This window comes from Polyodon spathula, chromosome 5 (genome assembly GCF_017654505.1).
Source record: "Polyodon spathula isolate WHYD16114869_AA chromosome 5, ASM1765450v1, whole genome shotgun sequence".
NCBI classification, from domain to species: Eukaryota; Metazoa; Chordata; class Actinopteri; order Acipenseriformes; family Polyodontidae; genus Polyodon; species Polyodon spathula.
Window position 1 is genome coordinate 45,979,676 of NC_054538.1, and position 72,089 is coordinate 46,051,764.

Consider the following 72,089-nt stretch of genomic DNA (forward strand, 5'->3'; position numbering starts at 1 on the left):
TTTTGTTTACTGCATCAATGATAATCTGCAACTTGTTTTTCTTCTTGACTATAACTATAACTTGACTCTAACTAGGTATTTACAGTATAATTGTAAATCTCGAAAAACTACTCACTTCTAAATCTTTTGTAGTCATTTTTGTATTACTTTAGTATAAATGCATGTTAATTTAGATTCATATGTTGTTTTTTTCTGACTTTATGTGAATGAAAAGACACACATTTGCCCATTTTCCCATTGGAAATAGTGATATTTTGAAATATCACTGTCCTGGTCACAAAAGCAAAGTTTGTGGGGAATGATAGCCATTTTCTATACTTTTGAGGCATAAGCAATTAGGAAATAACACTTACTACCCAGGAACAAAAATTGTGTTACATAGTGCTATCACTCTCTCCATCTCCTTCTGCTAAAAACCTAGGTGTTACTCTTGACCCCTCCCTCTCCTTCTCTACACATCTTTTCCCTGTCATGAACTTGTCGCTTCTTTCTTAGCAAATCTGTCCTTTTCTCACTACTTATTTCACCCAACTCCTGGTCCCTTCCTACCTAATCCCTTGTGTCTCCCTACACCCCCCTCTCACCCTCTACTGGCTGATTGGTCATGCCTTCCCTCCACTCTCCATCCTGCCGTGCACACCCCTTCTCTTACCTAGCCCCTCAGTGGTGAAAGCAGCTGCCAGAGAACTTCAGGATTACTCCGTCTCTCATTGCCTTACACCGCCTCCTCAAGACCCTCCTGTTTAGACTGCACTTGTAGGTCTCTTAATCTACCCCTCCTACTATGCACTGGACTTTACTGGATCCCCATCTTTGCACTATTGCACTACTAATACTTAATTATAGATAGAACTTTTTGTAATCCTAACTTGTTGCATCCTATTTTATACTTTATTTTAGTAGTATTATTTTCAATTATTGTAAACTTTACTGTATTTAAATCTAAATCATGCATTGTAACACACATAAGTCGTCTTGGATAAAGGTGTCTGCCAAATAAATAATAATAATAATAATAATAAATAATAATAAATAATAATAATAATAATAATAATAATAATTACCAAATTAAAAAACAAGTTTTAATTGGTGTTTTTTTTTTCCTCGTGCTTATATTTTGAAATAATAGTACTGACTATTTTGAAAAGTCAAGCTCATATTCTTGATTCCAGTGGGATAGTTTCACATGTTTGCTTAGCACAACATCAGCAGTCATTAATAGTCATCACTTTTCCTAACTAGAAAGTGGACATTGCCTCTGTTCCAACAATTAGGGCAAAGTAATTAAAACCTGTAAAGTGGCCAAGAGTAATAGGACCATTTTTATCAATGTATTACAATCAGTGCTTATTTCCTTGGAAATATGTTTTGGCTGGAACGCCACCATTCCTTTCGAGTACAATTTCTGTGAAACATAGCCATAATAAACAACATAGTGTTCAGTATAATCTTGGTGCAAGGTATTTTCTGATGTAGAATTTTAATTGAAAATGATCCCTTTTGCACAATTCAGCATTGACTGGTCGCTAAGAAAAGGTTACCATGGTAATAATACATTTGCAGAATGCTTTTGTAGTTTGCTTTTCCAATGCTTGTGCTAGGTAGTGTAGCATTATTTTTATATCATTCTTTATACACAAGAAGTGTTGAGAGATCTAATGTTGAATAACTTTTTTTGTGTGTGTTGCAATGCTGCTGAGTGATTTAAAAAAAAAAAAAAAAAAAAAAAAAAAAAAATCATTTTGGAATCTATCATGCATTCATTCATACCAATGAAAAAAATACACTGTTCAGTTATACTGCACCTGAATTCAGCTTTTTAATCTAGGTGTAAACATTATGGTACTTTCTTTTCTATATGTTGAATTTATTAAATACTGATGGACAAAAGAAGGGCAACACCCAGGTCAACTGGATTTAATCAAATATTAAACATAGATATCAAATAAAATCACAGAAAATGTGAACAAAAATACAGATCAAAGAATCATGATAAGTTTTCAGTATGAAACGTGACACACTGTCAAAATGATTACAAAGTTAGTATGGGTATGACCTCCCTGATCATAAAAACAATCCTGGCAGCGTTGATGCATAGACCTGATCAGCCTCTGAATAGACTGCAGTGGAATGTTCTACCACTCTTCCTGTGCAGCTGCAGCCAGGTGGCACTTCCACCACCCCACCGGTTGGTTTGAACAATGCAACAGTCAGAATAACGCTCACCACACTGTCTCTACACAAGCTGTCTTCCATTCGGTCTGTCAAGGGCAAAACGGCATTCATCAGTGCATTGACTGCATTGATTACAGTCAAATCGGTGAATTAACTGAAATTGTTCTTGGCGATGAAAACGAAATCTTTTGAATAGTTCTCTGCATCCAAAGGATTACTCAACACCCATTCACTCCAAATTGCCGATGGTACTGGTTTTGGAGTCTATAGAAAGGACGTGTCACTTTGTAATTTTCCGGTTGTACTTGTCTTTATGATGGAAAAATGTAGCTCTCAACTGATGTGTCCATGGAGATACACCTAACACTACTTTTTTACACCTACCCTTTATAAGGTGTAGGATTTAAGCCCAGGTGTAACTCAAAGACACACGTATGTCCTGGTGGTGTAACAGGTTGTCACAAAGATGGCTGCAGTGGGTGATGTCAGACCAAAAACAAGAAATAAAAGACAGAGGTGGAGTTTGGTGGAGCTGAGCGAATGGTCTCACTCAGCATTTAATAAATAAACAGAACAGAAAATAAACAGTGGTAACAAACAAAAACACACAGGACACGGCACATTCGCCAAAACAAAAGAGACAAACAAAACAGACTATACAAAACACGGTGAACAGATATTTAACTACGACACTACTATTATTATTATTATTATTATTATTATTATTATTATTATTATTACCGCCGTCTCCAATCCCGTTCTCCACTCACAGAACACACAACCCCGAGTATGTGAAAACATGTTGCTTTTATGCAGCTGTACCGAGACTGGACTGCTAATCAATCATTCAGTTGGAGTCGTGGTACAACTGCGCGTGAATTAATAAAGTGCAATTCCCCGTGCTCACATATTATTACTTTTTACTTTCACGTGAAGTGCTGTGCAATCCTTGTGCCTAAATACAAATACACATTTTAAACACTTGTGTTACACAGACCCATTTATATCACGTGTACCAATGACTATACACCAGCATTAACACACAACGTATAATACACACAGGGGCGGGCACTTTGCCACACAGGTGTAAATTTTATGTCTGGTATATTCCTTGTTTTAAGTCGGACGTAGCTTAAAGTCAGATGTAAATACAGCTGGTGCAACCAGCCCCAGGTGTATATGTTATAGTGCCCCCAAAGCTCTAGGTCTGTACTAGAAAATACAGTAACAGCTGTTATGATCAGCTGTTAATGTCACGATTTCACCCTTTGCCTTTTTTTTCTGAGACCATCAGCTTGCCAAAGATATTTTTAATGTGAAAAAAATGCTGAAACATAATTGACAGCAACAGAACCTTTTTAACATGAGCTTATAACCTTTTTAAAATGTCAGAGAGAGAGATACCAAGCTGGCAGATCAACTACTGGCAAAATAACCTGTAGACATTCAAAGAAAAAATAGCCATAAAAGGATTATATCGTATCGCCCACACATTTGTTGAGTATAAGGTAAGGGACTCCCAAGGTATCATCAAAAAATCCATCAAAGAAAAACAATTTGTAGTATGAAACTTGAATGCTGAAAGGAAAAAAATAAAAAAATAAAACTTTTTTTAATCTGTTCAATATTGTTATACCTTTACAATAAATTATATGATTACAGTGTGGCCTGCACTAATAAAATGCATTTCTAATTGATTTTAATTGTTGCTGTGACAGCTATAAGGGTTAACACAGACCTTTTATAATATGCAGCTCTGTGCTAAATGTTCTATAGCGTCCTTTAAAGACTGCACAAGCCACACGCTGCTGGAAATGAATGTGTGAGGTGGGTCACTGAACTAGGACAAAAACACACAGTAGCAAAATATACTTTTATGATATTGTTTTACTTATTACCTGTTAACAGCTACTCATTTTTATTGCTTTATGCATACCATTGACCATTGTTATAAAGTTTCCTTCTGGCAAAGGGCAAAACTGGCCCCAAGTAGCAGTTTTTATTGACATCACTTTGCATTGCCCGATTTGAAGTATGTTATTAAGACAAGTCAAAGCGCTATTAATTGGTCACAGGCCCTCAATAATGACCTCTTACAACCCCCAATTATAAATAAATTATGTATTTAATAACTGCAGCTGAAGAGTGGTCACCTTGATGCTTTTATTGTAAGCATTTTTAATTGCTATAGAAAGACCTCTATTAAAAAAGGACCAAACCTGTCATTTTACTTACTTTTTTACACTAGTGAGACTTACACACACTGTTGGTTTTATCAAACTTTTTAAAAAATTATTTACACAATGGTGGTATGTAGATTAATTGAAAAGACCCCAAAGTAAGCTGGTGAACCAGCTGTATAATAAAACATTGAAATGAGCAGAACCTGTATATTGACATTGGGTAGGTTTACATGCAAAACTAAAAATAAGTCTCACCTTTGTGTCGTTCTATTTTGGAAGTACCTTTTGGGCAATTTGGGTTTACATGTAGTTTTCTATTAGGGAGAGAAATTTGGATTAAAAATTAAAATGACTTAAATAGTATTAAAATAAGGGAGAGTATATTAAATGTATAATAAAAAGGCAAGGGAGACAAAACAAAAACCCAGACATGGGTTACACAAATACCAAAAATCTCATCAAGCAGCTTCTTGAAGGATCTCAGGGTGTCAGGTTCAACAACATTACAGGGGAGTTGGTTCCAGACTATGTAAAAAAGTGCCTCCTATTTTTGTTCTGAATACCTCGTTATCTAATCTCCATTTGTGACCCCTGATCCTTGTTTCTTTTTTCAGGTTTTTGCTCTTCTTTGCACTCTTTCTAGATCAGCAATATCCTTTTTGTAGCAAGGTGACCAGAACGGAACACAGTATTCTAGATGAGGTCTTAATAATGTATTGTAAAGTTGTAACATTACTTCCCTTGATTTTAATTCAACACTTTTAACTACATAGCATTTATATGATCATTTTGTTGGCCTTTTTTATAGCTTCTCCACATTGCCTAGATGAAGACATTTACTTTTTTTTTTTTTTTTTTTTTTTTTTAATTTGGAATCGCCAATAATTTTTTCTCATTTTCTCCCCAATTTGGAAAGCCTTTTTTTTTTTATTTCAACCTGGCTCATCGCTGCCACCCCCACGCTGACTCGGGAGAGACGAAGACAGACACATGCATCCTCTGAAACATGTGCCATCAGCTGTCCGCTTTGTTTCACTCTGCAGGCCCGCCATGTTGCCACATCAGAGCTACAGTGTTGGAGGATCATGCAGCTCTGGGCAGCTTACAGGTAGGTCTGCAGGCGCCCAGCCAGTCTACAGCTCCCCTAGATGAAGACATTTCTTTTTTTTTCTTCTAAAATTTAGCCATCGCCAACTATTTTTTATTATTTTCTCCCCAATTTAGTCCAATTATTTTTAGGCTCAGATCACAGCTACGACCACAGCTATATGTAATGTATGATCCCTATGTTACTCCACTGGTTACCTCACTCCATTTTGAGGTTTCTCCTCTGATCAGTACTTTCTGTTTTCTACGTGTTAGCCACTCCCTAATCCATGTGCATGCATTTCCTTGAATCCCTTCTGCATTCAGTTTGAGAATTAATCTTATATGCAGGACTTTATGAAAAATGTTCTGGAAATCTAAATAAACTATGTCATATGATTTGCAATTATCCATTGTTGATGTTGCATCGTCAAAACAATGAAGCAAGTTACTTAGACACAATCTCCCTTTCCTAAAACCATGCTTCCAGGATACTTTTACCATATAGGTAATTTTCCATTAATTTTTGCAATTCTCCAGTCTGTCAGTACAACCCATTTGAAGAGATTGTTGCATTAACTTAGTTACACCTGTTGCCATGGTTATCTATGAATCAGCCTTCCAATTAGCCTACCAAGGTCTTTGTTTTCACTGATAGAATAACACATTCACACTGGAGAAAGATCAGTGTCAATCACTATCGAGATTGTTTTATCCGGGTAGATTTGGTAAAAGTGATCATTCTAATAGGGTTTATTTCCATTGAAAAAAAACAGTTCTTGCTGCTTGGATCATTAAAAAAGGTTCCATATAAGAAGAGTTTGTTAAAGTGAAATTAGACTGTATATTTATTATATACATATACACATACACATATAATATATTCAAAGTCAAAAATCATCAGTGACATCGACAATGACATCACTAAGTACATGACAAATTCTCTCTGAAGACTGGCCATACGAACATAGCACTGGGAAATCATAGTCCTTGTGATTGGTAAAATCTGAAAATACTTAGAATATGCTATCATACAACAAATAATACAATTATTAATATACACATAATATATACAACTATAATAAATAAACACAAATAACACATGCACACAATGTCTAGAAGTGCAATATAATATCATTTTAATAAACTATATGGGGGATAATTAATTCTGTGTTTGAATTTGAAAATGCCGCTAAATAAATCTGGTGATACGGAGCAGTATGTTTATTTTGTTTTTTTCTTCTAACTCAGCACATGTAACATTCAAAATATTTAATTTTTATTAGGAAGAAACTTATAAAATGCATGTCTTTACAAAATAATTTGTTAATAATTAACACAACCATCGAAACTCTTGATTTTTTTGCAAAAATATTAGTACTCTCTCATTGTTTTCACACAAACTGCAAAACCAAACACACATTTTTGCAAAACACTTCAAGTAAAACTCTACTTTCATATGCAGATTGCCTAGATGTCACATTTACAATAAAAAGTTCTCAATCTCAAGTATAATTATGTCAGGTGGATACATTCACACAACACTTAAGCAAATACAATTTGCTTAATTGTTTAATTATCAATCAGCCCCCCATTATGAATAAAAGGAGTCACATGTGACCTAAACTTTGTTGGAGCAAATACAGCAAGAGAGAGCTGGAGGAGGAGGAGGAGGAGGAGGAGGTGGTGGTGGTAGTAGAGGTAGAGGTAGAGGTAGAGGTAGAGGTAGAGGGTAAGTGAGAAGAAGAAACTCGAATGACTTGAGGGTGACTATAATTGATCATGTCATCAATCGTGATCTAACCTTGAGAGTGACTGGGCAGAGGGTCCAGTCAAATGTGACCAGATCTACAGTAGTTTCAATCATGAGTACATTAACTAATGAAAATAGGTAAGTGGCCATTGCAAGGTGTGAACCACTACTGTGAATTGTGCATTGCTATATATTGCAGTACGAAATGGTTTTGAATCTTACATATACTTTACAGTACTGTAGGAAAAATTATACAGTAATTTGTTCATTAACGATTTACATTAACTCTACCTCCATAACACATTCATAACACATTCATAACACATTCATAACACATTCATAACACATTCATAATGCATTCATAAGCACTCAAAAAGCATTACATTACAGTTACATAGAGTGTTATGAATGCTTTATGGTAATGATTTATATTAACTCTACCATATAACTTGTTACATGGCTATTATGTAATACACACAATAACATATTCATGTATGTATCATGAACCATTCAGGATGGATTCCTAAGCTTATGAATGCATTATGAAGGTAGAGTTAATGTAAATTGTTACCATTTGTTCTTTCTTTTTTCCCAAATGTACTGTAATTTTCTCAATTGATGCTTTATTCCCATTCATTTTTAGAATGGATAGAAGACGCAGACGACACAAAAGTAGGAGGAGTGGCAAACACTGTTGCAGCAGCAAAGGTCATTCAAAATGATCTAGACAAGATTCAGAACTGGGCAGATACATGGCAAATGACATTTAATAGAGAAAAGTGTAAGGTACTGCACGCAGGAAATAAAAATGTACATTATAAATATCATATGGGAGATATTGAAATTGGAGAAGGAATCTATGAAAAAGACCTAGGAGTTTTTGTTGACTCAGAAATGTCTTCATCTAGGCAATGTGGGGAAGCTATAAAAAAGGCTAACAAGATACTCGGATACATTGTGAAAAGTGTTGAATTTAAATCAAGGGAAGTAATGTTAAAACTGTACAATGCACTTGTAAGACCTCATCTTGAATATTGTGTGCAGTTCTGGTCACCTCGCTATAAAAAAGATATTGCTGCTCTAGAAAAAGTGCAAAGAAGAGCGACCAGAATTTTTCCGGGCTTAAAAGGCATGTCATATGCAGACAGGCTAAAAGAATTGAATCTGTTCAGTCTTGAACAAAGAAGACTACGTGGCGACCTAATTCAAGCATTCAAAATTCTAAAAGGTATTGACAGTGTCGACCCAAGGGACTTTTTCAGCCTGAAAAAAGAAACAAGGACCAGGGGTCACAAATGGAGATTAGAAAAAGGGGCATTCAGAACAGAAATTAGGAGACACTTTTTTACACAGAGAATTGTGAGGGTCTGGAATCAACTCCCCAGTAATGTTGTTGAAGCTGACACCCTGGGATCCTTCAAGAAGCTGCTTGATGAGATTTTGGGATCAATAAGCTACTAACAACCAAACGAGCAAGATGGGCCGAATGGCCTCCTCTCGTTTGTAAACTTTCTTATGTTCTTATGTTCTAAGACCACCTTCACGGGGAAGAGGACAGCGCTTCACTGAGCAACAAGAAACAGCAATAGTAGATATGGTCATCCAAAACAATGCCATCAGTTTGAAAAGTATACAGCAAAAAATCATCCAGGACAATGAAGTTTTCACCTACATTCATCATTGTAGTTTAGCCACAATTGATCGTGTCCTGAAAAGGAATGCCATCCGAATGAAGCAGAAGTATGAAAGAAACACTGCCAGAGTGAAGGAGGCAAGGTTTCAATATGTTCAAGTAAGTCATTTTCTGTATTCCTCTCTGTTTAACTGCATACATGATACCATAAAATACGTAACTACCTTACTTTTTATTTACTGTGAAATTACTGTATTCTGGGAGGTGTAATGTTACTACCATAATTACTAACTGTACCGTATGTTCTCCTAGAGGATAATGGAGCTTGATGCTAGCCTCACTCATCACAAGTACGTTTATGTAGACAAGGCTGGATTCAACCTTAAGAAGAAAAGACGAAAAGGGAGAAATGTCATTGGTCAGCTCGCCCCAGTGAAGTTCCCTGGTCAGCTCAGTGGAAATGTGACTATATGTGCAGCCATTTTAAGAAACAAGTTAGTGGCTCGTAATGCCGTTTTGGGCCCCTACAACACTGCACGGATGCTGCTCTTTCTGGATTCCCTCAATGGGAACCTCATTCCCCCAGAAGAGTGAGAGCTAGAGGGGTTGGAATTGACGATGTTTGTTATAGTGTGGGGCAATGTCTGTTTCCATCATGCAGCACTGGTGAGAGAGGTTTCAAGCCCATCTACGCAGGTTAACGCTGCACAGCATGTTATTAATGTGTTTTTCCCATATGCATAATAAATCATTTTTATTTTGGTAAATGAAGTGGTATTAAGTTATTCTGCCTATTTTTTTTTTTTTATTTGCTATCAATCAGTCCTTCTGTCATATCAGTCTGATATATCTGCCTGTTTGACAGTAGGCAACTTTAGTGCTTAGTTTTTCACTGAATTTGTCAGGTAAATTCATTGACGTTGCTTGTAAACAGTGATGGCGTGTGCTGAGAAGGAGTGGTGATTAGAAGCAAAGCACAGAATATTTAATAACACAGCAACTTCATTCATTCAATTTTTTCATTCATTTTTCTTTTCAGCAAACTCAAAATTATTAAGGTGACAATGTTCTATTGTTTTTAATGCAAACAAATACACTATATTCCAGAGATTTGGGGAGCTGATTTTTCAAGAGTAAAGTTTTAGAAATGCATTTCTACAGTGATTAAAAGACATAGAACACTGTTTAAAATAGTAAAGAGAAAGTCTTGTTAAAAGCCAAATAATTACTTACTTGTTTACCATGCAAATATTATTATTCCTCATTAAACTTAACACAAAAAGAGAAAAAAAATGTAGTCTGGGCTGTTGCAGCTGGATTTATGTGGGGGCGTGTTTACAACCTAATTCGCTTCCATTTTCTTAATCTTACTGCTGTAGAAAGAGTGCAAAGAAGAGCGACCACAATTATTCCGGGTTTAAAAGGCATGTCATATGCAGACAGGCTAAAATAATTTAATCTATTCAGTCTTGAACAAAGAAGATCTGATTCAAGCATTCAAAATTCTAAAAGGTATTGACAATGTCGACCCAAGGGACTTTTTCAACCTGAGAAAAGCAACAAGGACCAGCGGTCATAAATGGAGATTAGACAAAGGGGAAGTCAAAACAGAAAATAGGAGGCACTTTTTTACACAGAGAATTGTGAGGGTCTGGAACCAACTCTCTAGTAATGTTATTGAAGCTGACATCCTGGGATCCTTCAAGAAATTCTGGAATCAATAATCTACTAACAAGCAAACGAGCAAGATGGCCTGCTCTCGTTTGTACACTTTCTTATGATTGACTGAAAAGACAATAAGGATAACCAGTGATTGAATAAAGTTTTGTTGGGTGGGTTTTTATTGTGCAGTTTCCTAGTAACTGTAATATTACTTGGGTAATAGAAAATAAAAAAAAAGACTTTGTCAATATCACTGAGTCACGGAGCCCAAATGTTCAAGTCCGAGTCTTTTGTGGCCGTGACTCTAGTCTGAGTCACGAAAAATACGCCCCAGGCCCTAAATGCGGGTCCGGGATATATATATATATATATATATATATATATATATATATATATATATATATATATACACACATACATACATATATATATATATATATATATATATATATATATATATATATATATATATATATATATATATACACACAGTACTGTGCAAAAGTTTTAGGCAGGTGTGAAAAAATGCTGTGAAGTAAGAATGCTTTCAAAAATAGACATGTTAATAGTTTATATTTATCAATTAACAAAATGCAAAGTGAGTGAACAGAAGATAAATCTACATCAAATCAATATTTGGTGTGACCACCCTTTGCCTTCAAAACAGCATCAATTCTTCTAGGTATACTGAGAACTAACCACTGTTCTTCTGTGGATTTAGGCAGCCTCAGTTGCTTCTCTCTCTTCATGTAATCCTAGACAGACTCGATGATGTTGAGATCAGGGCTCTGTGGGGGCCATACCATCACTTCCAGGACTCCTTGTTCTTGTTTACGCTGAAGATAGTTCTTAATGACTTTCGCTGTATGTTTGGGGTCGTTGTCATGCTGCAGAATAAATTTGGGGCTAATCAGATGCCTCCCTGATGGTATTGCATGTTGGATAAGTATCTGCCTGTACTTCTCAGCATTGAGGAGACCATTAATTCTGACCAAATCCCCAACTCCATTTGCAGAAATGCAGCCCCAAACTTGCAAGGAACCTCCACCATGCTTCACTGTTGCCTGCAGACATTCATTTGTGTACTGCTCTCCAGCCCTTCAGCGAACAAACTGCCTTCTGCTACAGCCAAATATTTCAAATTTTGACTCATCAGTCCAGAGCACCTGCTGCTATTTTTCTGCACCCCAGTTCCTGTGTTTTCATGCATAGTTGAGTCGCTTGGTCTTGTTTCCACATTGGAGGTATGGCTTTTTGGCAGCAAGTCTTCCATGAAGGCCACTTCTGACCAGACTTCTCCGGACAGTAGATGGGTGTACCAGGGTCCCACTGTTTTCTGCCAATTCTGAGCTGATGGCATTGCTGGACATCTTCCGATTGCGAAGGGAAGTAAGCATGATGTGTCTTTCATCTGCTGCAGTAAGTTTCCTTGGCTGACCACTGCGTCTACGGTCCTCAACATGCCCGTTTCTTTGTGCTTCTTCAAAAGAGCTTGCACATCTGGAAACCCCTGTCTGCCTTGAAATTTCTGCCTGGGAGAGACGTTGCTGATCCAGCATAACTACCTTGTGTCCAGTTGCGATGCTCAGTCTTGCCATGGTGTATGACTTTTGACAGTAAACTGTCTTCAGCAACCTCACCTTGTTAGCTGAGTTTGTCTGTTCCTCACCCAGTTTTATTCCTCCTACACAGCTGTTTCTGTTTCAGTTAATGGTTGTGTTTCAATCTACATGTTGAATTGCTGATCATTAGCACCTGTTTGGTATAATTGTTTAATCATACACCTGACTATATGCCTACAAAATCCCTGACTTTGTGCAAGTGTACCTAGAAGAATTGATGCTGTTTTGAAGGCAAAAGGTGGTCACACCAAATATGGATTTGATTTAGATTTTTCTTCTGTTCACTCACTTTGCATTTAGTTAATTGATAAATATAATCTATTAACATGTCTATTTTTGAAAGCATTCTTACTTTACAGCATTTTTTCACACCTGCCTAAAACTTTTGCACAGTACAATATATATATATATATATATATATATATATATATATATATATATATATATATATATATATATACATACAGCTCTGGAAAAAATTAAGAGACCACTGCAAAATTATCAGTTTCTCTGGTTTTACTATTTATAGGTATGTGTTTGGGTAAAAAGAACATTTTTGTTTTATTCTATAAACTACTGACAACATTTCTCCCACATTCCAAATAAAAGTATTGTCATTTAGAGCATTTATTTGCAGAAAATGACAACTGGTCAAAATAACATAAAAGATGTAGTGTTGTCAGACCTCGAATAATGCAAAGAAAATTAGTTCAGATTCATTTTTAAACAACACAATACTAATGTTTTAACTTAGGAAGAGTTCAGAAATCAATATTTGGTGGAATAACCCTGATTTTCAAACACAGCTTTCATGCGTCTTGACATGCTCTCCACCAGTCTTTCACATTGATGTTGGGTGACTTTATGCCACTCCTGCCGCAAAAATTCAAGCAGCTTGGCTTTGTTTGATGGCTAGTGACCATCCATCTTCCTCTTGATCACATTCCAGAGGTTTTCAATGGGGTTCAGGTCTGGAGATTGGGCTGGCCATGACAGGATCTTGATCTGGTGGTCCTCCATCCACACCTTGATTAACCTGACTGTGTGGCATGGAGCATTGTCCTGCTGGAAAAACCAATCCTCAGAGTTGGGGAACATTGTCAGAGCAGAAGGAAGCAAGGATCGCTGACGATCTGGGGGTGCTTCAGCAAGGCTGGAATCGGGCAGCTTTGGCATGAATCAAGCAAAGTACAAAGTTGTCCTGGAAGAAAACTTGCTTCCTTCTGCTCTGACAATGTTCCCCAACTCTGACTGGCAGGTTCAACCATGCTGGGAAAGCTTGAGTAACATACTCGGCCAAAGTTGAAAGGGCAGTCACCAACCTGCCTTGCCAGCATGGTGAGTTATAGCCAACTCCCCCATGTTGAACGCACAGACAAAAACATGGCCCTCATTCCCGAAGGCTGGATTGCCACCGACTAAGGCAATGACCGGTTAGGTATGAATGCAGAGGGTGCTAAGAATCAGCGGGTTATGATATTAGGCTGCCACAGAACACTAACCCTGGCCACATACAACTGCAGATCTCTTTCAGGTGAAGCAAGACTTCAAGAGTTGGAAGAACAATTTGGAAGAATCAAGTGGGACATTGTAGGACTAATCAAAGTACGGCGAAAAGAACCAAACGTGCAAAATCAACAGAAGAGCAAAAATGGGCTGGAGTACCTTTGAAAGATTTAGCATGGCTCTGAAAGGGAAACTACCCTTATGCCTCTAGAGAAAAGTCTTTGACCAATGGGTGCTGCCAGTGCTAACTTACTGATGCGAAACCTGGACCCTCAATGCAAAAATTACTCAAAAATTACAAACAACTCTATAGAGTATGGAAAGATGCATGCTGGGAATAACAAAAAGAGACAAGAAAAGGAAAGAATGGGTAAGAGTGCAAACAAAAGTATGCAATGTTAATATAAGAGCAAAAAAACTGAAATGGTAGTAGGCCAAGCATGTAGCAAGAAGAATAGATCATCGTCGGACCAAGTAGATACTAGACTGGATCCCAAGAGATATAAAATTACCAAGAAGAAGACCTCCAGGAAGATGACAAGATTAAATTAGGAAACAGTACAAAGGTCACTCTTGAAATCAGGACTTAAAGGATGTGTTCCAGTAAGAATACCTCTGTTAAGAAAGGGGAACACAACTAAAAGGCTCAAATATGCATAAGTACACAGAAATTGGACTATGGAACAATGCTTAAAGGTGCTTTGGACTGCTGATGGATGAACAACACCTGTGCATTCTGCCAGTTCTGTTGTCAATTTAACACTTGTCTTCTTTCTATTCCTTAAGGATATTATCTTCAAGTATTGCTCATTATTGTTAGAGTGTATTTTGGGTCTTCCATTCCTGGGTTTGTCAATTACAGATTATGCTTCAGATACAACACCTTGAAAATCAAGTGATGCAAGTGATGTTTTTCCTTCTTTATGCAAGTCGAGGTTATTATAATAGTAGAAAACATTAGTGGATGCTTTGAGTAAATTGTTGATGCTCATAATGCATCAGAGTAGAAAAATGTAACGTCTAAGACTTTTGCACAGCAGTGTGTGTGTGTGTGTGTGTGTGTGTGTGTGTGTGTGTGTGTGTGTGTGTGTGTATATATATATATATATATATATATATATATATATATATATATATATATATATACACTTCTAAGGGTAAGATAAGTTACAGTAAATGTCAGCAAAAAATAATGAGAAAAAACTGAAATATGTTGATTGCATAAGTATTCAGAACCGTCAACTCAGTATTTGGTGGAAGCACCTTTGGCAGCAATTACAGCTGCAATTGTTTTTGGGTAAGTCTCTACCAACTTTGCACATCGGTTTGGTACAATTTGTGCTCGTTTTAAGCTCTCTCAAGTTGCTCAGGGATCACTTATGGACCAGGATTTTGACTGGGCTACTCAAGGACATTCACTTCTTATTCTTATTCTTAAGCCACTCCATTGTAGCTTTGGCCTTGTGCTTTGGATCATTGTCCTGCTGAAAGATGAATTTTCATCCCAGTTTTAAGTCTTTAACAGACAGAAACAGGTTTTCCTCTAGTATTTGCCTGTAATTTTTTCTTCAATCCTAACAAGCTTTCCAGTCTCTGGTGAGGAGAAGCATCCCCAAAGCATGATGCTGCCACCACCATGCTTGACTGTAGGGATGGTGTTGACTGGAAGATGTGGTGTGATGGGTCTGTGCCAAACACAACGCTTGGCATTTAGACCAAAAAGTTTGGTCTCGTCTGACCACAACACCTTTTGCCACATTTTTGCAGGATCACTGAGGTGCTTTGTTGCAAACTCCATGCAGGCTTTGAGATGTTTTATTTTTTAGTAATGGCTTCCTTCTTGCCACCCTGCCATACAGGTTACTTTTTCTCCCATCTCAGCCATTCAACTCTGTAGCTCTTTCAAAGTTGTCGTTGGCCTCACAGTGGCATCCCTCTCCAGTTTCCTCCTTGCCTGGCTGCTCAGTTTGGCGGGACGGCCTGATCTAGGCAGTGTCTGGGTGGTACGATGCACCTTACATTTCTTGATGGTTGAGTAGACTGTGCTCACAGGGATTTTCAGAGACTTCAATATTTGTTTTGTACCCTTCTCCTGATCTGTGCTTTTCAATGACTTTATCCCTGGCTTGCTTTTAAAGCTCCTTGATCTTCATGGTTGAGTCTATGCTTGAAATTCACTACCTGACCAAGGAACCTCATAGAGACAGGTATTTTTATTCTGAAATCATGAGAACCACTAATATTGCACACAGACAGAGGCCAATCAACTAATTGTGTGGCTAGTTAAGGTCATTTTATGCACCTAAATTAATTTATGTTTGCCACAGCAAAGGGTTTGTTTTTGCTTTGGATGTGTGGAGTAGGTTGTGTACATAACACATTAATTCCTACTTCAAAGTGTCATGACTGCAAGCTTTGAAGCAACAAAATGTGAAAACCGTGAAAGGGTCTGAATACTTTTGCAAGGCTCTCTTTCGCTTTCTCTCTCTCTCTCTCTCTCTCTCTCTCTCTCTCTCTCTCTCTCTCTCTATATATATATATATATATATATATATTATATATATATATATATATATATATATATATTGGGAGTCTATATATGCTAATGATTTCTTCCTAGGAATAACATTTTTAAAAAATTACTTACAATATCTTGTTTACACTGAAGGCAGCACTACATTTTTCCCAGAATACCAATTCTACACAATTATGTGTTACTCTTTTATTATTGTTCTTATCATCATCATTATTATTATGTAATGATGTAATGCAGTACATCCTAATAAAAAAATGTGATGGACCTGTACCCTCCATCTGAGGGCAAGCTAAAGAAGATTTATTAGAAAAGCCCCTTATGGTTGAATTAATTATATATTAAGCAGGTATTACCTTACTTAAATAGGTTGTTCCTGTATTTAAGTTTCATTGTTTTAAAATATTTGACTGCTTAATTGGTAACAGAATATATTCAGTAAGCCTCTTGGCAAAGCCCTACACAGAGAAAGTAGTTAAATGCCAAATTTTCTTCTGAACACAGGATGCAGAGATTCTGTAAGGGTGTCCACTAGGCTTTATGCTGCACTGCATGTCCTATCCTATAATTTAGAGGTTTTTGCTTCTACGAGAGAGAAATTGTCAAAGGCGTCAAACTACCCCACCTCCTTTTTTTTAGTTCCACTTCAAAGCATTCCTGTTTCTTGTTCAACTGAAAATGTTCAGCAGACTTGAGCATGCTCCACTGTTCACTTTGACCACATTAAGTTAAAAGCTGACAAGCCTGTCCCCAAATTGTTCACATAGCTGTTTAGAAAAATATGTTAACTGAGAACACTGATGGACTATAAAATTATTTTGGCAGAGCCAAAGAGAATAATTTTCTCTCTTTGTTACTTATATATTAATATATAAAACATTATATTAACAATGAAATACATCTATCATATAAAAAGTTTTCAACTAATAAAATAGATTATAAAGAAAGTATTTTACATTGCATATATAAACTGAGCAGTGAATTCAACATAAAATGTGAAGAGATCATTAAATAAAGTACATCTTCCTTTAAAAAAAAAAAGAAAAACAATAAATAAAAAATAAAGTGACTGGAAAATATTAGAACCACATCTGTCATTTAGCTAATGCAAACTTTTGTATAAATTATTGTTGGGATATATAAAAGCTGCATTCCCATGTTGTTACAGTGATGTTAGGCAAGTCAACAGATCTGACAGACATTGGTAAGGATCGTAGTAGACATACTTTTGGCAAGTGCTTCTGTTTAACATGAAACAATTGGCCTTTCTGGAGAAGAGATTTTGCTACAGATTTCCATCCCAGACTTCCCTGAAGGAATTAGAGGAGGTACTCCTTGAGGAATCTGTGCCTTCCTGGCTGCTCATTGTGGTTCTACATCCTATTCACTGTGTATGTATTTGTTTTGTCCATTCTATGTTAAAATTGCTACAAAATGACACCCAGCCAAGTGCTTTTAACCAGTTGGCACTGACAAAGGATCACTCTGCTCAATTTAAATTATTTGTCGCATCAGAAAGGTCTGTCACAAAAGTGCATATTGATAACTGATAAGCATACAGAAATAAGAATGTACTATAAACAAATAGCTATTTAACAAATATTTCCGTTTATTAGGAGGAGTCCGGCAATCTGTTACTGCTAATTCAGACAGCTTCTTTAACCAAAGCCTTAGCAGTGAAGAATTAGTTACACTTGAAGAAAAACGAAGAAAGCAGACAAAAATGGATAGAAACCATGGCAACTGTAGGAGTCAGTCTACTTTTGGACAGCATACATTAAACCATCTTTCTTTTCTTTAATGCAGACTGCGTGTGATCCAATTGGGAACAAGCTCCCCAGAACAGTGCAAAATGGAGATGAGGACAATGTCTTAAATCTCTGAAGACACCCGAAACAAGACAGATCATCTGTGTCCTCCTTTCCACGACAACAGTCTCCTTAAAATGATCTCATTAAACTGTGCAACTCTGCCCCTGAGAGGATTCACACAAGTTTTAAATCAGCAGGGACAAGTAAGAAGAGAGCTTTTTATTTCTTTTTTAGTTGATGAAGCTACCATTTGAGATAAACCAAGTGTATTTATTTCTAATTTAGGTTTTCAGTATCAAAAAAGGGGTGGGACTAAAGATGTGCTACAGTAATGAAGGCAGCTAACATTTTTGCTAGAGTTTGAGTATCATCTTGGGAAGACTGAATGAGATAATGGGGAAGTAAAGCCAAGCTAAACAATCAAAGACAACTTTCTTTCTACCACAACTGAAGTAATTGCTTATTAATATATCATAAAAAATTAATAATATATTTAAATATCCCCTGATACACAGGTAAGTAGCCTTAACTCTTCTGGGCCACCTTAATAATTGCATTGATCTTCAGTAGGGCTAGTTAATTAATTAAGGGATTTATAAGAACAAAAGTTAATGGACTGCAATGGAATGCACTGGGCACAGCAAAGTTGCCTACCCCTGTTCTAGTGCCAGGGCCCTAGTGAAAACAGCAGGAATTTGACCAGTATCTGAGAACTACTTAAAATAACTATGCTGTAACACTTCATTTATTTCTCCTGCCCTTGTAGATTACTTAATTTGATCAAACCCAGTACTGAATTCACTGGATGTCATTATCACTGGTATCCTTTTCCAAACCTTAAAAATACATTAATTGTGCCAGAGCATCAATTTACTTGCACCACGCTAACGATCACATGACTAGGTCCACACCAGAATACGTGCAATTCACTATGGCAGCAAAAACAACTTTTTCAAGGATTTCAGGGATTCAACCACAGGGGTCAATTCAGTTGATCTTAAAGAGTAAGTAGCAGGGTTCTGAAAAATATAGCGATGCACTTCCCCATGTGTAGCTACCGCTGTTTAAACAAAGCACCTGTAATTTTGCTTTTCATTGTTAACATCCTGACAACTATTTTAAAGCTCTTTTCAAAATGTCTGCTCTAGTGCACTGATAGTGTAAGGATTATCAATCAATCAATAAATCAATATAGCGCCTTTCATAGTGGACCTCCATCACAAAGCACTTTACAAGATAGTGAGGAGCAATCCATAATACACTAATTACAGAGCATAGTACATTAAATATAACAGGAAAACAAACAAACAAAAATGCTAATACATTAAATATAGTCATAATATATTAAATAAAAGGCTAGGTTGTGAAATCTAAACATTGTGAATGCCTGCGTCAAGCATAATCATATGAATAAGATGGAATGACAGCAATTTAGACAACAGCTAATAAACAGATACCAGGCTTAGAGAGCATTAAAAGCAAAAGAGAACCAGTGGGTCTTGAGAGTTGATTTGAAGTGAGTGACTGTGGGAGCTGCACGCACTAAAGCTGGGAGAGAGTTCCAGAGAGTCAGGGCCATGAAGCTAAAAGAGTGCTGTCTGAGTGTTGCATGATTATTGTCAAACAGGTAACAGAGCAATAACGACCAGACCACTTACTTTTTTTTTTGTTTGTTTTTAATTGCTCTTCCTGCTCAAACCCCAGACTTTAAAGTTATAAGTGTAAAAAGTTGTCAGGATGTTAACAAAGAAAAGTTTAAGTTTAAGCTCTTGTTTTTTTGCAGATACAAATTTTAAAATCAGTTTATTATGGGAGCATTTTCTGTGATTATTTCCTAGATTTGTTACAAATCAAACAATAAAGTGACAACTTGAGGCGTGCAGACCCAGTACCAAATAAAGCCTTATGTGTAAGCTTATATATAAGTTTAGAACACACTGGAGATAATATTGTAAGATATTACTTATCCCACAGCCTTGATATATCAATGTTGACAACTTAACACAGATATCAGTCACAAAATTTGATACATTGCGTGCTATTCTTAGTAAAGATACATAATGTTGTTTTATAAAATAAAATTTTCTTACCCCTGCAATGATTGTTTTTGTAAACTTCTTATCATCTCCCAAATTGAAGCATTTGTGTTCATCCATGCAAGCTTACCCATCCCATTAGTTAAGTAATGTAATTTGTAATATTAATTACTGTATTAAATATGAAGTAATTATTTTTCTATACTCTTGACTGTAAAAAAAAACAATTTCTATATTAGTTTTTTTGATATTGCCTTGTAAGGCATGACTTACTTACTGTATCAATACTAATTTGCAGCAAATTGTCGCAAAGTGATTTTATTGGTAGAAGGGAGTCGCAGTCCTGTGAAATTTGAGAACTGCTGCTATAGAGAGTGTTGCCTTTTTTCAGACGAGACTCGAGTTCATTAGGATACTGTAACAAGGCGAGGAGCCCTGTACATTATTTGTTTGTTTATTTTTAGAACGGGGTCTCCCCCCTCCGACCCTCTGTTATTTTGTGTTTGTTTATTATGATTTATTGTATTTAAATATGACAGCGTAGCCGTGAGTTTTGTTTGTTATTGTTTTAAATGTGTTCTGGCAAAGCCGAGGTAGGAAGCTCGTCCTCTGCCAGGAATAATTAAAAACCTTGTGGTAATGTGTGGCTGTCTACTAGTGCTTTGTTAAACTAGCCGGCAGTCACACATAATTAATAAACTCGAGTAGATTGTGGCCGACGGGTAATAGAGTAATTACCAGCTAGTTAAACCCCTTGGCCACGGTATATAAACCTGCAGCTCTCTGCACTTGAGGTGGGTGTTCGCAGGAGCAACTGGAGAGTGAGAGAAGAGAGAAATTTAAAACTTAAAACTTTAAAGCCGGACCTGTGTTTTGTGTTTGTGATTTGTTTTTGTTTGCCTTTTATTTTTGTGCTCTGTAAGCAAGTGTTTTTTTGTTCAGATATTTTATTTTTTGTGTTTAAATAAATGCCTTCGCCACCAGAAGAGGAGAGAAGTAGGAGCTACCTGTGCCTCCACCACCACCATTGGGAGAAGTGGAGCTCCTGCTGCCCTTTATGGCTAGGGCTTCTCCTCCCACCTTCGCCTCCCGAGGGACCGCTGCTGCCCTGTCATGCATCGTCTGGGGATGCCTGCCTTGCACCGCCCAAGGTTGCTTGGCTTGCACTGCTCAGGGATGCCACATCCACATCGCCTGGGACTGCTTGTTGCTCTGCATTGCCTGGGGGCTGCCTATGTCTCCTTTTTATCTCCTAGGGTTGCTGAGGGTCCCACTTCGCCTGGGGCTGCCTGTGTCTTCTTTGCTTCTACTAGGGTTGTTGCTGGTCCTGCTTCGCCTGGGTTCGCTAAGGGCTCTGCTTCTCCTGGGGTTGCCATGCAGCAGGAAATACTGTGGCTGGAGCTCCATAGAGGGGAGCTCCCAGCCACAAAGAAAGGGGCGAGGGGGTCAGGAGACTAGCTCCCCCCGCAGCAGTTTCGCTTTCGCAGCCCTGTACATTATTTGTTCATTTATTTTTATTATGTTTTATTGTTTTTAAATATTACAGCGTAGTCGTAAGTTTTGTTTGTTATTGTTTTAAATGTGTTCTGGCAAAGGCAAGGTAGGAAGCTCAGGGGCAGAAGGTGGTCCTCCACCAGGACATACTGTCCCCTATCAGCCGGGGGTTTGCCAAGTGGGAACCACCCCTACAACACTGGACTTAGGGGGCTACACAGGCATCGCCAACAAGGGGAGGAGTTCCGCCGAGGCGGCCCACCAGGACTCTGTGTCAGCGCCAACTCCCCCACAAGACCAGCCTCGTCGGAGTGGGAGACTCAGTCAGGTCCCGTGGAGGCGACAGCACAGTTTCCTGGGTTTAGGAATGTCTCACTGCTAGGACCGGGCAATGTAGTGATCCTGGGGCCGAGAGAAAAGAATCAGGATAGTGTAGAGTATGTGCACATGCAAGGGGTTGCATGGTCAGTGTATGCGTGCAGGGGTTAGATATTGTGTGTGTGTGTGCAGGAGTTGCATGTTGTGTGTGGAGAGGAATTGTGATACACAGACCCATTTATATCCCGTGCACCAATACCTATACACCAACATTAACACACCACACCCAACAAAGAACACAAAAATACACACAGGGGCGGGGCCCATTGCCACATATCCCACCTCCCCCCTTAAAATCCCAAAAGTCCAGGTCAAAGTGTTGGGCCTGGAAGGAAAGCTTCAAAGGGGTCCATGGCTGGCCAGGCAGTCAGTGCTCCTGCTGGCAGTGGAAAGGCTGACCTTGCACAGGCCGGCTTCTCCGGCCAAGGCAATCCCAGCAGCCGAACGGCTGCATGGGGGGGGGGGGGGGGGGGGGGAGCTGGTCTCCTGACCTCCCCCCTTCTTTGTAACTGACAGGTCCCTCTTCCAGGGCTTCTGCCACAGTATCTCCGGCAGCAAAAGTGCTGCTGGGGAAGGTGGTCTCCTGACCTCATCCCCTCTCTTCACAACCAACGGCTCCCTAGCTGACAATTGAAAGGCTGCTTACTGACTGGCAGCAGAGCCCTTAATGGCTTCAAGGCTGGCTCCTCCAGCCCCAGCACATCCCCAGAGGTCAACAACAAACCACCTCCAGGCGACCGTGAAGCACAGCTGGTGCCCCCAGGCGACGCAGTTCCGGCAACCCCCGGGAGGCAACGGCAGCAGCGGACCCCCGGGAGGCGACGGCAGCAGCGGACCCCCGGGAGGTGACGGCAGCAGCGGACCCCCGGGAGGCGACGGCAGCAGCGGACCCCCGGGAGGCAAGCTCAGGAGGGGAGCCCCTGGTCATAGAGGTGGCAGCAGGAACTCCACTTCTCCCTCATGCCCTGTAACTGGTGGCTCCACAGGCGATACGGAGCAGAAGGCTGCCCCAGGCAAGCTTCTTTGGGTGAAGCAAGGCAAGCATACTTGGGGGAAGCAAGACAGGCTTCCCCGGGTGGTGACGTGAAGGCATTCGCGGGCAGTGACGGAGTCAGGACTAGTTGTGATGCTGTGGTTGGCCGCTGTGGCAGTGGTTGCGGCGGTGCTAGCCCTGTTCGTGGCCGCTGCGACTGGGCTGTTTTCCGACGTGTTCCCCTCAGCAGACTACGCAGTGGCTGCTGAGGAATGCCAGCATCACATCCTGGTCCTTCTGGTGAAGGGAGCGGCAGCTCCTGCTCCTCTCCTACTGGTGGTGAGAGGGAGAAGTGATACCAGCAGGCATTCACCCTCTGCTGGTGGACGGGGACCCAGCAGCTCCTGCTGCTCTGCTCCTGGCGGTGGAAATGGGAGCAGCGTGTAGTCTCCCCCTGTTGCAGGCGTTTGGTGCGGCTCTCCCTCACTTGCAGGGGACTGGTGAGGCTCTCCCTCTCGCTCTGGACACTTGGGAGCCAAAGGCAGGAGGGGACCCTGGAGAGGCAATGGCAGGTACTCCTCCCACAGCGGTGGAGGTGAAACCAGCAGGCATTCTCCCTATACTGGTGGAGGTGGGAACAGCAGGTATTCTTCCTCTGCTGGTGGAGACTTGGGCTGTGGACACTCTGCCTTCCCCTTCTGGGGCTGTGGATGCACCAACTGACCCTTTGTGGGCTGTAGACACCTATGCTCTCCCCTTCTGGGCGCTGGATGCTCAGGCTCCTCTCACTCAGGCATAGGAAGTTGAGACTCCTCCCACTCAGGCGTAGGACGACTGGGATCCTCATCCTCTGGTTCCTCATGCACATAGGCAATGCACATGGTGCACCACCTTGGCTCCTACTTCCTCCTCACCTTTCCCCCTCTCTGCCTCCTTCTCTTCACCTTCCTCTCCTGGGCTAGTTCCTCCTTTCTCTCTTGGTAGGGACAGCGCACCACCTTGTGCCCAAAATCCCCACAGGCAAGGCATCAGCCTTGGTCCTCGAGGCCAATGAGGAGGTCCTCCAGCTCGTTGCGGCGTCTCCCCAGACCCAGTTTTCCATTTGTTTTGTTTTTGTTTTTTTTTTAATCCAGGATAAAAAAATCCCCATGCAGTACCTGCTCTGGCCTGAGCCCAGAAGGCGCTGTTGTCCCGGTTCTAACTTCTGACAGGACGTGCCAACAGGCTGGCTGTAGCGATGACGTCAGGCCATTATGAATCACACAAGCAGGCATTATAGGGGTTGAAACTGAGACGCAATGGCTGCGAAACAAATAAAAGATTTAAACAAAAACAGCGCACAGCACTTGACGCCAAAATAAGTAGACAAACAAAACGGACTAACACTTAAACAGTGGACTAACAGACAAACATGGTGAGTCAAAACAACGGTTATATTTGCTTTCTGTTTAGTTTTGTTGTTTTTAATTCTCTCCTCTCCACACCCGTTCTCCTCTCACCGAACACGTAACCCTGAGTGAGTGGAACGTGCATCTATATACACTGTTGTGCCGGGATTCCATTACTAATTAATTATTCACTTGAATCCCAGCGCGTGAACTAATTTGTGCAACCCCGTGCTCACATATTAAATACTTTAAGTGCACGTGAAGTGCAATCCCGTGCCTAAATACAACTATATATTTTAAATCACTCGTGCTACACAGACCCATTTATATTCCGTGCACCAATACCTATACATCAACAACACCACATGCAACATACAACATGCAAATACACACAGGGCGGGGTACATTGCAACAGGGAGATAGAGTAAGAAAGGTAGGGTAAAGGAAAAATGCTATAATCATGTAGTTTCGACTCCCACTTCCCTTTCCCTCAATTTATGGTTTTATTTTGTGATTATTGAATTATTGTAAAAATAAACGGCTTGAGCCTTAAACTGAATTGAGCCTCTGTCTCATTACTGCCCCATACACAGTGTACACAGTAAAATATATAAACTGTATCTGTAAAAATAAAATCCTGCTGCTAACAGTTGAAGTAATTATTGGACTTCACTTTTTTTTTTTTTTTTTTTTTTTTTTTTTACATGCAGCAAATATACATCCAACAAAATATATCAACTGCTCCAAGTACATTTATAATAGATTAAATTCCCTCTATTAAATAAAATTATAAATAATGTAATAGTTTACAGTATTTACAGTGTATCATTTTTAGGTTTGACTGATTTTTGAACTGACTGAACCAATGTTGTTTTGGCATTCACAGTTCAGTATCAAATGACGCTTTACTAAAAATAATTGTTACACCTCCGTGTTTAATCCAAGTTAACCATTTACCCAACAATGCATATTGTGATAGAGTCAATGTCAGTTATAAACAGCAAGTATTAAAACGATTATGAATTGAGCAATGTGGCTCTATTCATAAAGATTCTACTCATTAGTTAACAATACACAAAACTAACACATTGTTATATGAAGTTTTGGTATATTTAAAATATACTACTGTGACTGAACAACTTGCACGACGTTTAGTAGAACATATATCTGTGCTCTTCTTTTGAATGGGATCGCTAAATTATAAACAACTATGTTAACGTCTACCTGTTTGTTGTAGAGGATGGAATAATTTGAAAATAAAGTTGAGAATACTAGTGCAAGACGTAATGATGAAGACCCAGGCAGCACGTAGATTTCTCCAAATACGTATTGCCTACACTTGCAAAACGGTCCTAAAACGTGTTCTTGCAAAACAGTCATCGCATGCTGTTATTGCATGGTGTGTTTGATGCAAAGTGCTTCTAAAGTAACTAATAACAGATACAGTAGTATGTTTCTTTAATTTGGTTTTAATTTGTGTCTTTCCTTTTTCTCAACGGTTACGATTATATTTCACATCAGAAAAGGCAGCACTTTTCCATACACGCCTCCTATTTCTTGGATTCTGCCGGGTACAGCTCAATATATTCATTATTTACTTTCAACTACACCCCTTGTCAACTTTCTGCTTTCTGATAATCCGCGCTAGACAACTGCAGCTCTCACTTTACCAGTAAAGCTGGGTTACCTGGGGTTGTCACTCTGAACCATAAATTGTTTTCACACCACACCCCCTCTGGCCTTTCCCCTCCTCCCTTTTTGTTGAAGGTCCAATGATCGCAGCTTGCATAAAAAGTAGACTGAGCCAGAAGCTTCACAAGCACAGTACTGTGAGAGTTGTTCACACGGTTTAAGGCTACAGAAAAAGCGGCTTGAATCTGAAGTACAAATAATTGTCTGCTGTGTCATCTAACAAGTGGATAACATACAATTGGTTTCTAACTCTTGGATTTGCACGCCTATTGATTTTTTAACGGAAGGTTTTGTTGGTTCATATCCTTGGAAATATATATTTTTTTTAACACATTAAGAAATGCTAAAAGTTGCTGGACGTCTGTGAAAGTTTCGATGGAAACTTCTATTATGAGAAGGTGAAACTTCAAGTATGGGCTTTCTGTAAATTATGGATTGAACCCATATTATAAGCAGTTTGTGAAAGAAGACTGTTACACTATAAGGTGACCTTTCAGGCATTTTGATCTGATTCATTTCATACGACAGACATCGACAACAACCTTTATAATATTTCCAGGTCTTGCTTCGAGGATAGTGGGGCGGGATATGGAGTTACTATTGCCATAGCCTTAGTTTTATTTTATTCTACAGATTCGTCATATTTATTTCTGCAGAAACACGCTTTATTGTACAATATTTTAAACTTCGACATTCACCTTTGGAATACAATCATGAACTTTATTCTGAATTTACTACATGCTGTTTTGGCTGCCCTTCTATATATTTCAACTGTAAAGGTAAGGACTCTTTAAATTTTCATTAGATAAGAAAATAGTAATATTGTTAATCTTCCAATAATGAAACAGATTGTCCTTGGAAATTTCCTAGTAGGTCATACTTTAAAACAATCAGACTTAGCATTTTACATAAACTTTACCGTGAAATGAAATGCTGACGTTGAGGAGTTTTGTTTGTAAATTCAGTGAATTCGTGTGAATTATTTACTTTTTGAGGAAAAACGTTGCAGTCTTAATTCTAGTAATAGTAGCAACGATCTTCCCAGCCACATAAACTGTTGTTTCTTAAAGGCACAGTAACAATTTGTAATGTCAAATTTTGTATCAGCCAGGTCTGCACGTGACGTGACTATTAATCTAAATCCAAACTATACTGAATAAAAAAGTGTGTGTGTGTGTGTGTGTGTGTGTGTGTGTGTGTGTGTGTGTGTGTGTGTGTGTGTGTATATATATATATATATATATATATATATATATATATATATATATATATATATATGGCAATCTTAAGAAAACCTGTTTCTACTACTTTTATTTTAAAGTATTTCGAGCATAATAATAATATAACGGATAATGCTGACAATAGAACGTTTTTCTCACAACGGTGTAGTGGGCTACATAGTCTATCTGATTCATTCAGATTTACTGTCCAATTAAAAAAAAAAAAAAACAAACAAACAAACAAACAAACAAAAAACTTTTGAATGTTATTAAAATGAAACTACAAGTCAACTAACTGTACATGAATGGAAATGGTTTTGCAGTAAATTAGACATTTCCATAGAGACCGACCAGACTTGGGGGTGGAATACTACAACAACTATGTGATGGCTGGTCTCATTCATTCATACGCCTTTGCCACAGACAATAGTTTACTATCGTTCCTAAAAAGAAAATACACAAGAACATAAACTAACAATCTTTTAGGATAACGTAATATTAATTGGACCATATGTTTTTTAAATATATAGACCTTCTATGAGATATCTAACAGCAATAACGAGCAGTCCACAAATGGGAACTTTCCACAATAATAAAATAATTTCAGAAAATCAACAAAGACACAGAAAAATATACAGCTTGGATAACATCCTTTTTTATGAAGTATAGTTTATTTATTTCCACACTATTTTAATGATTTCACTGTGCCATACGTTTGCACCCAGTTACAGTCATTAAAGTTGGAACTAAGGAACTGCGTGCTTTTAAGTCACAAAAACTAAATATGTGCAAAAAAAAAAAAAAAAAAAAAAAAAAACTGCTGACTAAATTCATTGACACGTCTTTAGACAAAGATGCGTGAAGCCATTCCAAAGTAATGAAAAAAAAAATGCAGTGCCAACTTTTCATTCGACCCAAGTGAAAGGCATTTTTTATTATTAGTGTTATAGCCAGGTAGCAGGTCAAATGGTGCAGAGAAAGCTATGTTACTTTTATAAAGTAACACCTATATAATATATATTATCAATTAATTAAACGTCAAGTTTATCTTAAAGTTTGGCATTATATAATAAGAGTTCCACGTTAGAAAAAAAAAAAAAAAAGTAGGTAAAAAAAAAAAAATGCATGCAAAACGCCTTTTAAAATGAACTGCGGTAATATACACACACTCTCACACAGACACACACACACACACACACACACACACACACACACACACACACACTTTACATTATTGTGGGTACAGTAGCAGCAGCACTAGTGCCGAGTTACTGAGTTTAAAATACTGTGCAGTACTATGGATTCTAAAATCTAATTTAAGAGAACTATCGTAGGATAATATCTATTAGTACGCATCTGCCAATATACGAGTTTTGACTGTTGATATTTTTCACAGACTGCTCACATATCCGGAGATGGAGAGAGGAAACCTAATGAAGGTAAAACTTTCTTCTTGTTAGTAGGTATTATGACCGTCTTCGGGACCTCTGATTTGACTGAAGGGAATGGAATGGGAAGAAGAGGCAGAGGCCACAGATTTAGTAATGCCCGACTTTTACTGCCATCTTCTGGACACATACCGAATAGGTTTTGGAAGTCGGTAGGATTAGGTGACGTTTTAAATGAAAGTGCTTTTTGCAAGAATTGGGGGAGGTAGGAGTCGAAACGTTTGTTGGATTTTAGGTGCACATGGCAGCCGTTCTCTAAAAATCAGTTTATAGTCCAATATTACTAACACTGAAGACTCGATTAGATTTGTTTTGCTAAAGTAACACTCTTGGTTGACCGTTATAAAAGTCATAATGTTCCAAGTGTGCTTCCAAATTATACTCGCCAAATCGTTTGGCCAGAAGCAACTCTCAGAATGCACTTTCAGGTTTTTTTTTTTCTGTGATGTAAAGCCAGGCTTAACCATTTACAGAAGCAAAAGCAGAACAAACAGAGGGACATGTTATCAGGTTGAAAAGAGACTGACACCTGGCACATTTTTGACAATTCAAATAACAGATCTGTGTATTTAAAAGTGTATAACCTTCAACGTGATATCACAGATGTTCACGGTGATATGAAATTAAAACAATGAATGATTATTCTGCCTAATTGTCCATATCACCCTTCTACTTATTAAAACAATACTAAAATGCCCTGTTATCAGAAAAAAAACACACTCTTAGCCCTGGCATTGATGTAAAAAAGTTAGGAAAACATGTCATGTGATTTTATGTTTTAACAATGTGGTCAGTTTGCAAGGTGGCAAATACATTAGTTTAAAAGGTAAAACACTTGTAAGAGGAGCATTCCAGGGTGCAGCAGACTTTGCTGATTATATGTTCTTTAAATTAGTTAGAGGTCTTTTTTGAGGTCTGAGATAACATCATACTGCTGAAAGCAATACCAGAAGTTTACAAAGTGGCGTAGTTGAAAGATTAGTTTAGATTTAAGAAACTAACCTACTGTCAGCACGGTTTAATAATGAAGGGATGGTGTACAGACATCTTGAGTTGTATTGGAATCGATTTTGTGGAACACTGTAGCTTTAGTTTACGAATTGTCAAAATAAACCCAAGTTCATATGATTGTAATAATTGTTCTGGAAGAACTGAAAAACGATGACACTGTATACATGATTATTATTTACATTAAACCAACAGTCTTGTATGTACACTGGGCCAAACTAACTGTTTTATTACACCCATAGGTAGTAATTGCTCAGACTCTGAGGAGAGAATATCCCTTATTTATTTAGTTATTTATTTTTTTACAAAGATGCTTCTTTTGCACAATAACAAGGCAGAATGCTAAATCTACAATTAGATTGTTATATAATACTATGAGTGATGTCCTCTTGCTGTAGACTGATAATGAAACACACAAAAAAAGATTTAAAAAGTAGACCTACCTAAAATGACATTTAGTTAAATATTCACTGAGGTCTGACCTGATGCGAATCAAATCGAATGAAGTCAAAAGACAAAAACATGCTCAGGAGTCAGAAACAGGCATTGAAAATATAATACTTGTCTACTGTCAAATGGTAAATCTTCTTTTACGTTACACCTTTAATTTACTTTTTTCAGATATTGATAACCAAGCTGAAAGTATAAATAGTTTAAAAAACCAGCAGTCTATCCAAGAACCTTAGGCATTAGTTTCAGTTTTATGCAACTGAATTGGCAGTAGACCTTCACAAATTATCCACTTTTTCTCTACTTTTTATAGGCCTATTATTGAAAACAGTATAGACATTTTAAGGCATTCCCCAAAATAAATTCAGGTAACTATTATGTTACTGTATTTTTTATTAAGAATATCTTTGTATTTTTTATTTTTTTTGTAATATGTAAACAGTTATTCTTGGCTATTAAACTGTAAACAGGTATTACAGAAATTATTCATATTTGCATTAGTGCTGGGACAAATATCTGAATATTTGAGCAAATATTACATATATTTAATATTAAATACTAAAGTAAACTTTATGTGCTATTTATTTTGCGAATAAAGAAAACATTTAACTTGAACTGCTTTTTGGTATCCTTTGTTTTGTAGTTAATTCACTGGGGTAAAGTAAGGCCTAGACAATGTATTCTTTACTCCTGGGATATTTTTCTACTTTAGCGTGTTACTTTTTTTGTGTTGATCAGGGGCAAAAACTCCTAATTAAATCCGTTTTGATTCCATGTTGTAACACAATAAAATGTGGAAAAGTCCAAGTGGGGATAAATACTTTTGAGAGCCACTGTATGTATGTGTATATATATATATACACACACACAATGAGTGAATATACTGTGTGTGTGTGTATGTGTGTATATATATATATATATATATATATATATATATATATATATATATATATATATACTACATACATACATACATACATACATACATACATACATACATACACACGGTATATTCATTGTGTTGAAAAAGGGATATTTTCTCTGCCTTGCATTAGCAGTAAACTAGTTATGTATTTCATGCATTTGCCTTTGTCAATTTGTATACCTGTTATATGATCCTGTGTCAAACCTGTATTGTTTATGCTGAATATTTTTTTTATTTTTTATTTTTTAAAAGGTAAAAGTGAAAGTTATTAACAAATAATCTCAAAACTTTTTTTTTTCTTCTTTATTTGCAGTTATTACGTTTTTGGAGGTCTACGAGAGAAGCTATTGTCGGACAATAGAGACCTTAGTAGACATCTTCCAGGAGTATCCTGATGAAGTAGAGTACATTTTCAAGCCTTCGTGCGTACCAGTCATGAGATGCGCAGGCTGCTGTAGTGATGAAAGTTTAGAGTGTGTCCCAAAAGAAACGCACAATGTAACTATGGAGGTAAGGACTGAAAGTTTGCTAAATTAATACTTCATGGTTTTGTTTACTTGAGACCACCAAAGCAAATTAGCTTGTAGCCACCTAGAGCCCCCACCCCCCGCCCCACACACACACCTTGACAATTCAAGTCTTAGGTTATTTTTATAATAAGAATTGTAATATACTGAATGAGATAAGAAGTGATTTTCTATTGTTACTTAGTACATGTAGTATTTTAGTTTGATCTTATGGATGATTGTGGGGCCTACTGTATGTCAAATGAGCTTTGCTTCATCTCAATCCAGTTTCACATGGAGAGTCTGATAACAGTTTCTGAGAAGAGAAAAACGTAATGTTAATGGACGCTGAACAACTCTCTTGCATTTCACAGAGAAGGAACCATTGCGCCCCATGATTTTCTAACTAACTATGGTGTCTACATGTTTGTATTTACAACTGATACACCAGAGGTGGGCTGCATAAATCCTATGGCCACATTCAAATGAGGTTTTCTGAGAGAATAACTCCCCTTTCCGTATATTTTAGCCACTGTTGAAGGGAAATGCCAACTCCACCTAGTATTGCAAGTCCTAGTAAAACTGGTTATTAAAGCTTAAAACGGAAGCCACAGATAAATCAAAATGCTTTACTGCTGGAAATATTATACCAGATTTGTTCATGTGAATGCCTGAGGGGCCATATTTAGAGGTGAGAGCTATGGAAAAAAGAGCAAGAGCTTAGATAATACTTTGCTGCTGTCTACATAAAACTCAAAGTCTTTTCTTCTTTTCCTTTCTTAGATAATGAAAATCAAACCGCATCATAGTCAACATATAGGAATGATGAGTTTCACAGAGCATAGTACATGTGAATGCAGGTAAGACACGTTCACAATACCAGGGTCGTTTTAGCATAATAAACATTTAGAATTATGAATTGGAATATGCCTTGTAGCCTCATTGTCTTATATATATATATATATATATATATATATATGTGTGTGTGTGTGTGTGTATAATGTATGTATATATATATATATATATATATATATATATATATATATATATATATATATATATATATATATATATATATATATATATATATATATATATATATATATATATATATATATAATTATTTTTTTTTTGTTCACAGACCAAAGAAAGATGTCAAAGAAAAAAAAGAAAAGTAAGTAAAAGGTTATTATGTCATTCATTTTTGGGGGGGGGGGGGTAGGGTAGAGGATTCACAGCATATAATATACATGTATCTATTAAGACTTGCGTCTTCATACTACAGAAGAGGCAATATACGCAAGCAATTATGAAAATTTACTCCAAAGATTTGAGTGTATATTTAAAATACATTTTCCAAAAAATGTTGTCAGAAGTGAAGTATCTTTTGTTTTGAAAAAGATATGATATATAATAATATAACCTGGTGTAAATGTTATCACTGTAAATTCTCTTAACCTGTGAATAGTATGTATTTGCATTCCTTTTTAAACAAGCACTCATCTATGAATATTTTAATGGCATTTGGAAAATTAGATGACATTATGTGGGGTTACTATAGTCGGTTCATTAACCAAAAGAAAAGGCCAGCTCTTTCTTTCGTTTGTTAAAGTGTGTTTTTGGTATGACAGACTAGTCCGATCTGACTTATAATCTCAGCGAATCACAATAAAATGGATGCTGATACCAACTGTTGAAATCAAACTGTGTCATTATAAATTATTTGCGTAAAACCACTGTGTCTCAATTTTTTATTCAAAGGGTTACTTGTGATTTGCTAAAATAGAAGTATTAAAAACATAAACAAAGACTAGCTAAGGCATTTTTTGCATGATATAGGTTATGATATTGAACAGTGTTCGTTCCCAACAGTTCTACATAGTTAGAAGGATAGCAAAAATGCACGTTGATTAAGTGTAGTGCAACATACTTGATTACACTGGTTTAAGACAAGAGTTCTGGTTTAGTTTGGAAGACTGAGATATTATTGCTGAACTTGTTTGACTAGAATAATGGATCTGATGGCCCCTGTCCTATTTTGAACTTGAATAAAATTGCCCACTGAAAACAATGTACCCAGAATGCACCACAGTTATAAGAGGTAGATCTGTAAATGTCATGTTTATGGCACTGTACATTAACATAACTTATTGAAACCATCTTTAGTCAATCTTAATTTATTTGCATAAGCAAAAGGGCATTACATAGAATACATTAAACATTGCAGTGTTATATGGGCATGACATGGAATATACAGCAGATTTTCTTTGCTATGTTAAGTGAAAGCTTTCATTGGGATGTTAGTAATCCAGCTCAGGTCAAAAGTGAGTTCACAATTTGGTAGAATTGTCAATCTCTGAATGGCAGGGTTGAGATGCGCTCACAAAGCAATAGCACCTGTCCACACTGTGCCTGACTGTAGCTAGTTTTCTCAGCTTTCATAAACATTAAATTAAATTTAAAATAAACAGGTCTAAGTATTGATAGTAACTATGGTTATATATTGTATGTTCACCCTTTGTGTATTCTAACTAAGCCACTGACACATTGTACTGTACAGATGTATGTATGTGAAAGATGAGCTTAAAAAAAAAAAAAAAAAAAAAAAAAAAACTGTCCTATACATTGTAGATGTTTGCGTTCTTTTTATTTTCCAGAAAACCCAGGAAAGGCAAGGGCAAAGGTCTTAAAAGAAAAATAAAGAAAAACAGAGACAAAAAGCCCAACTTGTATGTCAGCTGTTCATTTTCTACGCCACAATTGCACTTGAGTGTTTCACTCTTGATTATTAAGTTAATTTGGGAGGAGGTTATTTATTTCCTATAATTCACCCTTCATTGGTTTGATGCTTTAATACACTGGGTTACAGTATGGCTTTAATCACTAGGCTATGTTTGTAGCACTTTGGTTCATAAAGTGAACATAGAAGATACTGACATCACTGATCATGGCTTCTTCTTATTTTAAATTAATATGGTGAACAATACTAATCACACACAGTTGTTAGAATCACATTTGTTGATGTATTATTCTCTACAGATGTCCTTGTCTGTGTCTGGTGATTTGTGCAAACCATATTTCTTCTATCCCATCCAGATATTTTGTTACAGATGTAGGACTTAAACTGGAGCTAGTAATTTTTGTAACCTTTTTATTTGTTGGATTTTTCTTTTTTAAAAAATATTGGCACACAGTAGATGTTGAGGATGTAATTCTTTATATAGAACTAAATAGTAGGGATTGAATTAAGTATGCAATCCTTGGTTTACAAACTAAAAGATGTCTTACAAAATACATATTTCAGAGAGCATGATGCCACAAATGTCACTTAAAGGTCAAATATTTTATGTTGCACAATAATATAATTTTGTTTTCTCATGGAAAACCTTCCCCCAACATCTTTTGACTAAAGCAAAATGCCATTTATCGATGTTGAAATCTTTGGTATCTTCATGTCTACAGACATTAGACCTTCTTGTAGTTGGCTATTTTTTGTCGAAATACACCAGACAATCAGACATATTAGATTCTAACACTTTTATTTTTCCAATTCAGCATATTGTTTTTTTAATGAATGTTATAGAATAGCATCTTCAGACCCCCAAATAAAGTATATGGAAATATACAAAATGAATGCCAATAGCAAGGTCTGAACAGGAAAACTACTCATGTGAAAGGAAGGCTTTCAGATATAGCAATTAAACTGACTGTAAAGTTATTTCAATTACATTGTATAATAATAATGGAATTGTATTTTTACTTGGATTGTGAAATACAATAATGCATTAAAAGATACTGCATCTTTAAGGACAGAATATGTTGAGTTTTATTTAGTTGTGTATGTTAAGGAGTGTTCTCACTGACAGAGCCATCTTTTTAAACAAAATTTCCATTTGGCATGAGAGCAGACAATTGATTTGGTACATGTACATAAGAACATAAGAAAAGTTTGAGAACGAGAAAAGGCCATTTGGCCCATCAGGCTCGTCCCTTGTTAGCAGACCATTTCCCCCTACTGGGAAGAAGCTGGTCCAACTTGTATTGAAAGTCACTAAAGGTCTTTTTAAAAATGAATTTGAATGTACAAAAGCCTACAAGCACATAACAAATGATTCTTGTGTTTGTTATATTTCTACAGATAAAATATACACATGATCATATCGTTCTAAGTATATAGTTCATACAATGGTTTCTCTAAGAAACTCATTGTATGAACTTTGATAGTATTTTATATCTGTGATTCCCCCCAGAGTCATGCGTGGGTCTGATTTTTATGACTAACTTCCGACCCAGACCCGCTACTACAGAACATGACCCAAACCCGCTGCACCACCATCTTCTTACCTGCGACCCGACCCACTTTAATAGACCTGCAACCTGACCCAAACCCATTCACCACAGATTGAGTTTATTCAATAGGCTATACAGCATGATAGCTTTCTCTAGTGGTCTGCATATATTTTAATATCGTAACATCTTAATTATCTATACTTACGTTACTGTAAAATACCTGTCTATTTCTTTTGTGCCACCAGTTGAAAGGGAGCTACACCTGTGCTTTCATAGAGATGTACCAGTTTTGTGGTTGTCATTCACAAAAACATAATGACAGGTTTTACGAGCAATGAATCCAGTTGCATGTTCATGATTTTCGTTCACTATGATTCCAAAAGAATTCCATACTTCTGATTTACTTCTCAAACTATTATCCACTACATGATATAAACAGTATGCTATCTTTTATTTTACCTTGTTCACAGGCATTTTTTTTTTTTCATTTAGTCATCTCCAATTTTTTACCCTGGTTTTCTCCCCAATTTAGTGTGCCCAATTGTTATCTGTATCCTTGGCCCACTGCTTGCAACCTCCTACTTGGGGAATGGAGGTTGGAGCACGTGTCCTCCAAAACATGCTCCTGCTAATCCGTCATTTTTTGCACTGTGGATCCACAGCGAGGCCACCAGACCTATAATGCTGGAGGACAAATCAGATCTGGAGGCTCCACTTATTGGCCACAGGGGTTGCTGATGTGTGGTGAGCCGTGGAGTCCCCTGCTGATCTAAGCCCTCCCTGCTTGGGCAATGCTCGGCCAATTGTGCGCCACCCCCTGGGAGCTCCCGGTCACGGTCGGCTGTGACATAGCCTGGACTTGAACCTGCGATCCCCAGGCTATAGGGCACATCCTTGCAGTGCACCTTTGTTGGATACGTCACCTGGGAGCCCCCTGTCCACAGGCATTTTTAATATTACCAAGCAGGCATGGTAAAGGATCTTGCGATGGATCAAACAAGCGAGAACAACACTGCTTAGTCAACAGACTCTTCCCTAATAGCCTCCTCCTTTAGTGCAGGAAATACCGGTACATTTACCTTCATGTACGTTAATAGGGAAAGGGGTACAGACAAGCACGCTGAAAGGATAGAAAACGTTTTTGTTTTTTGTATGTCACCCGCAGGTACCCAAACTAATGCAGGACTCTGATTCCCTCTATATATTTATAATAATCCCTTTCCCAGTGTATTATTAGGTGGCTACACAATTACCCTGATATACATGATGTAAATACAACATTGAATATGAACATTATTTTGGTTCATAGTCTCATGGGTGGGGTTGTTGGTGTTTTGCTGCTTAATAGATATGGCCTTTGTTGAATATGTTTGCTACTAATTTATCAGGAAATGTATGCTTTTTTTATTTGCAAGCCAGTTTATTGCCCCAGAGGTTCCATGCTGGGAAAACATGCACTTTAGCTTTTTAAAAATAAATATGCACAAATATAAACTGTCCATTTCACTGTGCTAAAGCATGCTGAAATATTGTAAACACCTTTTATTGTGTTCTATACATTTTATTCAGTTCTTGAAATTCCCAAATCATGGCTTAACAAAACAAAATTGCTCCTACTCACAGATTGGAATTTAGCATAGCTGCACTGAATTCTGAAATCATAAAACTATGACAGACCCTTTTCCTTTGCAGTGACAGTTCACTGATAGAACGTCCACCAGATACAACAGTTATTTCTGTTTAATTTATTTTAAAAAGCTAAAAACAAAATGGTGTGAGGCACTTTCAATCATCTTTTGGTTTATAAGAATGGCTTTGTTAACCTCTTTAGTTAACACTTGGTAGGAAATGTATTCTTTGTGCTGTCTGCCTCGTGGAGGTGGTGTGCTTGATGTTAAGGGGGTGTATTGCATGTGTTTCTCTCTCTCTCTCTGCTAAAGCGCTGTAGCTTAGACCTCTTTTTCCTTTTTTGCCTTTTTTCAGCCACTGTGAGCCTTGCTCAGAGAGAAGAAAACACTTGTTTGTACAGGATCCACACACCTGTAAATGTTCCTGCAAATTCACACATTTGCGTTGCAAGTCCAGGCAGCTTGAGTTAAACGAAAGAACTTGCAGGTTTGTTACTAAAAACAAAAACTTGATGACAAAAATTCTAAAAGCTTGCTTTTTGCCATCATGTAGATATTATGTGTCTGTTATATGTTTTGGGCATTGAAGCTGTTTGTTTGTTTGTTTGTTTAGTATTAACAAGGATCACTTTTGTTGCCTGTCTGTTTGTAGTGAGCATTCACAATCTGTGGAATCCTCACAACAATATCCAAAAGCTTGCTTCACCCTAACACCTGCTGTCAGTTTCTTGCTTTAGAATTTCCAATACTACCAGGTTTAAAGGAGGGTGTAATGAGATTATTAAAAAGAAATTGGAACTCCTATTATTTGGAGCCAGCAGATAACTACTAATATGTGTATTTTGTTTACAGCCACCCCACAAATGTAACTATGACTCTATAATACATTCACTTGGAAAAATCTGACCCCAGGTACATAATATCATATACCTGAAGCAACTGGGATGGCTTTACAGATATTATGACTAATATAGGTCATGTGATCGTGTTTCAGTAGCCGCACAGAATAAGCTATCTACTGCAAGTGATCAAGAGACCGATACTTGCTTTTAATATAAATGTGATGGCTCCCTAAGGTATCCAATACTATAATTCAACATGTATGAACCTGTTTTGTGAATTGCATGTTTTAGAATTGTCAAAGGGTGACTGTGTTTGCCTACAGCTGTGAGTTTTAATGTTATATAAACAGTTTATAACACACATGCTTGTAACAACAAGTTGCTGGAGTACCTTTAAATCTGGTAGAAGTTGGACTTCCTTTTGTTTGTCTTCTGCATTGCTGTTTACTTTTCTTTCTTAAAATGTTCAGTAGCCCTGGTGACAAAGTGGGTTTGAAAGCTGTGGTATTTAATCTATAGGCACAAAAGCTTATGGAAAATTATAAAATGTAATGGTTAGTTGTCTCACAAACGCATGCACACACACACACGCACACCAAATATTGATTATATAATGCATACTGTGTAAGGATTACCTCAGGTGATATACATTTGAGTAATAAATTAATAATTGTTGCATTTGCTCCAAATCTTTCTGTTTGTCTAATACCCTATGGGGGACATGTATCAAGCTTTTGCGATGGCATTAAGGCCATAGTGCCAAGTTTAGGCCGACCTTAAAATGGCCCTGTATGTATCATGATACTTTTGGCAAGTTAAGGCCGTGTTAGCACCGCCAAAATGCGCTCCACCATGCAATGCGCTTCGCCTCTCATTAGCCATGTATTTTTTGGCATGTCAAGCCTTAATTATATGCATGGGCATATTGTAGCTGGAGTTCATTTGTAAATGAGTCTGTCTGTGATATTAAAATTTGATTTATGTAGTGGCAGATCAGCTGCGCCAGCCCATATAGGGTCCACAAATAAGACCCATTTCAAATTGATATTACTTGGGCGAAAAGAAAAAGTCAGAAAGCAGCTGATAGGAAAGAGCATTATGGCAGCAGTCATAACATATTTCTTATGACAGAGAGTACAGGCTCCTAACCTTCCTGAACAACCTGGGACTAAGAGGGAGAGTACTGAGAAGGGAGAGCATTCAGGGTCCGCATTCCCCTTTATGATCTTCCTGAGGATAAAATTATCGCTCGATATCGGCTATTTCATTATGTACAATTGTTTGTATTCGTCATATAATAAACTTGGTTCACTGAGTCATCCTTTTCATTATGTATATTTGGTTTTATCTGTCAAATAATAATAATAATATAAAGTCAAGACACTTTGTCAGCATGGTTAATTTCTGTCTCTCCAGATGAGCTACCTGGACTTTAGTGGGTTAAAACATGTACATTTTATTCAAAACACAGGTTAGCCCATTTTGAACTGTCATTTCTGCCTCTCCAAATGACCGACCTATTGTTCAGTGAGGTAGTCCATTTGGAGGGGAGGCACTATTTTTCAGATTTGTCTGTTAATCTGCTCTACCCGTAGCATTTTAATGTGGAAGCTTATGCCTTTCCTCTGTTAATACATTGGGGTCAAATTTGTGCCATGGCAGAACTCTAATTTCCACTCCACCAATTTAGCGCTGCGTTGGTCGACCTTAATACATGTCCCCCTATTATCCCTATTAGTACAGGTCATTTTTGCTTGCTTCTCAGCCTAGAGTATGTGTCTGCTTGTGCTATGGGCATTAATCAGATGGTTAAGGGAAGTGGAGCACTTGTTGATCTCCATAATAAATGTCACTTGAAGGTTGTGGTTGTGACAAGTCTAACCACTTTCTAATTTTACATTCTAGGTGTGAAAAGCCAAGATGAGAGGAAGTTAAAATGGACATGACATGAAGGATATACATAGCACAGCACTTTGAATTCTGATCCTTTTTTTTCCTTTGGAAAAGCATTCCCTGGAAACATTGTTGAAAAAAAAAATCATCCTGTTGTATATTTTCAAAATATTAATATATAATTAAAATAATGAATTGTTTTGCTGCTAAAAAAATACCAGTCATCCTGGGTGGATGACTTTTTTTTTTTTTTTATATGACAAATTTAAATGTTTTTCACTGGATGCAGTCAGTCTGCTGTGGATATAGACAACAGAATGAGAACTCTACGAGCAAAAGAATAACAGAACGTCAACGCGAACAGAGTGCCTGAGAATGTTCAACGATTCTTCTGAACTCTTTGATGAATAGCTTCTTTTGTGTGGGAAATATAATACACCAAAATGCTTTGTGAGGCCTACATTAAACCCCTCAAAGGTCCAAAGGAAGTGTTTGAACATGGAACTCCGTTTAGATGTCACTTCCTGCTTTATTCTGGTCCTAACCAGGAGGGTGGAATCTGGGCTAAGAACTACTTTCACGAAAGAAGGCTGTAACAACTAACTAAAGATAGGACAGAAAGAAAATATTTAAAGGGATATTAATTATGGGTAGATATGGATACATTTTGACATTTCTTGATTCTTTAGTCAGAGAAGGGCCTTTTACTTTTTAGTAGCAAACTAAGCCCTTCTATAACCATTAGCTTCGAAATGATTATTTTCCAAAGAAAGCCTTTCACACACTATTGAATTATTTAAAAAAGCAACATCTGTATTTGCATATTTAATATCCCTTTTGTAGTAGACAATTTACACAGATAATTTATAATTTAGATAATATTCAGTATTCTTTGTGTACATATTTAATTTCATCTTATTTATATGCAGTGTTAATATATATATATATTTTTTTTTTGTTAAGGTAGGGTCACCCACTTCTTAGTTATACATGAGCTTAAACATTCCTGAACACAATTTCAGTTTCTTTTTTACACTAATAGTGATGTTTTGTTTTTTTTGTTTTTTTTTTCCCCTAAACCAATGCATAATGTTGCCCCAAAAGCAAAAAAGACAATTTTTGTAATAAAACAGTTAATAAATGATCTAATGGCAGTGTTACAAAGTCACATTGAATACTGGTATACTGCCTGTTCAAACTGTATATGCTGCACACTGAAAAATTATAAGCTGCCTACTACAACTGCTAACACTGTATAGTGAAATTGCATACACTGCATGTTGTGTGTCAGCTATTTCAGTGTATAGTGCATGCAAGTTTGGCATCTATCAGTAGTCTATGCATTTTTACTTGGTCTGAGCTGTGCCTCAAATGGTAGCTCATAATAAACACTACTTTCTACTGGCAGTAAACCGAAACAGCTATTCTGTACAGCCATATTTTTAGCATATTTTGTCACATTAATATATTTATTGGTGCTCTACGTGGTAAATGTTTTAAATATTAACACATATTTTTAGTAAATGTTATTCTGTACCTAGTAAACTTATTTATTTTTAAAGCATCATTTTTGTATTAAAAAAAAAAAAGTGAATATCTGTTTGTAGGTCTATCTTTTAAAAATGTGTCTGAAATATTGTTATTTACTGGTATTATTAATTTGCTTATAAAGCATATTTCAGACGAACTATTACAATGCTGTAAAATATTATGTATACATTACATAGCAAAGATTGGACAATGCTGCCAATGTGGGATACTTTTACGAGTAAATCTAAAAAAAATGGGCCTCTCGAAAATATACCAATTAACTGTACTTTAATTATTTTTTTACATACAGAGGTAAAACTATAAGGGATGTTTGAAAATTGTTTTATTCAGTCAGAAAGTTCGTCTACTTGACTGCAGAACTTGTGACTAAGGGGTCTATCTTAATGATCGAAACAGGTGGATCTGATATTGCACATCTATAACGCAATATTGTCCCTGCTGGTGATTCCCCCAATGTTCATTTAATAACCTCCTTCTTAACATCACTAGATGCTGAAGACACTAAAACAGGACATTAAAATTGGGTCATAATAGAGAAGGTTAAAATATTTTAGGGAAATTGTTTTAAGACCAGATGCTTGTAAAATACCTAATAACCTTAGTGAACTACTTTATCTAAGTCAACATGGGGTAGTGTTTATTCAGGTTTGTGAAAACAGACTTGAGTGTTTATAGTTGTGGATGCATTTTTTAAAGCTGTAGTCCTTGTGGTTATGTTTGCAGGACTATAACACTCAAAGTTCTGCAATATAAGTACTGCATTTGTAAGGAATAGTAATCCTTATACTATTAATACATAAACATATCAGCACACAGTACATCAAAAGGGTCTTGTTGGTAGAATAAGGCTATGTTTTAGCACATGCACTTGGTACAAGACTGTGCTGAAAGAAAATGTACATGTGAATAGGATGCAGTTTCATTCTATGCCCTTGTATGGCATAAAACTTCAAATCCTTCTGGTGGTGTGCATGTTATTCTTTACCACAATATGTGTACATTGTCCTGTAGCACAATTCAGCTGCTGCTTTCTATTTAAAGTGAGAAAGTATGCAACACACAGCACACAAAGTTGCATGCTGACACAATTTAAACTTAGGAAAGTATTGTGATGTTTTCTTGTGAGCTCTTATGAGCCGTCATAACTCCAAAAGCACACTATCGTGGAATGGGGGTTTTCAATGTCAACAAGAGCACAAGATGCAATTACAGATTTCAGTGTACAGTTTCTGTATTAGGGTATTGATGCTAGTGATAACTATCCCCTACGACGGGGATATATTGAAGGCCAGGCATCTACACTATAGATTTACATACATGAAAGTCAGTAACTGCCAAAGCTCTGAAAATATTGAACCTGAAAATTAATTCCATCCAATTTCTTTTTTTCTTGTTCTTGGATAGTCTGTTTCAGATTTCTTTGTCCTTTCCTTCATAAACTACAGTGAGTTAAGTAAGTGTGCCAAAAATACCAGTTGCTTACATTCTTATCTTTTCACTGCGGCAGGAATAACATAATTTCCACTCAAGGTAATATCAGCTTCATCAAAGAAACACATCCCACCTTGTCCATACAAGTTGGAAATACCAGTTGTTCCTTTTATTTTTTGTTACTTATTTGAGAATAAGCCTTGATGTACCTCTTCAGGGAACTAAATTATATGGCAAATAAACAAAGGGAATTTAAGCTGTTCATAAAGTATTTTTGTTATAGTCTGACAAATTATTTATAATAAAATAAAAGATTTTAAACTCTTTAGGTCTTGCAACCACATTTTGCATTGTTCACTTTGTCTGAAAGGTTTCCAAATGCTTTTTCGGCCCAAAGAACAATAGGCCCTGGATATAGCTGGAAAGGTCTCTTGTTTCTCGGCATTTCAAACTACTGGGCCCTACTATGAAACCAGTGCAAGGCAAAAAGCATTAGATCTGGGGAGCTGGCCGATATAGTTTTAAACCATTTCTCTTTGCACTGGGCCTTCAAGAGTGAAAGAGTTTCTCAGATAAATATATTCAAAATAACAGTAAATTAATGTGTTTTTATGCAGATCTGTGTGTATGTAATTTGTATTACACAAGTACAGTACAATATACCTAAAAAGAAAATGTACTGTATATACAGCTATGGCCAAAAGTTTTGCATCAGCTTATAGAATTAACTAATTTTGCTTCGTAAAGTTGAATGAATCCTGCTGAATAATGTTATATTAACCTAAATTGTGGTTCGGTAGGTGGAGCTAGGCCCACCTGCATCCTATCATCTTTCGTCAATTAAATCTACCTTATTGAGCCATCAGTCACCCCTATCTAGCTGTCTTGTTTTTTTTTTGGTATAAGCCTAAGTGGATTTCAGACTTTCAACTTCTATTAATCAAGCACAATGGAGTACTTACAGCATCTGTCTTCTGATTTCCTGTCTATACCAGTCCATTCTCCTCCAGCTTCAAACCAGGGTCCCTCCAGCCCCTGACTTTTCTCTCCCTCTCCCTCATCTCAGTTGGATCTGATCAGACTCCTGTTCAAGTTTCTCCATGTCTGCCTGCCAACCAAGGTCCTAACCTTCGCAGATCCAAGCATCTCCGGCTTCAGGATGCTCCTCCCGAGCGACTGTTTCAGAAGGATTGGACCATAAACAAACTAATAAAAACCCTCCTTAAAAATGCCAGTGCAATACCAGCAGGGTGTGGTCGAGAATATCTTTTTCTTCTCTATTACAGTTCCATTTCAGCAGAACCAATTTTTTCTCTTAAATCTCTTCAGCAGTGCCCCGCTGTTCAGCATCTCCAACCAGACAACAGGCAGTCTGTATCAGAGCAAGTAATCCCTACAGCCAGCAAATGAAATTCAGCAACAGAACTCCCTGATATTTAACGAAATAAAATCATTCACGCAGCCTTTTGCCAACACATTATCTTCGGTCAGTACCAAACTGTCAGTTCAGAAAGAAGACATCCATTTAGTAGAAAAATTAACAGTTTATTGGTTGTGAAAGATATGCCTGATGGCACATGAACAATTGGCAAACAGTTATGCCCAACATGAACATGATACCCGACAGACATAATACATTCACATTACAATTGGCCCATGGCCTTATCCATTGGAGCGCGATAGCCGCCCCTATGCTGGCCGAGCTGAGATGAATGCAATACAGTGATTAAGAATGGCTCGGCCAGCGGGCAGGACAAGTGGCACTTGGGGCCACCTTCCCCCAAAATAAATAAGGCTGCCACAAATTGTTTCCATAGTTAACCATCACCTGAGTTGAGGAATGTGGGTAATGTTCATTGATAATGTGTAAAGTAAATTATACGACAGATCAATAGCCCAGACTGACAAATGCAGGATAGAATGATATAATGGAAATAGAGCATGATTATTACTTTGGTCCTGCCTGGTTCAAGGAGCTAAACACTGCCCAATACTGACAGGTATGATATGTATGCGTGATTTATGTGGATGTCAGCAGCAGGACAAGTGGCACTCGGGCCACCTTCCCCCCAAAAGAACAAGGCAACCTAAGCCACCCCCACCCTGCAGATCTAAACCACTCAGTGCTCAGGTAAGGAAAACCCCCCTACTCACCAGAAATAAGGGGAAATCTTAGGGAATCCATGGCAGAGGGTTACCCTTCCTTCGGGTTCTAAAATACTGACTGCACTAATCCAGTTAGCCACATAACATTTTTTTTGCCGATAATAAGTCTGCAACATTCTTCTGAATGTAGAGTTTGTATGCACCAAAAGTCCATCTCCCCATAGCCTTGAATAGGTGAGGAGTGATGTTCCTGGAAGCAGCAGAAGTTGCAGAACAGATCCTGAACAAATGTCCGGAGTAGTTGTCGGGAGGAAGCCCAGCTTGAAGGAAACACCGACGAAGGTGGTTGCAGAGCCAGTTCCTGGACACGACTATCCCCGCTGGGGTGAGAAACAGGATCCTGGTTGCTGGCCGCCGGATGCAGCGACAGACAGCTGGAAAGAGCAGAAACAGGACAAATAATACAATGTGTTTGGGATAAATAAACATGCACATCTTTCTTTTCTCTGTTTTTGAATGTTTTAAAAGTAAGGAGTACGTGACCTGGGATTGGCAATGATCTCTTATGCAGAAGTTCCGAGGATGGGTCGAATGACTAGATCTGGCACGTGATCTCGCCACATCGTAGAAATCCGCAGAAGGCTGTTTCATTATTGACGGCGACATCAGAGTTTCTGGAGTTTCTGGATCACAGAGATGTGGATTGTGGAGATCAGTTACTTTAAAATCCAGAGACTCCAGATTATTAAAAAAATGTAATGGGGAGAATTCATCCTTGCCTTCTCTTTGTTCAGACGTGCTAGCTCTGTATATTCTAACCGAAGAGCTGAACTAAACTCCTGTGACTATTACAGAGAAGACATTTTTAAAGCCATTATTTCAAAAAACAAAAACTAAAAAAAAGGAAAAAAATCCAATGACCTGGAAACAAAATCTGATGAATGGTAGAAAAATGAACATCATATAACAAATGTATCAAGTAATAGATAAATAGTGAGATCACAAAAATAATATTCTTAGAAAAATTTGTCAAATAGATGAAAATGTAAAATAGTGCAAATGAAATCAAACTCACTAAACCAGAGGTTCTCAAATACTTTTATTTGAGAGACCCCTTTTAAAAACAATTTCAAACTGGGGACCCGCAACTAAAAACTAAGGAATAAGAAAATCACAAACTACAAAGAAAGTACTACAATGAAAGTAGACGCCTTATGCAAATTGTCTGTAAGACCTGTCTCTCATCATAACAGTAAAATATTTTTTTTGTGCATTACATATATATGCTGCTTTACAAAACAGAAGTGTCCAGAATTTCCTGGGACCCCCTTAGCAACCTTTGCAGACCCTCAAAGGTCCCAGGACCACAGTTTGAGAACCACTGCACTAGACTATTTTCTCTCCAACACCAACTAAACCAGACTCAACAATTCTGAGATACAAGGTTTCTTGCACAGTAACTACATAGCAAAAACAGTATCTTCCTCTACCTTCATATAAACTAAACAAGATGTAGTCAAATACAGTAGGCCGATGTTTCTGCTAATTTCATGAAACACAGGTCAATAAAACAGCTACTAATCAAAGGTAAACTTTTTTATTATTAAAATTATTAAAATTAAAGCCACAACTGAATATGTTATGTATTAACTCCTCAATGAGCGACCCTGAGTGAAAAAACGGCAATCCATATTTTTTACATTTTTTACCATGTATTTCAATTGGATGTACCACGTATGTCCTTAGCACTGGGGAAAGCAATTTTTAGGACGTACCAGGTACGTCTGTAGCACACAAGGTTAATAGAATAGTCGGCAGTCTCAGAGCCAACACATGTGGGGTCAGTGCTTCCACAGCTCACTTAACATCTCTCTGCCCAAACAGAGCATCCTTCACTACTCCTATGCATGTTTCAGCTCCTCCTTATGCAAGACAAGTTAAATACAGGTGCAGAATTAAATTCTCCAGGGGGAGACAAATCTGTTATAATTTCAGTACTGGTTTCTGCTCCTACAGACAATGCAACTTTATTAGTATGTGCACTACTTGCGATGCACATTCCAATACTACCTGCCTTCTAGCTCACAAGTGACACTCTCCTAAGTATGTCACCGTATACTGGTTTTACAGTAAACTGTGGTATAAACTGCCATGGTTTTGAAACTGCAACCATTTTTCTATACCATGATTACCGAGTTTACGATATTGGCTCGTTTTTGTATTCACTGTTTGCCCATTGATGAGCTGCACTGGCATTTTTGGGTGTGTTTGTTTGTTTGTTTTCCCGATAATTTTAGTTTATGAATGAGCAAGACAGTGATGCAGCAACTGTTTCAGCCCATTGCCGTGCAGGTTCTGGCATTTAGCATTTCAACCAATTGGCACTAAGCAATACTATGCAAGGGCGGGCGTTCCTGGTTTCAAACTATCACTGGTCATTTCAGCACCTGCTGCGAGAGATGACATTTACTGTATTATGCTTCTGCTAACTGTGATGTAGGATGGCAAACCTCAAAAGTACATCACTAACTTATAGAACACCACAGTTAAAACAATCGAAAAAAATAGTTTACTATGTTTTGGTAGCAGTCGTAGCTGAGAGACTCCGGGGCTCTGACAACATGTACATAAACTCTAGGATTACAGTACAGCATAAACTCTGGGTGAGATTTTGTGCAAACAGTAGATGAAAATAGTGTGGACACTAATTTGAAGAAAGTATAATAGTGCACGTTTTTATTTATTTCACGCCTCATGAATGAAGTGGTTTCACTTGCATGGTAGTTTCTATACTGTCATTTATAAATTCTGTGATGTACACAGAATACGTTTTAATTTTAATTTTAAGAAGCTGCGTAATTTGGCCCAGAGCTAAACAAAACAATTGCATTGCATGTTTGGTTTTGCCAAGATTGTACCGTATTCATACTGCATCATAAAGAAAACACAGCTGTGTAAGTAATATACCTGTCTACCCCAGAATATATTCTCAAAAAATCTAATTCTGTTTCTACGTAGCATGTGTAAACTGTACTGTATTAGTGTAGATACACTACCCCCTTTGCAACCTAGTTTTTATTTGGCCTCTTGAAAATTAGGCTGTTTGCACACAAAGCGCGTTTTCACCACTTTTTTTTTTTTTTACTTGATTTTAGCGGAATTTTCTTTTATGCAGATCTAGACCGTGTTTGATTGCTTAATAAACATTGCTGATTTAAAATGAAAATCTTCATAACCTCAACATGTCTGCCTTGCTATTCTGTTTTATACTGTAATAAAATAAGTACGCAGTCGTGTTGCTGTTGGCAGTACACTGACTAGCAAACTTCCTTCTTTTTAAAATAACTTGCTGTAAATGCATTAACATATGTTATTTATTTATTTACACATTCAATATTCCATTATGTGTGTTAGGTGTGTGCAAATTTATTTTAAAAAAATGTAATTTGATTACTTATACAATGTATAGCACCTTTTTCATTTGCAAATGGTGATTATTAGTGTGGTATAATTAAATACAGACATTCTGCTGCAATATTTTGTTTTTCAAATTGATGGAAACATTTTATTTTCTCAACAAGTTTTGTAGCAGAAATTGAACTGCAGCAATTTAACATTAAGATTTGTTTTAAAACTTTAAAGTCATTTTTTTTTTTTTCCCACAGTATATTTCTTTAAATAGCCATTTAAAATCAGATTACAAAAAAATGACATTATACCATGGTATGACGATAACCGTGGTATATTTTTTGATGGTTACCATACCATCACACCCCTACTCACTCCAATGCTCACAGTTTCCACTCTCATAAACATTCCTGCCTCATCCAAAAAACTCCTGAATCACCCCTACATCGTTTACACCAGCTACTTAATCAATGGAGTAAAAAACATTTTTTTCATATTACTGTGTGTCAGACAGCAAATGCCAGCGCATAACATTAAAAAAAGACCAGAAGTGACTATGTGCATACCTGCTGCTCAGTGGAGAGGGAAAAAACCCTTGAGTCTAATTTAGTGGAAAACCTCTAGTGGCCCCGGGATAGGGGACTTGATACTTGACGGGTGAGTGGACCGACCGCGCTGAATTGATCTGTCATGAGGTATGCAGCCAAGTGATGGAGTAAGCATGGAAGGCAGCCGAGAGGCAGCTGATCTCCATGGGTAAATCATTGTAGGGGGAGAAGCGGCTTTTCTGAAGAGTGGAAATTAGCAAATGGAGAATGTATGTTGATATAAACAGACAGGAAGCTGAGGCAGGCAAAACTCTTAAGAATCCCACAGAGGGTCAGGTGAAATGCTGGTATGGAGATATTGGGGGGAGGTGGAGAGATTCCCTAGCACGGACGATGAGAGCCAGGATCCGGTTTTGATTGAAGGGCTATTATTATTCGATTCTGGGTGCAGAAGGTTGAAGACACTAAGCAGGCTGTAGAATACGAACACTTGAACAAGGGGTGAGGGTTGCAGACAAGTAATGCTGAGCAGTTTGAAGGAGGTTACTGAGAGTAGGATTGAGTCAAATAGCATCTAGAGAAGCTGAGGATTCTAGATGGGGGTTGTGGAAGGAAATGGGACCAACTGGCTGAACTTGGATACCGAAAGTAGAGGCAGAAGAACAGCTGGACCTGAGGGCTGAGATGGCAGCTGGACTGAACGAACATATGAATCGGCTACTGGGGAAGCTCGGCGCCTGTGCGCCCCATATTCTAGAAACGAGGGCAGAGATGAGATGCCTCCATTCTATGTATTAGTTAATACGGGATCTATCAGCGGTTTGCTACTATCATGTCTGCTCAAGGTAAACTCGCATTCAGAGATTTGGGTTTCGCAACTCCAGTTATTCTCTTAATAGTGGAACTTTTTAACTCATAATCAAGACAGATTTCCAGTCTCATACCATGTCTCTCACCAAGTATTAATGCTGTAACATTTGAGAGGATGAGTGGAGATATGAATAGGATTGCTGAGGAAGTGCCCCATATTTTGATTAGATGGGAATTAGAGTTAGCCTTGATTGTAGGAATGCTGCCACGATCTACGTATTGGAGGAAAGCTGGAGCATTGCAGGGTCTAGAGAAGTGCAGTTGCACATTTAAACAGTAAACTAGAGCAAGTAGTGAGCAGATCTGAAGAGGGAGTGGAGATCTGCTGTAATAAGGAGCGATTAACAGTAGAGGGCGGGATCTGATGAACAGAGCAGAGGAAGAAAACAATGAAGTGCTGTCAGTAATGTGCAGAGGCCCTGCTGTAGAGAATGGAGGATTACCATCGATAAAGTGCGGTGGTCTGCTGCAGAGAGTAGGGATCTGCTGAATGCGGTAGATATTGGTCTTCCAGTGTTAAGGCAGATTTAGATGGAGCCAGAGATGGGGCTGCTTTTGGGAGAGATTAAAAATGCAGAGATCAGAGAATGTGTTGCTCTGCGGCATCTGCAAAACTTATTGATTGATCGGGAGCAGTTTATGAGAGTATTGTCTATTGGGGATAGGAGGACATCGACTGGAATGTTGATAATCGTAGAACATGGTTCCGTGACTGACTAGGGGCTTGCTTTGATAACTTTGAAAGTTGAATAAGGTGCCTTGATGAAGTTGGTCAGATTGGAGGAGTGGCGCCAGATGAGGAAACACGAATCTGGGAACAGGAATAAGTCGCAGTAATGGATGCCTGATGCAGGGAAGCTGGATGTTACTTTGATGGTAGATTCTGAGCATCTCAAAAGCAGCTGAGCAAGGTTGCTTCATGACCAGGTCCTTGAAGAGGAGAAGAGTTGAAATTGGAGAATGTCAGTTGCTATAGGTATTCAAAAGGTTAAGGAGGAGGGGAACTCCTGAGAATCCCTCAGAGTGAAAACAAACTGCAGGAATGTATAGAATAACTGGAGCATGAGAGCTTCACAGTGATAGCAAACCAGCTTAAAGACTGTATAGAATTTGTGTTATTATACTGCCTTCTAGAGGTTATTATTGGAATTAACCATTGTCTGAGCGAAGCCGGGTAGAATATATTTGGTTATTGTGATTAAAATCCTTGTTAATTTAGAACAAGAATTGCACATTCTTTTAGATTTGAATATATTCATTACATGTTTTAGGATAGTTAATCATGTATATGAATACGTTAATGCAGTATTTAGATGTCGCAATTCGTCGAGTTGAACGAGCCCTAGCAGGTTGTGAAAGCGGAGCAACAGGAAGCCAGAAGATTGCAATACTGAGGCCCGGAGCTTGTAGTGCTGGATGAAGCTGTCTGGTCAACATAGAGATTTTCCATTCCTTGCAGTCACTCAATGAAGGCGTTGCAGTGGTAGCCATGGTCTGAGAGGCGCCGGTGGAAAAGTTGCAGAATAGCAGTGTCGTTGGAGCATGTTGTGACCAGTCTTTAAAACACTGAACGTAGCTAATGGAAATCCAGGTTGGTGAAGGAACGATAAATTGTGCTGGATCTGGGAGTGGAAGAGGAGTAAAGAAAGATTCAGCTGACAGAGCTTTGTGTTGGATTTAAATAGAGGAGCTATGGCAAGGCAAATACTGACTACAAAAATGTCGATGTCTTGTTGAAGGAGCTTTGAAAGTTTTAGTGGTGGGCCAGTCTGTCTAATAAAGATGCTGACAAGTTGAGTAATGAAACTGCGGTTTGGACGGTGCTGTTTCTGCACTGGAAGCTGGATGGAGCAGGAAAGACTAACGTTGGAGCTCCTACAGCTGAATAGAGAAGCTGAATGATGAGAAGAATCACCGGAGCAGGTAGGAAAATAATTGATAATATCTTGGGAGTGCTGCGCAGAGAAGTGACCTCCAATGAAAGGCAACAAAGAGTAGATTAGCGGTGAAGCACAAAATGACGGCTTCTGAGAATTTGCTATGAAAACTAAACACTAGACAGCGAAGGTGCAAGTGATCAGAGCTTAAATAGAGAATAGGTACTAATTGACAGGAAATTGGAAGCCCCTTCCTGCATGCCCCCTGAACTACACTAGCTAACATAAAAAGGAAAGAAGACACTTAACATGACAAAGTGGTTAGTAAGCTATACTATGTGAAGACCCTTCGCATGGTGGACAGAAAAAAAAACTTTCTTTTTAGGACAAAATCTTTGGTGGCCCTGGCGGAAAGGTCATCCCCACTCTGGATATACTAGCAATAGACTGATGGGCAGAGGATATTTCAGATGATGAAGAATGAATATAATCTTCAACTACTGATGAGGTCCAGAGTTCCATAGAGTAGGAAAGCTGGAAATAGAAGGAACTGTATATTCTGAGCATTTAAAAAAAAATGCGGTAGACATAAGGTTTCCATAGTTAAATCATCAAATGGAGAGAAACACTCTTGGTGGAGAATTGAAATCAAGTTGTTGAGAATGTCTATAGAGACAGGCAGGCAAGCAGGAGATGGAGCTGGTGAGCACTTGGAAATTCGTCGCAAGAGGAGACAGACATCTGGGATTGGTAGTATAGTTGGAGAAGAGATGGGCATCAAGCAACATTGGTGTTGAATTCCTGACAAATAGGATTTGATTGTAGCTGGTGCCAGATGTAAAGAGTCCTTTGCATGAACTATGCAAGCCATGATCCAGTCCTGGTTAAATGGAGTAGGATTAATTCTGCTTTGGGAGCAGAAAGTTATATAACAAGCCCAACCTGCAAAGTATGAGGATCGGGTAGAATGGGATAATTGCTGAAGCCATGTAATCTTGTGCTGAATTAAGTAGCTTATTGATGGTTGGATTCAGTTGAAAATCATCTAATTGAACTGTGATAAATCGATGATGAGATGTTTTTTTCCTAGCATTGAATGGCAATGCCGATGGGATTAATTCTGTAGACTGGGAACGGGGGAGCTAAATAGGGACCTACTATAAAACCTTTCTTAACTTCTTTTTCTAGTTCTTGAATGTCAGAGTGAAGGTTCTTGCTTTGAAAAGAGGAGGATGGAATTTGACTGTCGGGTTGAAAAAATGTTTTTTAGTCCCTTGATTAAGTAGCTGGTGTAAATGATGTAGGGGTGATTCATGAGTGTTTTGGATAAAGCAGGAATGTTTATTGGAGTGGAAACTGTGAGCATTAGAGAGAGTCACTTGCTGCAAGCTAGAGGGCAGATTGTATTGGAATGGGCATCCCCGCAAGTAGGGCACATATGAATGAATTTACATTGCCTGTTTGTGCACAAACCAGTATTGAAATTATTACAGATTTGTCTCCCTCCAGCGAATCTAATTATGTGCCCGTATTTATCTTGTCTTGAAGATGGACCCGAAGGAGCTGAAGCATGCGTAGGATTAGTGACGGATACTTTGTTTGAGTGGTGGGATACAGAGGTGCCAGGAGTTGATTTAGAGGTCAATACTATTGCTGCTTTTGGGCAGAGAGATGTTGAGTGAGCTGTGGAAGCGCTGACCCCACATGCGTTGGCTCCTAGACCACCGACAATTCTATTAACCTCTTGTGTGCTACAGACGTGCCTGGTACATCCAAAAAATCGCTTCCCCAGTGCTAAGGACATATGTGGTACATCCAATTGAAATACATGGTAAGAAAATGTTAAAAATATGGATTGCCGTTTTTTCACTCAGGGTCCCTCATTGAGGAGTTATTACATAACATATTCAGTCGTTGGCTTTAATTTCACTATATTTCACCGACAAATATAGTTGTTAAATGTAATTTACAGCCTATTTGAATGCAAGCTGTGGCTTCTTTTTCGACAATATTGGGGCATATTGGTACCCATTACTGTGAAATCTGTTTGCAGTGCATATCTGAATGTGCTTCTATGAACTCTAATTACAGCATACACTGTTCATGCCACCCGTTGTCATTACTTAAGTGATCTCCAGCAGTGCCTCTTAGTCACTCTTCACCATCACATAACCCTGAGAACACTTTATTTCCAGAAAGGCTCAGTTTCTTCTTAACCTCCTTAGCTATGCACATAGTGCAAGTAGAAGTGTGCACAAAAAATAAACAAAAAAAAAATGTTAGTAAAAATTAAGTCCTAATCAGATTAGGTCTGATCTGGAATATTTCTTGTATTTTGAGAGTTTTGATTAATTTTCTTATTCTCTTCTGTATTTAAATTCTAAATTCTACCTAACTAAGGAATAAACAGTGTCATGTTTAAGAAGTATACTTGTGAAAATCAAAGCATTTGATGTTGGCATAGATGAAACTACAGTATGGTCCAGTAGGGAAATCTTTGAAGCATCTCATTTGCTCACACAACAGAGAGCTAAGGTGAATGTGGTTTTGAGTTACAAAACAGGATACAAATTGAGCCTTTTTAATGAGGACGTTGTAAAGGGACATCCAAGCATGGCACACATCTTACTTAAATTACATAAAAAATGACAGCGTTGTTGCTAGATTGGAGCACCAGAAATACTGTAAAGTAGCTAAATAAATTGTTTTACTTATCCATTTATTACTCTCAGTAACAACGTGGATGTTTAAAGTATTTTTTTTCAGTCTTTTCTTACAAAAAAAATTGGATTATGGTAAATACAATGTTGTATGTTGTCATTTTCAGCCCTCTGTTTACTTTAATAATGCAGTTTTCTTTGTAATCAGAGGACCAACTGACATTATCGATAACAAAAGTTAAAACATACTTTCAACAGTAAGTGATCAGTAAAGCCATGCTTTAATATATTTTCCATGTAATGTCATCAAGAGTTTAGCAAGGTGTACTACTGGGTGGGACATTAGCAGAACAGGGTTCAATGAGGTCAAAGAAGTCAGTTATTTCCTATCAATTTTTTTTTTTTTACTGTCCTAGTTCATAATAGATTTTGCACTTCACATGCCAGTGTGAAAAACAGGGTCAGCAGAAAGACTATTTAATGATGTTTGAACTGCAACACATGAAGTGATTAGGTACCAGGAAGCAGCAGCAACTTTTACGTTATCTTTTTGATTAAAGTATACAATCCAAGCAAACATGTTCATCAGAAGAAATGAAGATAAAGTGATAATAATTTTAGTGATAACTAGAGACTATAAATATATTTTAAAACCATGGTTAGCCTTCAAGGACTGACAATGTCACCAAAGCCTTCATGTGGTCACACATTGCTGTTGGTGAAGAATAGGGGAAGATAGCTGAAGTCTGCAGAGAATTGTGACATCTGAAAGATGTTAATCAATAATCATCACATTCATTAGAAAGTGAACAGGCTGTATGAACCAAAAAAGTTATGCAGGATTGAGGTGATGTTTTTTTTTATCTCTAAACGTTACTTTATTTTGGATCGTGAATAAACACACTGCAAACAGCCTTGCAAGTCTAACAGAACTTCTTGTCTTTATTGTCGTTGTTTTAACCAAAATAATGGGTAAACATTTGTTTAATTACCCCCTAAAGTAGTGTTACAGTATCATCCTTACTCTGTATAGAACTAAACTATCCTTTGTAAATTAGTACTATAAAAAATAAAACTATTAAACTTTAGTACTATGGTACAAAATATATCACATTTCCTCCCCCTTTAATCAAATACAAATCGGTCAGGAGGTTTCCAGCTTCTCTTTGGCCTTGGGAGTTGGGCTGATTCTGGCTTTCCATCTGGTTGGCCTTCAACAACAAGGCCCTATGTATAAGGGCTGGAGATCTGCTGGAGATTATTCATTGTAAATACGGGAGTTATGATTGTATAAATAATAGTGATTGTTTTTAATGGGGAACCTGACGCTCTGTGTGTAGCAGCCTGCTTGCTGTGTATAGTTGGGGGAATGAGCAGCAGTGTGTGCTTACCAGCTGTGTGCTCCTAATCTGCAGGTGTGCATGGTCCAGATTATGCAGATCCCGGCTGTTGTAAACTAAAGGGCTCAGAGCGCTGCTGCTGCTGAAGCATCGGTATGTGTGTCCTGCTGAACGACTGTGGTCAGGAAATGAGCACCTCTAATGCCGATCATGTGTATATTCTGAGGTGGTTGGGGGTTATGTTCCGGGAGAAGGAAGCTGCTGTGTATATTCCGAGGTAATGAACTGCCCGAGAGAGAGATAGTTAGTTTCAGGATAGTAGATCTCACTCAGTATAGCAGACAAGTGTGTAAGTGGGACCTCCAGTTGTTAGCAGAGTAGTGCAAGCTGTCTTCGTGGCACCTTTTGTTTTATAGTTTTTGTAGTGTATTTTGCTTTTGTACGCCGGGCCGTATGTCCCATGTGAGCTACCATTGCTGGTAGTGTCACATATGGTTCTGTATGTAAATCTGTATGTGGGTGTGTCAATCCCAACCTTCCAATCTCAGTCACCTGTCAATCAAGCAGCAAACACGCATCAACGCCATTCATCATAATAGGAGCAAGTCCCCTGTTACACCCTGACATTCAAGTTCCTTCTTTTCTGGCTCAGTTTCTGCAATTTGCAATTCGGTTGGGATTCTCTTCCAACTTGAGCAGATGACATCTCCCAAAAATCTTCCTCAGTGTTTATAATTTCCTAGATGTTTGGCTCTCTGTCGTTTCCAAACTCCACAAGAGGTCTCAATGTCATAAGTCAAAGGTCCTCAATGGTTGGTGACTCCTCTCAGGTGCAACTTTGGGTTTCCACTGTAGTTTTTCACTCAGAGAGTGATATAGATCAAACTGTAATTAGTCATGTGGCAGTTTCTGATCCAACTGCTTTGAGCCAATCTTTCCCTTTAGGTATGGATGCTACAAATCCAATCTGGTACTGTAGCAGGGGAAGATCTGTGCTGACTCTGCTGACGTATTCACGGTGCTGCAGGAGGAGGGCGGCAGTCGTCCAACAACCGCCTGTGAGTCATGGCAGTGACACAGGGAGGTGGGAAAGTGGGTGTGTGGACTTTCCCCCTCTCTGAATGGCTGAGAGGCGGGTCTTGGGGGAGATTGTTAGCCCTATAAGTTAACGCTTTGTTGTTTCCTCAGGTCTGCCCTTTTAAACGCGCCGAGAGTGCGGAAGCGCTGGTCCACGACCGAGAACCAGTCGGAGAGAAAGAAACAGAGTTTCAGAGCGAAACAGTTAGGGCGGGGAACCCTTGGGCAGACCCCTGAATAGTATAGCTGAGCAGGCTAGTTAGCCGGCAGTGTGGGACGGTGATCCGGGTCACACGGGCAGTGGCGACCGGGATATCGCTGCAAAGTGCAGCACCTTTTCTTTGTAGTTTTGTTACTGTTTTTCCCTTTTTCTTTTCGCCTTCTATTCTTGAATTATTGTTTGAAGCACCTGCAAGTGCGCTTGTACCCTAAACTGTTTTACCATTATTTGGTATTTCCGTGGTTCTGTTTACCATAGTTGGTAAAAGCAGACCACGGACCAACAGCGCCCTCTGCGGGCCACAAGAAATCATTGCATAAAAATAAAACTGGGCACCTGTGCTGTGTTTTCAAGTTCACCTGTCTGTCTCCTGAGTCAGTGAATTACCCACCACCCTTCCACAGGTACATATTCTTTGTCCAAGAATTAGCTCAGCAGGAGCTATGCCTGTCATTAAATGTGGAGTGTTGCAGTACATTATCAGAAAGTTAGCATCAGTTTCCAATTCGCTTCCATCCTCCCTTAAAAATCATAAATGTCTGGACAAATCGATCAGCTTTTCCATTACAGTAGCGGTGGTAAGGTGAGATGAGGACTAGTTTGATTTCATTGTTTTTCAAGGAGGTGTTGAATTTGTCTGTAAATTGTGTGTCATTGACAGAAACCATCTGCTCTGTCAATCAAAAAATTGTGAACACATTCCGTAAAGCATTTATGGTCTTAGTGTCAGTCGCAGTTTTAATTGGAATGATGTGGGGCCACTTGGAGTGGGCATCTACCACTATCAGGAACGTGTGTCCAAGAAGCAGTCCAGTAAAGTTCATATGAATTTGTATGCCATGAACGTACTGGTCAAGCCCACTGGTATAATGGAGCTGGTGTAGGTAATGGCTTCACTTTTTGGCAACGAAGGCAGTTGCTTTATCCAGGTTGGGCCATCACACATGTATGCGAGCAAGCATGTTCATTTTCACAATTCCCATGTGACTGATGTGCAGTTCTTCCAAAACACGTTTTTTGGAACTTTGGTGGAATAATGTATTGGATTTGCTATAACAGACAGCCATCTTGTAGAGTGTCGCAAATAACGTTGAATCAGCTAGGCTGGTCAGTAAAACATTGAATCCCTTTGTATGGAGAATCTCAGTAGCTAAGGCTCATGGTTCATCAACTGATTCAGATTCAGTTGTATTGAGTTTGCCCACTAATGATGATAAACAAACTTCAAGTTAGGTGCTACTGATATGAAAAACACTGAGTTTTGGCCCCCTACTGTATTCTGGATGAATGGCATCCCTTCTAAAGTGTCTCCATGTGAGCAGAAAGAAGTGTATAGTAACAATGTGTACAGATCCAGAACTATTGTACATGGTGCAGAAGTAACCTTGACACATAAATTAAAACATAATCCTCTTGTTAATTGTGCACGTAATATGTGTCAAAGCAAGTCATCAGTGACTGGGCTCAGACTTTGTCCGGCATGCAGTCATTTGACTAAACACTGTAGAATCTTGTTTGAATGCAATGATTCTGTAGGTGTTTCTTTCTCTCATTTAAATGTAAACCCAAAAAGCTATTAAGAGGATTGAATGCATGAGTTGTGAAAGGGTCACTTAGTAAAATGGGCGCAGCTGAGAAAATTAGAATGTGAGGAAGGTGTCCCTACTAAGCGTGTACAAGTGTCTTGTAGGTACGAAGTCAAGGCCATAGCGACTCACACCTGTGATGCGAGACGATGGATTCGAGAGCCTATTATCGTGTTCACTGAGCCGACCCGAGTGGAACCTGAGACCGAAGTGGAGTTCTGCTGGGAGTGAGCTGAAACCCTTGACTTTGTGCCTATTTAAAATGAAATGTATTAATGCAACAATATGTGTTATAATCCTTTGTATTGTTTGTATAATCTTTAGTTTGGAAAATTGTGTGTGTAATTAAAAGTAACACGTAATGCTGTTTTAATTCTTAATTGTGAAACTTATGTATTTTCTTTATATAAAATCATGCAGTAGAAGCTGGTATAGTTTGATACAAGTGGCCAGTTTTTTTCTTATCAAGATGGGTTTGATTCCCAGAATTGAATGCTAAGTTTCTGCAGCACCCTTTTTAGTCTAAGAAAATGTTGTTAAATGTTGAAACAAGGTTTAATATGCTTGCTTTTTACTATAAACTATTTGTGCATGTAAGACCATATGCTTAACACTGCCTGTTATAATAATATACATGAAATTGTTTCTCATCAAGATAGGTTGGCATTTTAAATAGTTAATAATCGTGTTCTATAGGGAGTAAACTGTCTAGTTTGACTCTGAGTTAAAAGATGATGCAACATAAAGAGATGTTGTTTGAAATATAAAATAAGAAGCTTAAAAAGTAATTTTAAGAAAAAGAATAGAAGATGGGTTTTAAGAAAGTAAAAACTTTATAACTTGCTGAGAGCCTGTCTTGAAGTCATGCCAGAAAGTGGAGGGATAGTTGGCATGAAGAGTGGAGTTCTCTTATCTAACAGCGTCAAGGTTAGAGTGTCTTCTCGCCATAGAAAAATTGGATTGATTATCGCTGGAAATTGGAAAGCTAAGCGCACAACTAGAAAACTGATTTTAGCAGGTTTTTGTGCAGCTGAAAAATATAGGAGGTCGTCCGCAGTTCAGCTGAATTCGTGCTGTTAGGAAACTCATAGGACAGAGACATTACAATCTTACACTTAAATAAAAAACAAATAGATTATCCATGAAGAGAAACTCTATATTGGGAAAAACATAAGATGGAAGTTCCCTATAATATCTGTTAAGCACACGTCTGTAAAGAGAGAAGGAAAACTAATTTGAAGAATAGAATGGCATGAGGGAATATATTATTAGACATTAATACATATAATCAATATAATCATAACTAATAGTGTTGTATATATTTCAGACAACACTCATATATTCAAAATAATATTATTTTCTTTGTTTCACCTAGCTTTTTAGATAGAGGAGGGGTCGAGAAATGAGCGGGTGAGATCATGATTGGATGTGTAGACCAGGTGTTATATCTTGATTAATTGCTGACACAAGGCTCTAAATTTTTAGGCTGTTGTGTGCCAAAGAGATAAGAGTTAGACTTGATAAAGATTCTCCATGTATTCCTATGGAGACGAATCCTATAAACGCGTGAGCCAGGAAGAGGTTCATCTGGCTCTAAATAATCAATGTCACCTGCCTGTAAGAGCAACGGCAGTCTGTATGAAGGCAAGAGGCTGTCAGGATATGAAAATTGGTGTAAAAGAAAATGCTGTGTGTGAAGCCTGTGTGTGTGTAATAGAGTTTTTGTAATCGGTAAATGGCTTAGCCATCCAATCTAGTTAGAATTCTTCTAGGGTTTTTGTGTGTAGGTATTTTTTTTACATTTCGCCACAATTTGCAATTCTGTTTTAAATCCACTGTCTCTTAACTGAAATACAGCTTTAAATCCTGCGAACAAGCCTCCATTCCTAATTGTAATCTCACTTTTAAATCTCTCAAGTGGAGTCTCCAATAGAGATGGGTGGTCAACATGAGTTGATGAATCATTTCCACAGTTTATTCAATGTTTTCCAGTGTGCATTGGCTGTACACTGATTAAATTTGTTTGTATTGGGGGTGTTTTGTTGGTTTTTATTGGTTAAAAATGAAAATCAGAAGCCCTAAATTGGTTAAAACAGAAAATCAGAAGCCGTAAGTATAAGACACAGACAGAGTGGGAGATAAAATGAAAATAATAACTTCAGGGGCTCCCGAGTGGCACATCTGACAAAGGCACTCTGCATGGAGTGTAAGATACACCTATAGCCTGGAGGTCACCAGTTCAAGTCCAGGCTATTCCACTGCCAACCATGGACAAGAGCTCCCAAGGGGTGGCAAACATTTGGCCAAGCATTACCTCAGTGGGGTGTCCAGGGTGCACCAGCAACCCCTGTAGTTTGGCCAGATGTCTGCAGGCTTGCCTGTAAGCTGCCCAGAGCTGAATTGTCCTCCAACACAGTGAAAAGAAGCAGTCACTGACAGCACATGTTTCAGAAGACAGCACATTTGTCTTCACCATTCTATAAGGAGTGCAGAGCTTGTATTAAAATAAAAAATAAAATCGATCAATGTTTATTTTATATAGCGCCTTTCATAGTGGACCACCATCACAAAGCACTTTAGGTGCAGTAACAATAAGAAAATCCATAATACTTAAAAATACAGAGAAATGCATAATACATGATATACAGTTTTTAAAAAAAAGCATAATACATGAAATACACTAAAATGTGCATAATACGTGATAGTAGCATAATACGTGAAATAGTACATTAAATACAATGGAAAGTGCATAATACATTATGTTACTATCATATGTGAAATAGTAGCAGCAACACAGCAGCTAATAGCAGATATCAGGCTTAAAGAGCATGGAAAGCAAGAGAGAACAGGTGGGTATTGAGAGTTGATTTAAAGTGAGCGGTGGTGGGAGCACCATGCACCAAAATAAAAACGGTAATAATAAATAGTAATATGTAACATATTTTTCATTTTATCATTTGCACTAATTGCTGTTTTTGCTACACTATTCATAATTATAATTTATTTTAATTTAGTAGCCTACCATCTATCATATATTTTAGTTTAAATTTACAGTGGTTGCCCCAGTGTCAAGGCGTCGTATCTCAGATACCATTTGAGGTAGTGAGTTTATATTACCCTTACATTGCCCACTGTCCTACTTTTTAAGTGTGTTGGTTTCTTGCCTTAATATCTGATACACCACTGTATTCTGTTATTCTCTCAGTTAAATTACTGGTATTGTCCTTTGAAAATTAACAGCAACCTTTGATCATAACAATAAAACTGTTAAAAATATTTTTCTTCATGTTTGCAAACAATTTGATAACCCTTGCATGCTTTATGTTGGTTCATGGAACTCCGATTTCCAGTCCTGCCAGCTTCAACCATAAATACATCAGGAATGCTGTAAATGATTTAATCTGAGATTAAAAAGGAATTCAAGGACAAACAATTTTTGCCCTATGTACATTTACAGAATAGCCTGCTGTGGACTTTAATCTGTGGATTTTGCAACACTCTAGTCTGCCACTGCATTTGAACATATGAAAACGTGTGAAACGACTTTGTTTGTATCAGTAGATACTTACTGTAAATGTCTTTTTTCTTTGTAAACTGTTTTTTTTTTTTTTTTTTTATGGATGATGATAGGGATGAAATATTACTACATACCTATTGTTTTCTTTTAAATAATATACAAAGCTACAAAGGTTCAGATTCTTTTCTGGTTCATGACATTGAGTGTCTGTCATAAAGGTGTGCTGTGGTATGCCTTGGTATAATACTAGAAAAGTGTATTCATGCATTGTTAAGCACAGAGAAGTATGGTAAACTACAGTAATGTATAAGCAAGAAATAATTGGCAGTACCTATTATAATATATAGTATATTTTGTTTGAATCAGATAATTTGTATCAGATAGAAATTATGTGTCATTAAGATTTGCAATACTGTAATTGTTTTTATTGAACTAAGTGCTTTTATGGGGTGCTGAAAAGATACAAGGACACATTCTAGAGTGGTCTTAAATGAACCTTTTTGATCATTCACAAGCTCAGACACATTGTGAATTGTGTTTAGAGCTTATACTATACACGTTTTTAGAATTTGTGTAATTCATCTTTAGAATCAATATAAAACCTGTGGTTGCACTTTGTAATGCTGTGTTTCACTAATTACTCTGAATTCAGGATACAGCATTATCAGCTTGCCAAGCAATTAGCTCAAAGAGTAGACCAGTGGGAAATTTGCAGTGCTGTTCAAGCATGCACAACTTGACATCTAGCCCTGTATACCATTGTGACTGGTGAGAAGAGATTTTACTAATCCCTAGGCTCCCATATGACTTAGATTGTGAATAAAACATAATAATTAGCAATTAAAACACTGTCCCAAGCAGGAAATATAGTATAATCTACTTCACACACCACAATAGGGGGTTTATTGCACCCTAGTGGGCAAACTTCAAGAATCGTTTTTGTACACTAAATTGTAACAGATGCCTGAAGTGTGATTAAAATCTGTAGTAGAGGAGACAGTCCAGTTCTCTCGCTGACCTGAATGAAAACAGTTTTTATTGTTAAGTGTAGCAACTCTTAGCTCTTAGATTTTGTTATACAAAAGTTAATAAAAAGGTAAAGATGAGAGACCCATCGCAACACAATTGAATTCAATCTTTGTAAACTTGCGAGGTTTATCTTAAGTGAATATTAAAAAAAAATCATGTAAGGCTGATTTTTTTAGTAAATAATGTACAAACTGTATAAAACGGTTGATACTGTGCAGGAATGCATTTCACCTAAAAAATGAAAGTATAACAGCTATAAAAAACGGAAACACTCTGACATCTTTGAGAATAACTGGGAACAAGGCAAAAGGTTACCAACATGACTGCCTTACTCTATTGCTCTTCTACTGTTATCTAAATAACATACCACAATCTCATATTGAGGGTTTATTGTTGGTAATTATATCATTCTTCAGTTTGCACTAGTTGTAGCTCAGCTGAGTTTTCACTGGTTTGAGCACATGAAATCTGACTCAGTCCCTTTCCCTTTTCCTCCCTCTTATTCGTTTCCAGAGCAGCGGGTGCATAGTTCCAACCACAGGAATCTCCTCCATACTTCTGAAAGGATTTACCCATTACTAATTCATCTAACACAACTCATTATTACTGACTCCTGTACCAGGTATTTGTTGGGGGATAACTGTTGATCACAATTCCCCAGACAAATAATGAAATATAAATAGCAATATGGCATTTAGAGGTGTTCTCTCCAGAAAGGTAGTTTTAGTAGATTAAGGCAGATGCAGTTTGTCAAGCAGCTGACAGGACATGTGAATAGAATTATGAAAACAATTGTGTTTTAAAAAAAAATATTAAGGGGCACCTTTTAGTTTTTTAATTTGTTTATCTGTTACCAACTAGTTTACTAATACAGTACATTAACACATGTTGCTCATAATAATATAAAACCTGGTCTCATTTACAAAATATTTTTATAGTAACCACTTAGAAAGTGCCTTTAGATGAATTTTACCAATTTTAACGATGTAAACTTTTTTTATTTGTTTATGAAAATAGATTACTATATCTTAACAAATATTAACGACAAATCAGTGAGTGACAGAAGACATTGGTGGCTGAAATAGGTTATGTTTTTCCTCAAAAAATGTATAGTAAAATTAATCAATACACATTTTAACATTATTAAAACAGGGCCTCTGATTTTTTTGATTGAAACAGAAGAGGTGTTTTTCTTCACATGAACTAGCCATCAAATTATTACAAACAATTTCACCTTAACCCACATACACCAACGTGCAGGATAAAAACAAATTATTGTATTGTTTTTGCAACTGTTACTACTCTGTATTTATTTTTTTCCCCAGTGCCTGGATGTTTGTTCAGTAATGTTTTGTCAATTGGTTTGAAACAGGTTTTTAAGCCTCATTCACGTAAACCTATGGCATGTCTTTGAATAATAAAATAAGTAGTGTGTGATGGAAGAAATGGCCTTTCAACAAATAACTTGATCTAAATGTAAATATATATTACTCACAAAAGCTGTTGATAACATACAGAATATCTGTATTTATTTTATGTCGCTACCCAAGCACAGGGGTATCCTATAATAGCCTAAACTTTGTCAGTGGGGAATCCTGGTGTGTGGTGATTGCAATAAGAGTAGTAATTGCTTGTTATTGAAAATCAATAAAAAAAATTTTAAAAAAACTTGGTGACAGACCATGTGATCTGGGCTATGGATTAATGACCCCCTGACGTCCCAGCTGTTGAGGGTGGGGGGTTGGGACAGTCAGGTGGTTCTACAATTTGGTTTAGCCGCTGTGTCTTTTTTTTTTTTTTTTTTTAAATAGCTCCACATGTGTGTCTGCCTTTTTAATAATTGGTGCAGGAAAGGAAGCCTGTGATTAATATTATAGAGGTACAGTGGCTCAGCAGGTCAAGTCTGGTGACATTTTCCAGAGAATCCTGAAGCTTCAAATCCTATTCATGAGTGGTAGCAGATACAGACAATGCATGTGCACATGTGTTATAGTTCAGTAGCATTAAATATAAGCTACTTTAATTTAATATATTGGAGAAAAAAGAGCTAGCTTAAGATTTATTGAATCAATGAAGGGGTGTAATGGTACTCATTATCTCATGGACAGACCTCCTGGTGGCAATATCAAAAGCAAATTATTAAATAAACATAGCCCGATAGAAACAAACACAAATACCATACTGAAAGTTTATTTAAAACCCATAGTCCAGCAGGCTTTCGGTGTCTTCTCTTTATGTCTGTTTCTTTTTTTTTCTTCCATAATATCCCATACTGATAAGCCTTTCTCTCTTGACAACAGCTTGATATATCGAATTAACAACCAGACATAATGTCGAAAACCAAGATATTTATCAAGATATTAGTTTGCTCTTTTAAGACAGTACTTCACAATTGAAGCATTGATTATTTTATAAGATATCCTTTCTAAAATTGTTTGAATTGTATTGCAGTGAATGCAAAAAAAGTTTTTAACCTTTTAATACAAAACAAAATGTCAGATTGTGTGCAATGATTATGGAGTGCCAGCCATTCAATCACCTCTTATAGGCGCTATCTGTATGACTGCTGCCTTTTTATTCTGTGAAAATCTTTTGGCTCTTTGCTTAGTTTCATACTTCACTTTGGAATATGCTAATAGAAAAAAAAAAAAAAAATAATCCCTTCATGTGTTATAGTTCAAACTCCATAAAGACCAACAGTCTTGGTTGAATCAGACCGTGACCGACACAAAAGGTGCCAAGAGGCAGCAGTTAAATCTATTAATTTGTATTTAAAATATGTTTTTCCCATGAATGAATGAAACAAGAAAGTGAAGAACTCAATAAGAGGGATCAGTAATTATGTTAATAAAACCAATAACAGGCAAGGAAATTGATTTTAAAGCATTGTTTTAGCATTGATTTACCTAAAGAATATAATATTCTACTATACTGAGCACAATCCCTGAAATGTTTTAAATGATAACTCTGAAAAGTTCAAACTAGGTTAGAGGGATTATATAAAGACAAACTCACAGTCAGTCCTGGCTGGTAAAATCCAGAAATGTGGGCGTTCCGTAGCTTTAACAAGTGGTGAGGTAACACCTACTGTACTTACTTTTCTCATAGGTGTGCAAGCAGACGTGCAGTGCCTCAGGCAAAGAATCCACGTCAGATTGTTAGCTGTGGAAATTACACCCTCTCAGATAACATAACACTATACAGTAAATGGTAGGTGAAGAAATAGCAGTCTATGTCCTCGTGTTTGAAAGTGACAGTGCTAATAGAGTGTTGCTTTCCAGTGAAAAAAGAAAAGAGAAAGCAATATGATTTTAACCCCTTAGTTTAGCAACATGGCAGCCCTTTATGTGTTTATGAAAACACACTGTAGTCAAGTCTTATTTTCTATTAAGGTAAAAAGAAGTGACACTGCTTGCAACGAATGTAAATTGTAAAAAGCAAATTTTCTACTGATCCCTTTGACTAATCAAAGTTATAGCTAATACAATTATCAGAAAAACCCAGACCTAAAGGAGATGGCAGGTTAACTCAAACTATGATAATGTGTCCATTATAGTTAGCTCAATTCACATATATATTGTAGTTGCTGAGTTTAAAAGAGGAAGCTGGCTTGGTCGTAGGGAATTGTTGAGGTGTGGCATTCTAAATTGAGGAGAAAATCAGGGGTAAAACAATTGGCCACACTAAATTTAAAATAAATAAATGAATAATTATAATCCTTAGCAAAAGTCAGTTTGATAATTAACTCTGGCAGCCCCTGCAATGGCTTGTTCCATTCTCTTCACCTCTGTAGTTATGTCATCATTAAAGATTCCATGATACACATTCTAAATGATCTTCTTGGAAGTATACAGAACTGTATGCCTCAAAAATTCATAACCAAGACATTTACAAACATACTAATATCAAACTACCAAACAAAAAAGATGTTTTCTGCTGTGTAGAAGCCAATGATTGAGTAATCGACCCACCCAAACTTTAAGCTGAAAATCACATTTTACATTTTTCTGATAATTCTACATAATAATACATTTCTGGGTTCCATTATTTCACCCACATATAATACATCAAAATGACACAGAATGTTTTATGAAAGCTTTAAGGGTTAAAATGTCATATAGAGTACAGAACATAAGTAAAATACCATGACAATACAATGATTGTATTCATTTTATGGTACTGTTATGTTACTTGTTGTTACTATTAGTTGTTATCAACAAAAAAACAGAAGGGAGACCGCATCAAAACAAGAACAACAACTCAGGTAAGACAACCATTAAATGTGTTTATCTAAATGCTAGAAGTATCAGAAACAAAATTCTAGAACTTGAAGCTACTGCACTAACAGGTAACTATGATGTGATAGGTGTTACAGAAACGTGGTTATCTGAGAGTGATGGGGACGAATATAATATTTGTGGGTATACACTGTATAGGAAAGACAGGCAGGACAGAAGAGGAGGAGGGGTAGCGCTATACATAAGAAACAGTCTTGAAGCCCAGGTGTTAAACCTGGACAAAGAAAATAAAACCGAATCAATATGGGTCAGAATAACAGACAAAAATTCAAAAGGCATAATAATAGGAGCATGCTATAGACCGCCAGATTCAGACGGTGAGCACAATAATCTGTTATACAATGACATTAGAAATGTGTGTAGCAAAGGAGAAGCCATACTAATGGGGGATTTCAACTTCCCACTAATAAAATGGGAAAACCCGGTAGGTAGCGCGAAGGACGAAATAGAAATGGTGGAAATGACAAATGACTGCTTCCTAACACAATTTGTGAAGGCACCCACTAGAGGGGAGGCATGCCTTGATTTAGTCTTTTCAAATAACGAAGATAGAATAACTAAAACAGAGGTCAGAGAACCACTGGCAAACTCAGACCACAACATGGTCTCATTTGAAGTGTTTTTTAAATCCTCAAAAGTAAAGACTAAAGCTAAGGTTTACAATTTTAGAAAAGCAAACTATGAAGGTATGAAACAGAGACTAACAGAAGTAGATTGGACTAAAATAGAGAAAACACCCACAGAAGAAGGATGGTTGTTCTTCAAAAACGTAGTACTAGAGGCGCAAAACAATTATATCCCTAAAGTAGACAAATCTAAATGTAAAACTAAATTGCCAAAATGGTTTAATAGATCAATTAAAAAAAATATTCAGCGAAAAAAGGCACTTTACAGAGCATTAAAAAAGGACCAAAAAGAAAGTACACAGAAAGAGTACACAGAACTGCAAATGCAAGTCAAAAAGGAAGTTAGAAAGGCCAAGAGAGAAATAGAAATGAACATTGCTAAGGGAGCTAAAACCAATTCCAAAATGTTTTTCCAATATTACAACAGCAAGAGAACATTCAAAGAGGAGATTAAATGTTTAAGAGATACAAATGGCAAAATCGTAGAGGAAGAAAAAAAAATAGCAAATATGTTAAATGATTACTTTTCACAAGTTTTTACAAAGGAAGATACTGACAACATGCCCCACATGTCATCCAGTTCCTATCCAGTTTTAAATAACTTTAGCATAACTGAGGCAGAAGTGTTAAAGGGACTAGGAGCTCTTAAAATAAACAAATCCCCTGGGCCGGATGAGATCCTCCCAGTAGTACTCAAAGAAATGAAAGAAGTAATTTACAAACCGCTAACCAAGATCATGCAGCAGTCTCTTGACACAGGGGTGGTACCGACAGACTGGAAAATTGCAAACGTAATACCGATCCACAAAAAAGGGAAACAAAACTGAACCAGGTAACTACAGACCAGTAAGCCTGACTTCTATTATATGCAAACTTATGGAAACTATAATAAGATCCAAAATGGAAAATTACCTATATGGTAACAGAGTACTGGGAGACAGTCAACATGGTTTTAGGAAAGGGAGATCGTGTCTAACTAACTTGCTTGATTTTTTTGAGGATGCAACATCGATAATGGATAATTGCAAAGCATATGATATGGTTTATTTAGATTTCCAGAAAGCTTTTGACAAAGTCCCGCACAAAAGATTAATTCTCAAACTGAACGCAGTTGGGATTCAAGGAAACACATGTACATGGATTAGGGAGTGGTTAACATGTAGAAAACAGAAAGTACTGATTAGAGGAAAAACCTCAGAATGGAGTGTGGTAACCAGCGGTGTACCACAGGGATCAGTATTAGGTCCTCTGCTATTCCTAATCTACATTAATGATTTAGATTCTGGTATAGTAAGCAAACTTGTTAAATTTGCAGACGACACAAAAGTAGGAGGAGTGGCAAACACTGTTGCAGCAGCAAAGGTCATTCAAAATGATCTAGACAAGATTCAGAACTGGGCAGACACATGGCAAATGACATTTAATAGAGAAAAGTGTAAGGTACTGCACGCAGGAAATAAAAATGTACATTATAAATATCATATGGGAGATATTGAAATTGGAGAAGGAATCTATGAAAAAGACCTAGGAGTTTTTGTTGACTCAGAAATGTCTTCATCTAGGCAATGTGGGGAAGCTATAAAAAAGGCTAACAAGATACTCGGATAAATTGTGAAAAGTGTTGAACTTAAATCAAAGGAAGTAATGCTAAAACTTTACAATGAATTAGTAAGACCTCATCTTGAATATTGTGTTCAGTTCTGGTCACCTCGCTATAAAAAAGATATTGCTGCTCTAGAAAGAGTGCAAAGAAGAGCGACCAGAATTATTCCGGGTTTAAAAGGCATGTCATATGCAGACAGGCTAAAAGAATTGAATCTGTTCAGTCTTGAACAAAGAAGACTACGTGGCGACCTAATTCAAGCATTCAAAATTCTAAAAGGTATTGACAGTGTCGACCCAAGGGACTTTTTCAGCCTGAAAAAAGAAACAAGGACCAGGGGTCACAAATGGAGTTTAGAAAAAGGGGCATTCAGAACAGAAAATAGGAGGCACTTTTTTACACAGAGAATTGTGAGGGTCTGGAATCAACTCCCCAGTAATGTTGTTGAAGCTGACACCCTGGGATCCTTCAAGAAGCTGCTTGATGAGATTTTGGGATCAATAAGCTACTAACAACCAAACGAGCAAGATGGGCCGAATGGCCTCCTCTCGTTTGTAAACTTTCTTATCGAATAATACAAGAATTATAACGAGTCATAAGGAATACACCATCTTGTGTACCACGAATGTAGTTTGGTACCATGACGTTAACTCAGGATCATTAGTGGTACCAAGTACGGTAACATGTCTAATAATTATAGAAATCATTATATGGTCCCGGGATAATTCCTGTACCCCCCGGATATGATTGGTTATAAAACCCCCGGGATACATATAATACCACTTACCACATAACCGTATAACCAATTAGACCGGGACGCAACACCTGTCTCACACTCGTCTCGTCTCACCCCTCGCCTCGCCCGAGCGGAGCGGAGTGAGCTAATTGTATATGGAGCGGGGGAGCGGACTGTGGGTAGTGCGGAGTATTTTCCATCATGTCTGTGCATGGTAACCAATAATTTTCCACTTTTAAAAAAAATTAGGCACTTTTATGTTTTGCAGACTTGAGAATTGCATTAAAAAAATCAATGTGATTGGTGTTGCACTTTATAATTCATTATGGAGTGAAAAATATATATTTGCCTGATTGTGGAGCTGCCATATAAACATGTGAGAAACGTCATCAGTGTGTCTATCTGTCTGTGGTTATTACATAGCCTATATTGTTCTTATACAGCGCTGTGAACACGGTTTATATTTTCTGCACTCTTAAGGATAGTTCATACACTACAGGGTGGTCTGTCAGCCCCGTTGACTCACTTATATGTGTTTGTGGGTTGCTCTGAGCACCCTATGAGATATTCGGATACAAACAAGCCCAGTATGAATCTAATTTGATACGAATCATGTGCAAAGTTTGAAATATGTGAGTGAACCATACACACATCATAGGAATCTGTTAATTGCAAGATAATATTTCCTAACTTTTACTTTATTAGCAGTAAGATGCTTGCATGAGAGACTCAGTAACCAGGTATGCTGTAATCGAAAAAGAAATGCCTAGCCATCATAAAAGAACAAAATTAACCAAAAGCAAGCTTCTGTGTGCCTCTCTTCCTGTGTGTGCAGACCTGTCAGCCCACAGCAGTTTTTGTAAAATGTCCAAAACAAACAGCGACCTCGCGGGGGCCAACAATTCTGCATATAGGTTAGCCATGCCATGCACATAAACATTCTGTATAGGAGACTGGATTTCTGAATGACTGTTTTTGTTGTTGTTGTTGAATTTTCTTTAACTTTAGAATTAACTTCAAAATATTGTTTCTCAGTACAGTTGTAGGTATAAACAACCCAAATGCAAAGAATTCAAATTCACCAAAAACTAGTAAGGTCAGACATGGTTTATTTGTTTAAACCACTGGTTTGGTGTTCTCTGTCATCCACGATTACTATAAATGATGCATTGTTGGCATAGAAAAAAACAGTATGTTGTGGGATTGGGAATCGAAATGTTAAGCCTGCCTGGTTGTAAGCAGATAAAGTAAACCCCTGCGTCTGTCACTTGGAACAGCATTAGCTTGATGCTGTCTACTGAATGGAAAAATTTAAATACTGAGCCACCACAGGCTCACGTGAGACATGTGTAACAAGATTACACTAATTACTGGTGCACTAAACACGAATTTTCACTTTTCATTAATGTTTTCATTGGGTAGGATTTAGCTCTTGTTTAATATAAGACCGGATGGCAAATAGGTCAAAAAC

At 37.6% G+C, this 72,089-nt stretch overlaps 1 protein-coding gene across 3 annotated transcripts; it reads left to right on the top strand.

Moving 5' to 3' along the window:
- The first annotated feature begins 26,000 nt into the window (after positions 1 to 26,000).
- LOC121315991 (vascular endothelial growth factor A-like) lies at positions 26,001 to 41,708 on the top strand. Of its 3 annotated transcripts, XM_041250652.1 has the most exons (8): positions 26,011 to 26,704; positions 28,542 to 28,584; positions 31,290 to 31,486; positions 32,266 to 32,342; positions 32,624 to 32,656; positions 34,140 to 34,211; positions 37,756 to 37,887; positions 40,148 to 41,707. In XM_041250652.1, the coding sequence occupies exons 1-8, from the start codon at positions 26,639 to 26,641 to the stop codon at positions 40,164 to 40,166; spliced, it is 639 nt and encodes a 212-aa protein (XP_041106586.1). In that variant the 5' UTR covers positions 26,011 to 26,638; the 3' UTR covers positions 40,167 to 41,707. The 3 variants fall into 3 exon arrangements, with proteins under 3 accessions (XP_041106588.1, XP_041106586.1, XP_041106587.1); XM_041250653.1 differs by lacking the exon at positions 34,140 to 34,211 and having other exon boundaries at positions 26,015 to 26,704; positions 40,148 to 41,706; XM_041250654.1 differs by lacking the exons at positions 34,140 to 34,211; positions 37,756 to 37,887 and having other exon boundaries at positions 26,001 to 26,704; positions 40,148 to 41,708.
- Positions 41,709 to 72,089: the final 30,381 nt, after the last annotated feature.

Excerpts from the sequence above, each read along its gene's own strand:
- LOC121315991 (XM_041250652.1), top strand. The coding sequence starts at position 26,639 with ATGAACTTTATTCTGAATTTACTACATGCTGTTTTGGCTGCCCTTCTA. Across the intron at positions 26,705-28,541 it reads TATATATTTCAACTGTAAAG|ACTGCTCACATATCCGGAGA; the intron begins GTAAGGACTCTT and ends TATTTTTCACAG. Across the intron at positions 31,487-32,265 it reads CGCACAATGTAACTATGGAG|ATAATGAAAATCAAACCGCA; the intron begins GTAAGGACTGAA and ends TTCCTTTCTTAG.